General features: G+C 46.3%; 1 protein-coding gene and 1 long non-coding RNA gene across 6 annotated transcripts; one reads left to right on the forward strand and one right to left on the reverse strand.

The window, feature by feature from the left end:
• The first annotated feature begins 7,624 nt into the window (after positions 1–7,624).
• On the forward strand, positions 7,625–49,006 carry LOC145520691 (uncharacterized). 5 transcript variants are annotated; one of them, XM_081527808.1, is made up of 7 exons: positions 7,630–7,841; positions 12,508–12,680; positions 45,047–45,146; positions 46,851–46,949; positions 47,114–47,291; positions 47,886–47,969; positions 48,336–49,006. In XM_081527808.1, exons 2-6 carry the CDS (start codon positions 12,647–12,649, stop codon positions 47,898–47,900), a joined length of 426 nt encoding a protein of 141 aa, XP_081383934.1. In that variant the 5' UTR covers positions 7,630–7,841; positions 12,508–12,646; the 3' UTR covers positions 47,901–47,969; positions 48,336–49,006. The 5 variants fall into 5 exon arrangements, with proteins under 5 accessions (XP_081383935.1, XP_081383934.1, XP_081383932.1 ...); XM_081527809.1 differs by lacking the exon at positions 47,886–47,969 and having other exon boundaries at positions 7,625–7,841; XM_081527807.1 differs by lacking the exons at positions 7,630–7,841; positions 12,508–12,680 and adding an exon at positions 41,734–44,926 and having other exon boundaries at positions 45,044–45,146.
• Positions 47,335–56,891, reverse strand: LOC145520692 (uncharacterized). The gene is made up of 4 exons (XR_014064725.1): positions 56,717–56,891; positions 51,506–51,600; positions 50,423–50,526; positions 47,335–47,706 (listed from the first exon to the last, which is right to left on the reverse strand). It is a non-coding gene; the product is annotated as an uncharacterized LOC145520692 (long non-coding RNA).
• Between the last annotated feature and the right edge of the window lie 14,243 nt (positions 56,892–71,134).

Here is a 71,134-nt window from a genome sequence, read left to right on the forward strand (position 1 = left end):
GCATATTCCAAGAATTGGGAAGATAGTCTCTGAAACCCAACAAAATCCAGGGATGAGGAGAAAAAAAAAAGCCCCTGTCCCCTCAAAGCCTCTTCAGGCCTCTTTCTCACAGGCCCGAGCAGCATGATTGGTTTCGTTCCTCACTGGTCAGTTTCAGGTGATGAGGACGGTCTTCACCCACACTGACCTTGCAAGATCGTTTGGCGAGCGTGTTTGTCTCTTTCCTTGGCACCAGGATCATTTTCTTGGAGAGTCTCTGTGGACGTTGGCAAATAGTTTTGGCCTTCTTCCAAGAGATTGGGTTTATACCAGTCTAAATGAGGCAGGCATTTAATCAGTCACCCAGGGAACAGGCTCGGGGCTCTCTGGTGTCTTCTTTATAATTAATTTTTAACATTTGTTTTCAGTATAAAATTTGGGCCTTTATCCTCTTTGAAATAAAAACATAGCATGCATATTAGACTGGATTGGCACTAAACTTCACACAGCCTCCTTTTATTCCCTTCCAACTATTAACTCCTATTAAGCGAGACAGAGAGATAATAAGATCCCCCTGCCCTCCCCCGACTCGCTGGCTTGCGCCACGTCTCATCCTCTGTAATTGCCTTTGGTGGCCAAACTCTGTCCTGTTGTTCATGTGCATCAGAGGCTACCTGTCAGAGACCCAGACACCTCCCAAGCCGCCCCCTCCTCTGTGTAGCCCCTCCCGGGCCCCAGCCCTTCTGCTCCAGTCTCTGGGAGGTCCTGGCTGACCGAAACTCTTGTTAACCAGACACAGGGGTTATTTCTGGATTTTGAACTCTGGGATTTAAACTTGGACTGCTGGAGATTCTTTCCTGTTTGTTGGATCTGCTCTTGGCTCCCAGGAGCCCAGGCCTGGACCAAGGGGACCAGAGACCTCACAGTGAACCTTGGTATGTGCCGATACCTGGAACTTGATTTAAAATACAACTTCTAAGGCAGCCCTCCCCAGTCTTTGTGGCACCAGGGGCCCGTTTCGTGGAAGATGATTTTTCCCCAGAACAGGATGTGAGGGGGGGATGGTTTTGGGATGATTCAAGCACATCACATTTATTTCACACTTGATTTGTATTGTTATTATATCTGTGACATCAGCTACACCTCACATCATCAGGCATTAGATTCTGGAGGTTGTGGACCCCTCTTCTCCGGCCTGTCCCCAGACCTACTGAATCAAAGTCTCCAGGGTGAAGGGAAAAACCATTGACTTTTTTCTTTTTTGAGTTGTGCGCTATGCTTAGTCACTTAGTCATGTCCAACTCTCTGTGGCCCCACCAGGCTGCTCTGTCATGGGGATTCTCCAGGCAAGAATACTGGAGTGGGTTGTCATGCCCTTCTCCAGGGGATCTTCCCAACCCCGTGATCGAACCCAGTCTCTCGCATTGCAGGCAGGTTCTTTACAGTCTGAGCCACTAGGGAAGCCCTTTGAGTTGTATAATTATTTGCAAGTTACCCAGTTAAGTGATCTATTTTGTTTTCACATTCTTTCAGAAAACTTTCAGCATAGACACAGCTTTAGCTTTAAGGATGCGGGGCTTGCCCTCAGGGTTGCTGTAGAGCCTTTGCGCAAATGATGAGCAGGGACCCATTTTTCCTGACAGCCACAGGCCACACAGGAGACGTGGCCTGGCCTGCAGAGCTTCAGCCCCAAGTCCCTCCTTGGCCAAGAGTTTTTGTGCAGTTAACAACCTACACAACTGCACATGGCAACCCTTCTGACTCTGTGCTCTGACAGAGAAAATAGCTACCGTTGAGGACCTACTTGTGTAATCATAAGGCCAGGCATTTTTTTATTACCTTGTTTTTATCTAGAACCCTGACAGCAACTCTAAAGGTTTTATGCTGAGGAAACTGAGTTTCAGAAAATTTGATCTTTCTCAGTTGACACAGTCAGAAAAAAGGAAAGCCAGATTAAGACCTGAGCCAGGCTCTGACAAGGCAAGCAGTTGGATGGATAAGAAATTATTTACAGTCAGTACTTTGCTTCTCCAGCAAGGCCATGGGTCATACCTCATCCTTCTTCTTCCCTCTGAGAAACCTATTAACTCAGAAGCCTGGGAACAGTGCTCCAGGCCAGGAGTTCACTGCTGTCCTTGCTGTGGGAGCTATCAGAAACCTCAGGCCTCCAAACGCTGAATGAGTAAGTGTTTATGGCGCACCCAGGGGCCCGGCAGAAGGCATGTGACACAATAGAGCATTAAGCATCGCATGTTTATTATTAGCAAAAGCGTCACACTGTCCAGCCAACCACCATGATTAAAAGTCCAGTTTCTCTTTTATTTTGTGTAGGGATGTAAGCAGAAGGGATCAGGAAATTGGAGTCAGCGATGACTGTTGGTGGCTTTGTCCTGTCCCCTTGATTAGCGGCTTGGTGCTTTGTCCCCTCTAGAGTCAGAGGTTGCCCCGCAGAGCGCTGACTTGGCAGGTGGAGTGTCTGATGGCTGTTGAGTGTCTGCTTGGTTATCCAGGGCTGCACAAGGAACCACCTCAGAACCAGGTGGCTTTAGAAGCACTCGCGTTATCCCCTGTCTGCCGGACTGCTGGGACTCAGCTGATGCAGGGTTGGCTCTGCGGGGTCCCGGTGCTTCAGGATGTGGCAGCTGGGAAGCTGTGCTGTGCTTGTCTCTCATTCTCCATGGACCCGTGAGGAAGCCAGGCAGCTCTGCTCACGGCAAAGGTAGAGGAGTGAGAGGGCAAGCGGAAACACACCAGACCACTTGTGATCCAAGTTCCGGACCGCATGCCGTCACTGCACCTCGGTCTGCTGGCCAAAGCGAGTCACAGGGCCATGTTCCCCGCCCCCACCCCTCTTTAGCGGAAGGAGTCGGCAAATTCACGTGGCAGAGAGCAGGGGTGGAGGGTCAGAACCAAGCCCATAATGCCCCCTACCCCTCGCTGGAGGCTCATCTGGCGGAACCTTCTTCCACTGCCCTCCCACTCACAGGCAGTGAGGAAGCCTGGAGGACCCCTTCCTCGATAATATCCCCATAGATGTGCTCTCACACAGCACAGAATTCACCCAGAGAGCTGCTCCCATTTTCAGAGAAAAATCTGTCCCACCTCAGCTGTTTTCCATTTGATTCTCAAAAGCTTTTCAAAGGAACGTTTTCTTTTCTTTTCTTTTTTTTTCTAGAAATGCCTTCCTGCACACTCGTTTTGTTCCTTTTCCTTTCTGATAAATTCGGAATTATCCAGATTGCCCTTCTCAGCACGATGGTGGCTCATCTGTGGCCCTTCCTCATTGGGGGCGACTTTGGTTCTGTTCACAGAGACCCCCGTTCCCCTCTGTTAATAATGAGACGGGGCCTCAGCTTCACCCGCCCACCATGAGCCCTTAATCCCTCCATCCCCAGGTGACCCGTGAGCCATCTGGTCTTGCCCCTTGTCTCAGGCAGTTGCACCATCCCAGACTGAAAAGGCGGTTTGAGGGGTTAGCTGGTCCCCCAAACTGGTTGGGCGTTAGAATCAGCTGGGGAACTGTCTACATGTTCAGTTTCCTGGATGCCCAGGAGGGCAGAGAGGGAGGCCCGTTCATTTGGGAACCAGCGAGCTCAGTGCCTCCACTCAGGTAACACTCAGACTATTCCGAATCTTGCCACATGCGTGTGTGCTCGGTCACGCAGTCATGTCTGACGCTTTGAGACCCCAGGCTCCTCTCTCCATGGGATTTTCCAGGCAAGTATACTGCAGCAGATTACCCTTTCCTCCTCCGAGGGAATTTTCCCACCCCAGAGATCAAACCCAAGTCTCCTGCACTGGCAAGTGGATTCTTTACCACTGAGCCACCAAGGAAGCCCCCTGATTGTTTGTGACCCAGATCAGGAAGACATGGTTGCATTAAAGGATGTGCAGTGTTATCAGATGTCTTCTTATTAAGGCAGAAGCCTTGCATTCCCACAGAATCGGTAATTTCTTGTCCTTGTGTGACCTCAGGGGGCAGGGGGCAGCTCTCTTTCTGTGACCCTAAGAGTGCTGTACTTGACGAAATCAGTCCTCTTGTTCCTTCAGGAGCCCCAACAAAGAAATAGGTTCAGAGACATCCCTGGTGGACCAGTAGTTAAGATTCTGCACTTCCATTGCGGGGGGTGTGGGTTCCATTCTTGGCCAGGGAACTAAGATCCCACATGCTGTGCAATGCAGCCAAAAATAAAACAAGGTAAATAATTTTTTTGAAAAAAGAAAATGAAATAGATTTGGCACTGAGAGGTCATTACTCTGAACTTTATATTTCTCACTTTGGGCTTTCACTTGGAGTTCAAAACTCGGCGGCATAGCCAAGTAAAATGCTGTCTAAGACTGAATACGAGGGGCAGGGCAGGCCCCTCACCCCTGTTGTTTCCATGGTTAGCTAAGTGATTCCTTTGAAGGGACACTGGGCCAGAAATCACAGACCCAGAAAGATTCAGCTCATTTCTTACTCTAACCATCTTTCCCAAAGTCATTGCCCTACTCTGAACCTCAGTGTCCTCATCTAAATAGGCAAAGACTGAATTAGGTTACCTAGAATCTTGCAAAGTGTGGTCCAAGGGGGCTGGTTAGAAACACACTCCACTTCAGACCTGCCTCATCAGAGTCAGCAGGTAACTCACGTGTGCCATAAATTTTGAGAAGCGTGGTTCTTAAGGTACCTACATCAGGTGAGACCAAAGCAAGACCTTTGCATGCTGCCCCCAAAAGCTAGAGAGGCCAGCTGCTCACTGCACCCTGGGTTTCCTGGTGGGTGAGGGAGCTCCTTCTAGCTGGGATGGTCTTTCTTGGTGCTGGCTTAAGGGATGGGATGATGCAGGCAGAATGAAACTCTCTTCCTTGACTTCTTGTGTGGTTATTCTCAGGGCTTTTGTTGCACTGTGTTGCTGAAATTTCTTATATGAACTCTGGACTCTCCCAGAGCTGTTCTGTTCATGACCAGCTGTCGCATAGTTGATCTCGTCAGAGACAGAGAAACTGGGTCTTCCTCCATTACTGTTTTTCTGTAGGCTTCAGTGTAAGGTACTTTCTAGAAGCCTCAAATTCTGTGCCTTGGAAACCGCTTTTATTCTACTGTACCTTCCCTGTTGTTCTCCCCCCAGTTCCTTTTGTGAAAGCCTGTCTCAAAGACCATTCTGGTTCCTGGTGCCACCAGAGGCAAGGCCACTGCTCATTCATACCTCTGGGTTTTTTCGTACCAAGGACCAGAAGCCAAGAACACAGGAGAAATGGATAAGCTAGGACCAGTCAAGAAATGAACTGTGGTTAAAATTCTAAGCGAGCCTCACGCATGTCTGGGTCACTGGACAAGTCAGCATCACAAAATAGATTGAATGTTGAAAGAGCAGAGAGAGGCAGAAAGCAGGTTAGAGAACCAACAGCCAGGAGAGTAGGAGCATGCAGGAAGCCTATTTTCCATTACCGCTTGTCAGAAATATAGGCTGATATATGCCCAGGCAGAAAGATTATAAATTTCCCTCACTGCTTTCCTGCACTGTTTTGAAGAGGACTTTGCCGTAGACTTGGAGCTGTGTTGATTGGCAATTTATTTGTGGATTGTTTTCTGCAACAGAGGCCTCTCTTCTGGGCTTTCTGCAGTTCACTACAATTAACCGGCGGTTTGGTGGAAATTTCCTTTCGCCTATAGCCAAGTTGTACATCCCATTCCGCTGCACAGTACCACCTGCAGAGACTATGACCATTTAAATAGCAGGATAGGGGGAAGGGATAGTTAGGGAGCTGGGGATAGACATGTATGTACACAACACAGCTATATTTAAAATGAATAACCAACAAGGACCTACAGGGAACTCTGCTCAATGCTATGTGCCAGCCTGGATGGAAGGGGGGTTGGGGGGAGAATGGATACATGTATATGTATGGCTGAGTCACTCTGCTGTGCACCTGAAACTATCACAGCGTTGTTAATCGGCTATACTCCAATATAAAATAAAAAGTTAAAAAAAAGAAAACAGGCCCTGAAAGCTGATGGAAGCTTTTTTGTCCTGTGCTCTGTTGGATCCTGCTGAATTTTCCCTCATCTTCATGGTAGTGTGTCAGCTATTATGTGCTCTCCTATATGATTCTGCCCAAGAGTACTGGAGTGGGTAGCCTATCCCTTCTCCAGTGGATCTTCCCGACCCAGGAATCGAACCAGGGTCTCCTGCATTGCAGGCGGATTCTTTGCCAACTGAGCCATCAGGGAAGCCATGATTCTGCCAAGAAGCATGGTACACAAAAACTAAAGGGTCAACTTTTATTCATGTTTCAAGACCTGGTTCAGGAGCCAGGGGCGCTGCCAAACTCTGAGACACTGGATGAGGGGCACATCGTAACTTTGCTAGACCAAAGTGACATACACATTTGTGGTAGAAAATAAAGTGACTTCTTCATGCGCTGTTTGAATAAGCAGGTGATTGACCAGGTGCTGGGTGGGCTAAGGATAATGGTGAGGAGTAAATGAGATGGTGTGTGCAGTCAGCCTCCTACCAGTAAGGAGACACGTGGAATCTTTGGTCAAGGTCCAGGCCCAGTAGATGGGGCCGAGGGTCCGGATGTCGGCCTCCAAGCTCCCAAGCTCCCGCCTCCACATCCCTGACTAGGAAATGCCCTTCCTCCTTAGCCTTCTGTCTTGCATCCTCTTGTTTTTTTTATTAACTGTAAATTGCTGCTACTTGATGTTCAAGACTCCACCATCAGTTTCCTTCTTGGGGGCTCTCCCTGACTCCCTGTCACCCCTACCTGCCTCCTGGCAAGATCAATGGCCTCTCTTCTTGTGTTACCAGCGCTGTTATCATAGCATCCTTTTTTAATTTTCCTTTTTTAAACCTCAAGACTTGGGCAGAAATAGTTCTAGAAAGTAGGGCTCCTCATTCCCAACCCAGGGCTTCAGTTCAGTTCAGTCACTCAATCGTGTCCGACTCTTTGCAACCCCACAGACTGCAGCATGCCAGGCTTCCCTGCCCATCACCAACTCCTGGAGCTTGCTCACACTCATATCCATCGAGTCAGTGATGCCATCCAACCATCTCATCCTCTGTCGTCACCTTCTCCTCCCGCCTTCAATCTTTCCCAGCGTCAGGATCTTTCCCAATGAGTCAGTTCTTCATGTCAGGTGGCCAAAGTATTGGAGCTTCAGCTTCAGCATCAGTCCTTCCAATGAATATTCAGGACTGATTTCGTTTATCTTCGGTTTTATTTATTTATTTATTTTTGGCCTCACCGTTTATCACATGGGATCTTAGTTCCCCAACCAGGGATCAAACCCGTGACCCCCGTGAATTGGAAGTGTGGAATCTTAACCACTGGACTGCCAGGAAAGGTCCCTATCATAGCATTTTAAAGTGAATTGCCTGGTGGTCTTTCTCATTAGACTCTGAGAACCTCAGGTCAGAGATGATTGCATCCTTGCAGGTACCCGCCACACTGCCTGGCATGAATGTCTGTGTCTTTTCCGCCATCAGTGAGGCCTGGGTGGCTTGTTTGTGTTGAAACAACCCAAGTGCAAGATGTGGGCACGGGGGGGTTGGCATACGTGCATGGGTATTTCTCTATGCTTATTCTGTTGTGTCATAGTCTATTGTGATCTTCGTACTTTAAAACATTTTTAACTTGGCAAAGGAGATGGGGTGAGGCTATTTCAGTGACTCATGAAAGCAAGGTGGCAAGACCTTGTCAAGCGGCTGCCCTCAGTGGTGGGAAGGCCTCTGCCGAAAGTCAGAGCCCTGACATCCTGATGAACATTTCATCAGACATCTCTGGCTTGTTTCTCTCCATCAGAACCCTGACTTTAGCCATTAGTCACAAAGAGCTGCTCTGAACGGGGCTCAGAAGAGCCTAGGACATTTCAAAAGGTGAGCAGACTTCATTTTCGCACGTGGATTCCCCGTGGAAGTGAGATGGCTCTATCCAGAGACGGTGACCGTGTGAAATGCCGAGGGCTGGGCTTTGGTGAGCCACGTGGCCCAGGGGTTAAGAGCGTGGTGCTGGGACCTGCTGTCTGGGTGGGACCCCGACCGTACCCTTGACGGCCTGCTGACCCTGGGTGAATTGAGGCACTGGGGTCCCGTTGCTTCCTCACCCCGTGATGAGCAGAGCATAGTAGGTCCTTCCTAAAGGGCTGCTGGAGGATAGAGCAGATGGAAGCTTTTGGAAAGCTGTGGCACATTTTCAGCACTTGTTGCTATGGCTTCTGACTAGTCTGCCCCTCACTAGACGGGAGGCTTGGGAGGGCAGGTCCCTTCTCACTCAGGCTTCTCTGTGCATTCCCCCACACAGCGTCATTTATCAGAGAGGGTATTCAGTAAGTACCTATAGAATAAAAGGATTGCTCCTGGCCTCGGTGGGCAGGTTGGACTAAGCTGACAGTGGATAAAGAAGTAGAGGAACACATCATTTTTATAGTCACTGTTTTTTTTTTTTAAGAAAAAAAATTATTTGGCTGTGTTAGGGCTTAGTTGCTGCATGTGGGATCTTTAGTTGTGGCATGCAAACTCTTAACTGAGGCATTTAGGATCTAGTTCCCTGACCAGGAATCGAATCCGGGCCCCCAGCATTGGGAGTACAGAGTGTTAGCCGCTGGACCACCAGGGAAGTTCCAGTGTTGATTTCTTAAACGAAACAGCCCAGAGCCCTGCGGCCATGCAGGTCCATTCCAGCTGAATCTGTGAAAAGCTGTCATGCTCCCAGTGCCAGACACTGAATCAGGAAAGAAGGGCACAAGATCCGTGACCTTAGTAACGACAGGATGTCCACTTAAAATTGTATTGGCACCTGCAGACAGGCGTGGGAGCCAGCTGCTGCTTTAGAAGCCCTACATTCCGGCTCTTGCCTTTTTGGCATCAACAGAGCACAATGGCTGTGTCACTGAATCTTCTGCTGTAGGCAGGAAAGGGTTAGCATGGCTGAACAAGCCTTGAAAAGAGACAGGAAGGCAGCCGGGAGGTTTCCAGTCCTCGGCTCCCATGGTGGGTGGAGGCTTGGTGTCTGGTCTGGACCCACCCCTCTGCTGGCCAGCCCCTGCCATAGGTGCCTAGACATCTGAGCATTGGCACAGAGGGCATGATAAGCCCCTGAAGAAAGGTGGGCTCCCGGCTACAGGAGTGAGGTGTGCTTGGGGCCTGACTGCACTCGAGTCTCTCCCTGTGTCGGGGAGACACTGCTCAGCTTGCTGGGTGAGGAGGCACGGAACCTGCGGAGAGCAGCTGCTGTCGTGAGCCTGGGGCCGGCAGAAAGGGCCCTCTCGCCGGTTTCCCAAGAGGCTTTCCCTGGTGACTTCGGACAAGATCCCTCTGCTGAGATGCTGCTGGGCGGCATGACCATGCTCCTATGGGTGACAGAGGGGTTCTCCATCCACAGAACGCACCCTGTTGTGGCCGCCCGGCTTCTCCCCCCTTGTGGCCTCTGTGTGCGAGTGAGCCGGGTGCAGACCTTAATTTGGATTCCCCGAGGCGGACATTGAGGGCAGATTCAAGAGCAATTGGTTTATCTGGGAGGCGAACGCAGGCTGCGCTGCAGAGCGGGGAGGAGAGGGCACATGGGGAGGGAAGGGCAGGTGGGTACAGCCACGAGGGTGAGGGTGTCAGTGGGGCATTCACCCCCCAGCTCCCAGGCCATAAGGGCTGCTCCTGGGGCTGGTACATACCAGCATGTCCAGCCTGCCCTCTGCAGCCTCAGACAGAGAATCCAGGACAAGAAGACTTGGGTGCCAAGGGTATGTGAGCAGCATGTTAGCAGTACCTGCTCCGTTTGGCTGGGGGAAGGGTTGGAGCCACCCAAGGGTCAATGGACAGATGAATAGATAAAACACAATGGGGTCTCTGGATACAGTGGAATATATTTCAACCTTAAAGAAGGAACATGCTACAACATGGATGAGCGTTGAGATCCTTCTGCGAAGTGCAATAAGCCTGTCATGAAAGGACAAATACTGTGATTCCTCCTCTGTGAAGTAACAGAAAAATCATAGAAACAGAAAGTAGAATGGTGCTTGCCAGGAGCCAGAGGGGGAGGAGGAAGGTAGGGTTTCATGGGTTTGGAGTTTCAGTGTGGGCAGATGAAAAAGTTCTGGAGGTGGGTGTTGGTGATGGTGAATGCACAAAACTGTGCATTTAGAAATGGTTAATTTTCAGTTACACATACTTTACTCCTATTAAAAAAGGAGGAAAACCAAGGCCCAACATCTGGGTAGCGTCCCCAAGGCTGCTCGGTGGCTGGCCGTCCCCGGTGGGGCCAGTAAAGAGCCCGAGGTGTCTGCTGCCACCGCAGGTGTCAGGAGCCCTCACTCGGCCTGTCACCTCCTCGCCCGCTGAGAGCTCCATGGCACAGACAGAACAGGGTGCCCTGCTGTCAGAGCTCTGGTCACTTTGAGACAAGGATGATGGCTCACCTCTCTCTGAGTTCCCCGTGCTCCAGTTTTCTCTTGAGGAAACTGAAACACACACATTGGGGACCTACTATGTGCAGGAAGTTCCAGATGCTGAGAAAATCGCACCAGAACCTCTGCCCCTTAGTTTGTGTCTTGGGGTCAGGAGGGCCTGTAGACAGGGAGTAAGTGACATTTAGGCCAGAAACCTGGAGGATGGATTTACCAGGCTGCTACAGGGAGGGGGCTGAGCTGGAATTGGGGGAAGGGTGAGCCATCCAGATGGGGAACAGTGGGGGGCATGGGAGTGGCCTTGAGGAACTGAAGGGTCAAGGTCATAGAGGAGAATGACACGATCAACTTGGCTGTCATAAAACCTTGCTGCAGAGTAGAGCAGGTTAGACTGGGTGGTGGTTAAGGAGAGGCGGCCAATGGGCAGGGCGCTGGCATCTCAACAGCAGCCACATTGCTGGTCTCGCGTGAGGGTCTCGAATGACGGTCAGGATATAGAAACACTTCAGTGTCTTTGGATGAGAAGAACATCTGGATGTCATAACCTCTATTTAAATAGAATTGGCAATATATTTAATCAGCTGTAATGAGGCCAGATTTATATAAAACACAGAAGCCACAAACTGGAGACCTCATTTTAGATGGTTTGGAGGACAGCAGAGGTTGAATGACTGTCCCTGTGCCTCTTCTGGTTCCCAGGGCACTCAAAACTCTCCCAGAGGCCTTTGCCATCTTTTATTCATATATGCTCCTGTTGTAAAGTGGAGGAGGGTGGCATGCCGCCTTTCTGGCATCTTCTGTGTGGATCCCACTCTGCTCGATGCTGGGCGAGATGGAGAGACGCACACGATAAGAGCACCGCAGGTCTAGCTGGAATCGTTAGGCAGGGGCAGCTGAAGAGTTAAGTGTGTGTCTTTCATAGCCGATCAAGGCAGCCAGAAGTAGGACATGACTAATTGTTTAATGATAAATGGGACAGAAAATAAGGGACTGTAGGAAATGAGAGAGAGGGAGAGCCCCCTAGGGTTTTCCAAGCCAGATCTGAACGCTAGAAGGATACCGGGCTTGGGACAAGAGCATGAACGGGACCAGCTGGCAGGGTGGGTGTGCTGGGCTGGGCTGTGGTGGGCACACCCAGGAGCCTGCATGGAGGACTGATGTCCACAGGTGAGAGGAGGCTGCAGGCTGCCCTGTGGCCGGGAAGGTGGCAGGACACCAGATTGTGTGCTCGGGCAAGGGGCTTGTGCAAACTGGGAAGCCGGGAGCCATGTGGAGCTGGTGGGTAGCATGTTCAAAATGGTATTTTTTGGATGACTTCATTGTCCCAGTGGGTGGAAGGACTTAGAGAAGCTGGAATGGAGAAACTCTCAAGGAGCTGATAAAGGGTGTTTTGGGAGAATCAAGAACTCGAGAGGGTCAGGAACAGAGGTGCCTATCACTCTGAAGCAGCCATGTCAGGAAAGGGGAGAGGGGGGAGATTGAAAAAGCCTGAACTTTTCATCCGAGGACCACATCCCCAAACAGCCAAGGCCAGACCCTTAGATAGCTTGCTCACCAAGCCTCAGTGTCCCATTGGGGCAGACCAGGAAGTCTCGGGGCTCCTCCAGCTTAATGATTCTGAAACTCTCTGACAGGGAGGGGTGGTGAAGGTGATGGCAGGGTAGAAGCCTGGATCAGGCAAGTGGTGACGCCCTCAGAAGGGGGTGGAACACATTTGGGGAGCAGAATGAGTTATTTCAGACATCCTGAATGTGACGTTATGGGTGGGGCTGGATCCAAGAGGAGCCGTCTCTCAGATGAAGCAGAAAGGATGAAGGTGAAAGAAACCACCGTTGGCTGTTTTGCAGGAGTCCGTGGGGGTTTTTTTAAGAATGCAGGGTGTGTCGGATAGCAGAGCTGTGTGTCAGTGGTCAGGGGCCCCGAGAGGAGACAGATGGCCCACTCAGGTTGGGTCATTTGAGGAGAATTTAATCAAGGGATGGTGTGCAGAAGTGTGGGTAGGATGTAAGAGAATCATAGACAAGTTGCAGACCTAGGACCAGAGTAGGGTGCTGCTCCCAAAACCTGAGACAGAGAGCAGTCTTGGTGGCGAGGGACCAGCAGAGGCTGAGCCAGGGCATCAGTATCTTGTCCTCCCCCATCAGGAGGGAAAGGAGCCACCGACGGCATCCTCACCACGCGTCAGCCTTCTGGATCCCAGAGCTGGGCGACAAAAGGAGGAGAGGGGACCCAGGGGGCAAGCAGAAGACATGGTTGCCCACAGCCAAGGATCGGGGAGACAGGATGATGCAGACACAGTGGCAGGTTAATGGCAATGGTAAGAGCTGAAGTTGGGGTAGGGTGGTACTGGGCAGCATGTGCAGATGATGGTTGTTGGCTGGGAGTGGAGCTGTGTTCACTCGTGGGCAGGGGAGGGGTGAAAGATGACAGGAGAGCAACCAAATTGGGAAAGGAGTGCGTTGGGGTCCAATAACCAGGCACTGGGAAATGTCCCTGGTCAGTCCTCCCTCTAGAAAAAGCATCATTAAAGGGAAAAGAAAGAAACAGATTAGTAACCCACAAAGACTGAGTAATAGTGATGAAAAATGCAAAGTGAGCTCCCAGCAACTGATGAGCCTTTCTATCCTGGGAGGCACTCTTATGAAATTGACAGAAACCAGAATTTCCAAACCGTACCTGCTCTTGATTTCTTTTCCCTGAAAGTTGGACCCACCTGGTGCGTGAGAAAAACATTCTTGAACAAACAGCCTGATAGGAAGCCGCCTGTCTCCCACTTTTCACTTCATCAGACTCTGCCCTTGAGCGGGGTTCCTCCAGCTTTCTTGTGCTCACCCAGGGATCTTGTTAAGTGCACATTCCAATCCAGCAGGCCAGGGGTGAGCCCAGGGGTCCTCTTTTGCACCAACTCCTCGGTGAGATGCTCGTGGTCTCTGGAGCCACTCTGGGTCCTGAGGTCCTGGGAGGCCTTTTCAGTGATTAGTGGAGGAGTGGGGAGCAGCAGCCATGAGTTCATCACAGATATGAGAACCAGATAGTAAACATCCATACCAAAAAACTGCTTTTCAAAGGAATGAGCTCACCTGTACCCCCAAAGCATCCCCCCCCCACCTTCCTGAACAATTAAAGCTCTGCATGTTCAGCAGATGTATTCCACTGGTACACACAGCTTAAAAGCAAATGCTTCTGCAGGCAGAACGGCTCCTGCACATTGTAAATTAATTGTTAATTGCAGAGGCACCTTAAATAGATTGGCCAGGGTGGTTTGCTGATTTCCTTCTACTTGAAATGGTTCTCTAGCCCACACGTTAGATGACTTTTCACCACCACCCCTCTCTCCCTGGTCCCCTGCACACACTAGAAGTGGTTTTCTGCAACTTCTTGAGATGATTTGTACCCATGGATGGAGGCAGATAGTTCAGGAGCTTCTGTAAACACCTCCTTATCACCACTGTCTGCAAAACTGGCCTTCTGACTGTAGCAGTAAATTTCAGAAAAGGCAGCTCCCAAGCACTCGTTTCACTCATTAACTGAAGAGGGCTGTCACAGGTCTACTGGATTTGAAAAGCACAGGGCGTTTGAGGATGGCAGTTTCTCACACTCTCACTGAAGGCCCTCCTTGGCTGAGAACAAGCCCACCCAAGGGCAGCTGGTGTCCTTCTGGCCTCTCAGAGCCCAAGGGTTATAAACTGGGCCCACGTTTCATTTGTTATCCATTATTATTTAGTTCTAATGTTTGGGTGATGCGTTGAGAGCTAGGGTGTACTTATTGTCATGAGACTGTGTATTTTGAAAATTAAGGCCAGTGAGATAGAAAAATCCATTCAGATTTCTCCCTCAGGCACTATGCCCACCCCTTCCCCATTGCACTGCCTCCTCTTGAACTTTTTTCTTAAAAAGCAGAATGCAGAATTTGCCAGCATTTGGGATCTGAATGTACCTGGGTCCAGTCATCATTTTCTTCACTCTTTCTTGATGTCTTCATACCCACTCAGACTCATCAAGCAAAACAGATTCACCCATAATCTCTGGGTCACACTAGATTGCTTGCACACTAAGTCACTTCACTAGTGTCCAACTTTTTACAACCCTGTGGAGTGTAGCCCACCAGGTTCATCTGTCCATGGGATTCTCCAGGCGAGAATACTGGAGTGGGTTGCCATGCCCTTCTCCAGGGGATCTTCCCAATCCAGGGATTGAACCCGCATCTTGTGTCTCCTGTATTGGCACGCAGGTTATTTATCACTAGCCCTACCTGTGAAGTGCTCACACTAGATTATAGAGAATTAATTCACTTCAAGTGGAATCATCCCCTCACTACAGCAGTATTCCAGTAACAGTGATTATTACTGAGTGCTTACTGTATGCCAGGGGTTGTACCAAGGCTTTCCATACAATGGTGCATTGCTGTGCCAGATGCCTCTATGGGGTTGAGGTGAATCACTTTCCCAACTTCACAGGAAGGAGACCAGGATATACCATGGATCAATACCTTTGATCGGGGGCACTCAGTTGGGAATAGCAGTATTAGGCCTGCTCGGAAAGAGTACCCCAGTTCCTAACACTGCCGTCTAGTGTTAAAGGCAGCTTGAGGGGCTTCCACCCTCATCACATATGCTCGGGGGAAATTCAGGAGGTGCTCTTGGAAGTTGAGGGGATGCAAATTTGAACAGCCCCTTAATTAGAACATTGCACACTAACGGTGTCTGTTGTGTGCTGACCTAGAGGTAGACTTGTGCATCGTTCCCAAGCGTCTACCTCCAGGGCTTTCATCCAGCTGTTATGGGGTCCACGCTCATACTGATTGCCTCATGACAGGTCAGTAAATTGAGAGTTGAGTAATTGGGGGCAAGGAAGGGCAACTTTATTTAAAAACCAGCAGACTGAGAAAAGGACAGACTCGTGTCCCAAAGAACCATCTTCAGGCTTTTATACTAAAAGTAGGGGTGCAGACTTGGTGCTGGAATCCTTTGTTCTTGCAGCTGCCCGCATAGGTTCAATCACAACCTTCCTATAAACCTCCAACAAGACAAATGTTATTCTTTGTTCTCTAACTTTTTATCGCTATGTGGATGGACTCTTTAAGGTCAGAGCCTTGAGAATAGGCTACCCTTTGTATTTCCGGCTGCAGGCATTCTTTTACAAGAGGTGCAGAGTCAGCATGACTCAGCACAGGCTGTCAACAGAGCACAAAGGTTGAGTCTAAAAGAGTAGATTCAATATGGAGGCAGGTTTGTTCTTCTCTGTTACAGACCTACGGTGAAAAGTCCCATTCCAGCCCCAGGCCACCACACACCTTGGCAGAGACCACAAGGGATTCTTGGTCAGACATCTTTCCCAATGCCCTGGGCAAGAGGGCTCATGTCAGGTTCTGGGAGGGGCTAGATCTGTTACATTTGTTTATGTCTGAGTGAGCTGGGCACCTAACACTACCTAAACTGTCCGACTCTCATTCGGGGATCTCAGAAAGCTGGGTTACTAAGGTCATGTGAGGAAAGTAACAGTTCAGCCAGAGCATGGGGTATATCTGTTGAGTACAAGCCAAGGATGGGGTGAGGTGGAAAAGCCAGAGGGATAAATAAGACACAACCCCTGTGTCTGGGCCTCATGATGACCCATGTCAGTCCGTAACACACACCATGTGACTTCATAACCTGTGAGGGGAGGCCAAGGAAGGAAGGGGAGGGAGCTGGCCGGCAGGTAACCTGGGAGGCCTCAAGGAGGAGGTGGCATTTGAGGCGAGACTGGAATGAGGCAGTAGCACTCAGATGGGCAAAGCCTCCAGGGGGCGGGGTGTTGCCTGTAGAAGCAGGGAGTCCCCCTGTGGGACTTCGAAGAGTGTCGGTCAGTCTGGGTGTGTCTGAGGGCCTGCGGCTGTGTGGCCATGTAGCCTTGGATAGGACTGGACATCCGAATGCTCTAACATCAGAGCCAACATCTAGAGTCTTAAACCACTGCACACTTTGGAGGCATCAGTTCAGTTTCTCTCCTCCCCCTCAGAGGTAGGTTTTATTGCCTCCATTTCACAGATGGAGAAACGGAAGCCCAGGGAGGCTAAGGCACTTGCTCAAGGCTAAGTGAGGAGCAGAACCCCAGCTGGCACCCTCGAGAGGCCCTGCTCCTCACCTGGGCTTCCTGCCACGCTGTTGTCGACCCCTATCCTGGGGACCCGATCTGGTCGCAAAGCCACAGAGGCTGCAGGCAGTGAGAGCAGCCCTCACCATGTGTGAACGGAGGTGTTTCTGGGTCACATCCTGCGTGGTATTGGAGGTGGAGGCACTTTGGGGACCTACCTGGGTGACACAACCCTCCAGAGTGGAACATCCCCAGGTGGCCAGAAGCACAGTCACTGCAGGGTTATGTTTCCCCCGCAGCCGGCTGCTTGCACAAGGGTGTGCAGAGCCCCCACGCACCAGGGAGCTCCTGTCTCTTCAGACCACCCTCCCCCCACCAAGGCAGAAGGAGAGAAGGGCCAGCAAATTAAAACAATCGAAGTCACATCACTTGTGCCTCTTTGAGCCACCCATAAATACATAAATACTCGAGCCCGCTATTCTGATTCCAGCTAATATGTTGCAACCATAGTCTGTGGGCTCTGGAAAGCAGCTGTGAGGAGCAGAGCAATAAATTGGATTGTAAAAGTGCAGGATAGAAAAATGATTGCAGCATTTTTACAATTACCTGGTGTTCCTCGGTCCAGCAGGGTGAGAGTGCTTTCTCGCTGTACTTCGGCGGTTAAAAAATGTATCCAGGTTAAGTCCGTTTCATTATTACACCATCATCATCCAGCCTGTATTGATTGCTCCCCACTCACCCACCCACTCACAGGGCACTGCTGCTTGTCACCTTCACAGCTACTCCACCCGAGGGCCCTCCTGGCACTACTCCTTTTTGGGGGAGTCAGCCGAGGCTCGGAGAAGTCAAGCAGTGTTCCCAGCCCAGGGGCTGGTGACTGGTAGACCAGGACCCCACCCCAAGATATCTGACACGGGAGCCTGTGCCTCCTGAGGGTGAAAGGTTTTGCTTTTCATTCCCTTACTGCCAGGGAAAGGGAAATAGGTCAGTTTCCATCTGTCAATTGCATGTTCTTTTCACAGCCAAGGGATTGGAACAGTCTCCTACTTGGTATAGTGGATCCAGGATCACTTCTGTGAGATTGTCGGTCATGTGCGGGGGCCCCCTCTGACTGGAGAGGCCGGGTCCCCTCGTAGTGTCCAAGCATGTGGCCGTTTTCCTGGTCTCCTTCCACTTTATTAAGAATCTCACAGAAGTGAACTTCGATCCATTGTACTGCAGACGGGCTGCTTTCTATTTTTTGCTCTTCTACTAAAATTTTCAAAGAATCTAAAATAGCAGTTGTCACTCCCTCCCCACCCCGTGTTCTCTTCTGAAATATTTAATTCTTCCTCGAGCGGTTTAACATTGCTTCACCCAAGGATTAACTTCCATTTCTGAAGAGAGTCTATTAGCCAAGAGAGAGAGGAAACGTATTTCACCGAGTGGCAGAGATGGGGGCCTGGCAGTGCACGTGGAGAGAACCAGGGAGGCCCAACGGCTCACCCTGGTGGAGCCGCTTGCCCATCAGCAAAGCCGGGACCCACTCCCTTGATTAAACACATACTGATTTTTAAAAAGCAAAGTTTCCCTGCAAAGACCACAATTTTAAGGGGATTAGTGCTCAATGAATAATGCATTTGGGAAAGAGCTACAACAGTAATACTTAATTGAAAGAGGTAAAATCAACTGCGGTGAAGTGCTCACTTCACCTTGTAGATGCCGAGCAAGTTTTGGAGGGTCTTCAGCCCACGAGACAGATGGGAAGGCGGCTCCCGAGTTGAGTCGCCAGCCAGAAATGGTACCACTCAGGACTGCAGGCTGCTGCTGCTGCTCTTTTCTGCTTATTTGTTTCTTAATAATGGCTCAAGAAGAGGCGACGGGGAAAACCGTGAGATCAAAGCTTTGGTCATTTCTGCCTTTGTTTTTGAAGGTCCGAATCACACACTTAATTTCTCCGTCTTCCGTAGTGAAGTCAGATGATGCTGGTGTCAGATGACTCACCCAGCTCTTGCTTCAGTTGGGTCCTTGGCCTTCATCTCCTGCTCCCCTTGGGCGAGACCTAAAAAGTGTGAGGTTTCTTGCCCCATGAGGCAGCTTCTTCCAGCAGCCTTGGATGAATAGCTGTGATGGTTTTACTGCCTCCCTCCACGGGTCTTTCTGTTCAGCAAACTGTACCTCATTTAGACTAGGGGGTGGTATGCAGCGTTTTATTTCTTTGACCAACAGTGTCAGAATTCACTCGCAGTGGTAGCAGGAGAAAGGGATGGTTCCTCCCTTAATCTTGATCCACTGTAAAAAAAAAAAAAAAAAAAAGTGTCTAAGCTGTGACACTGGAAATGTGCTTGCCAGTCACCATGGGAAAATGTGATTCTTAACCAATTAATGATAAGGCTGATTTTCCCATATCCATATTGGGTAGTGATTAATTACTAACTGTTGTCAACTCTCACATTCTATTTTTTTGTTTGTTTCTTGAAAATGAAAGAGGATCTCTAAAAATTTAAGAGAGATCATAAGGGCCCTACTTTGAGCACATTTTTTACCCTGTAGCCAGCCCCCCACGTGACACAGTGGACACCGCCTGTCTTCCACTTTGCTTTAAGATCACTGAATTAAAGCCCAGAGAGATGAGAGGCATAGTGAGCCCTAGAGAGTGTGCAGGGCTGCCCAAGCTGCTTCACAGAGCATTTTGTCCCTCCTGGGAAACCTGGCCCTTTGGCTCCCATGTGATCAACTCTCCAGGGGCCCCTGGTTTGCAGTCACCTCAGGGTCAGGTACCAAGGGAAGGTATATGGGTGCTTTTAGAAACCCTCTGACCAGCCCCACACTAATTAAACGGAATTTCTGGGCAATCTTGGGACAGAGGCAACAGTGCTTTTTTTCCAAACAGCCCACTAGAATCCTCTGTGCAGCCAAGTTTGAGAGTCACTGATCTCAGGGCACCTCCTGAGAGAACTTTGGGGAAGGTTTCATTTAGGATGAGGCTTCCCTGGCGGCTCAGATGGTAAAGAATCTGCCTGCAATGAAGGAGACCCAGGTTCAATCCCTGGGTCAGGAAGATCCCCTGGAAAAGGAAATGGCAACCCACTCCAGTATTCTTGCCTGGAGAATCCCATGGACAGAGGAGCCTGGCAGGCTACAGTCAGTCCACGGGGTCACAAAGAGTCAGGCACGACTGAGCAACTAATACTTTCACTTTCATTCGGAATAATGCCTGCCTGCATCCTAGTCCCTCTTACTTAGTAGAATCTCCAGGTTTACCATACTTTTCCTACTGTGTTTGTTAAAAAATCTTTATTTATTTGACTGTGCCAGGTCTTAGTTGTGGCATGCAGAATCTAGTTTCCTAGCCAGGGATTGAACCCAGGTTACCTGCATTGGGAGCACAGAGCCTTAACTACTGGACCACCAGGGAAGTACCCCCCCACCCCCGCACTGTGGGTTTCTTTCTTTCTTTCTTTTTGACACATTTCATTCTGTAATTCCGTTATCCCTCCATGGCCGACACAACATTTAATAGTCATGTTTCTCACCAAGAAGATGGTTTAAAGCTTTCAGCAGGATGTGACCGTACAGCCTTTGTCCAGCTTAGTAAATCTGCTGACTTGTGAGAGCCATTGCTAAGACTTCACAGTTCCATTGGAGTTACTTTGTTTTACTTCACCATTTTTTCCTAAAGTAAAGATGTGTTTTGGCTTTGCTTTGAAAAGATTATAATTTTTTAAAATTAAAGATGCTCGGGGAAGGAAGAAGAGTCTTTCATTCTAGACTTTTCTTAGCATTATTTCTATAGAAAGTGAGTTAAGCTCTTCTACCACTAGAATATTGGGTCTCTAAACTGTTAAGAGTAGACCTTTGCTAAATATCTGCCAATTTTTACAATTTACATCTAAGGAGAGAATTGGTGTGAAGTTGAAGTATTATGTGAAACAGGAAGAACAAAGTGAAACAGCCGTCATTGCAATTAAGCGTTCCTTTTTTATAAGACTGTAACAAATAATGTGTTTATTTCCCCACCAGCACGCCTTCCAGAACACATAAAAGCTTGGGATAATGGGAGGCAGAAATCTCTGGTTCGGTTTCTGACTCATCCACTGTCTGAATGTGAAATGTTAGGTATAATATTTCATTTCTTGAAAATGTTTTATACTGCCTACCTCATGGGCCTATTATGTCTTTTCAAAGAGATGTAGGTGAACACACACTGAAAAGCCTAAAGCATGATATGATATAATGTAAAATTAAAATGTTATTAATTAAGGGTTCACTGTCTGCCTTGGCCTTTTTGTACTTGGGTATAAGGCTGCCCTAAAATAGGCACATTTAAGCCATGATATAGCCAAAAGAACTGAAGTTAAAAGAGAAATGAATCATACCACGAATAATGTTTTGGTGCTTCTTCCCTGAGGGCAAGGGGAATTTACATCACCACCTGCAGAGGGCAATTAATTGGTTGAAAGACCACTATCACTCAAGTCACTGCCTTAAAAATGCCTTGCACTGTGCATCAAGACAGAAAAGCAAGGAGTGTTGGGAAGAGAGAAGGAGTCTCAAATAGGTAGATTTTATTTACAGAAAGTAATTTTTCTATTCTAGTTTTTTAAGAATTTATGAATGTTTTAAGTTACTTGGACTTGTTTCATATGTAAGGTGCATTTTCCACCCTGAGGTTGGCCAGTATGTATTTTCAGAGACAGCCTGAAAGGCAGGGAGATGCTAGAGTGGGAAGCTTCTGCTGTGCCCCCTGGCCTGGTTGCTGTCGTAGACTCACTCACTGTCCTGTGTTTATGCCACAAGACTCTTCCACTTGAGGCTTCTCTGGTGGTTCAGTGGTTAAGACTCCACACTTCCACTGCAAGGAGCACTGGTTCCATCCCTGGTTGGGGAGCTAAGATCCCACGTGTCACACAGCCAAAAAAAATTTTAACTAAAAAAAATAAAGATTCCCCACTTGGGTAACCTGGTGGCTCAGACGGTAAAGAATCCGCCTACCATGCAGGAGACCCAGTTCAATCCCTGGGTTGGGAAGATCTCCGGGAGAAGGGAATAGCAGCCCATTCCAGTGTTCTTACCTGGAAAATACCATGGACAGAGGAGCCTGGCGGGCTACAGCCCATGGGGTTGCAAAGAATCAGAGACAACTGAGCAACTAACACAGACCACTTGTCATCTGTCAGGACAGTAGAAGGAAGTCAATGGGGTTATTTCCTTATACATGTATTTATCTGCTTTTTTTTTTTAAGGATAAGCACATATTACAGTTTTTCAAAAATTATTAAGGTGAGAAAGATCCTCTTTTAGAATGATGGAGGTAGAAATGTGTGGAAAACATACTTCTACTCTCTGTATTTCTGCCTTGTTTATAAGACCTCCCTTTCCTCACCTCCTGCCAGCTTCATCTCTCCCCATCTCTGGGAAGATTCACCATTTGCCATTGATAATCATATGCCTTTGCAAACAAAAGCCTAAAGTGGGACTCTCATACATGAGCATTCAGCCAGTTCCCCGATGTTAACTGAGCAGCTGCTACAGGCAAGGCACTGTTTAGGTGCTAAGGATACAACACCCAAGCATTGTTGCGGTCCCTGGTTTCAGATAGCTTACAGTTTAACCTTTAGTAGCTTTTTTAAAACCTTTTTTCCCCAGAATAATAGATTCACAGAAAATTTAAAGATAGTATAGAAAGGTTCTATGCATCCTTTTTCACGTTTCCCCACTATCATAGGACATCGTGTAAACCAGTCTTATATAATAGAATTGCATTTGTGGATTTGTGTAACCATCATTACAATCGAGATGAAGAACTGTTCATCACCATGAAGATCTTCATGTTACCGGTTTATAGTCACAGTCAGCCCTCACCCGCTCACCCTCTCTAACCCTGGCAACCACTCACCTGTTCTCTAACTCTACAATTTTGCTGTTTTAAGCATATTATATAAACGGACTCATACTATGTGAGCTTTTCTAATTGGCTTCTTTTTTTCCATTCAGCATAATGCCCTTGAGGTCTACCCAAGCTGCTGTATCCTTAGCTTGTTCCTTTCTCCTGCGGAGTACTGTTCCACGATATGCGTGGACCATAATTTGTCTAGTCATTTACCTATGCAGCAACATTTTGGTTGTTTGCAGTTCTAGATTTTTTTGAGTAAATCTTTTATGAACAGTTATGTATATAGGTTTCCGCATGAATGTAAATTTTCATTTTTCCAGGACAAGTGCCCAGGAATACCATTGCTGGGTCATATAGCAAATCTGTGTTTATTTTTTGAAGCAACTGCCAGACATTTTCCAGAGTGGCTGTACCAATTCATGTTCCCAAAGGCAATGTATGAACAATATTGCCACATCTCTCCAGCATCTTGTGCTGCCACAAGTTTTAATTTCATCTGGACTAATAAGTGTGTAGTGATAGCTCATCATATCTCAGTTTGCAATTCCCAGATGGATAGTAGTGTTGGGCTTATTTGCTGTCCACGTATCCTCGTTAGTGAAATGTCTGTCTGTTACGTGTCATCTTGTATCTTGCCCACCTTCTGATTGGATTGAGTTTTTTGTTTTTTTGATTTACTCTTTCTTTTTTGGCTGTGCCATGCAGCATGTGGGATCTTCGTTCCCCTAGTTGAACCCACGTCCCCTGTGTTGGAAGTGTGGAGTCTTAAGCCACTAGGGAAGTCCTGTTTGAGATTTTAATATTGAGTTTCGAGTTCCTTATATAGTCTGGATAAAAATCCTTTGTGGATCCTTCCAGCCCATATAGCACAAGGTTTTTATTTTATTAACACCAGTCATCAGTTTCTTTTTCTTTTATGGTGTCATGTCCTGTCTAAGGATTTTTTGCCTAGCCCTAGATCCTAAAGATCTTCTCTCATCTTTTTTTTCCTCTAAGTTTGATAGTTTTACATTTTATATTTGTCTATCATCCCCTTTGAGTTAATTTTTGTATAAGGTATGAGGTTTGAATTGAGGGGGGTGGTTTTCTTTTTTATCTATGGGTATCCAACTGTCCCAGTATCATTTGTTGAAAAAATCATCCTTCTGCCACAGAATTACTTTTGCACCTTTGTCAAAAATCAGTTAGGCAGTAAAGTGGAGTTATTTCTGGGTTCTCTATTCTTCTCATTGATCTCTGTCTCTCCTTCTGCCAATACCACACAATAGCTCTACAGTAAGTCTTGAAATCAGGCAGAGTGAGTCTTACTTTCTTCTTCCTCAAAATTGTTTTAGCTATTCTAGTACCTTTGCTTTTACTTAAAAAAAAATTTAGAATCATCTTGTCTATAGCTACAAAATAGAGGGATTTTGTAAAGCATTGCATTAAAACCTATATCAACTTAGGCAGAATTGACATCTTTACTATGTTGAATTTTCAAATCCATAAACACAGTATGTCTCTCCATTTATTTAGATCTTTGATTTCTTTCATTAGCATTTTGTGGTTTTCAGCGTCCAAGTTCTGTACAAGTTTTGTTAAATTTACATGTAAGTATTTCTCTTTTTTTTTTTTAGCCATTGTAAGTGATATTACATTTTTATTTGGTGTTCATATGTTCATTGCTAGCTTATAAAATAAAATTGATTTTTTAATATTATATTTATCTAGTATTCTGCAACCTTGCTAAACTTTCTTATGAGTTCTAGGAGTCATTTGTTCATTTTTCTTTTGGTTTCTTTTTAGGCTCCTTGGAATTTTCTGTGTAACCACATGTTATATAGAAATAGAGAGTTTTATCTTTTGTTCTTTATAAATTTCTTTTTTTCTCGTCTTAGTGCACTGACTGAGAACTTCCAGTGCTGTGTTGAACAGGAGTTTTGAAAGCACACATCCTTGCCTAGTTGAATTTTATGTGGAAGGCATTCAGTCTTTCACCATGAAGTATGTTAACTATACAGCAATTTGTAGATGCCTTTTTCAAGTTAAGAAAGTTCCTCTCTGTTTTTATTTTTCCAAGTGATTCTATCATGAATGGGTGTTAAATTCTGTCAGCTAGTTTTTATGCATTAATTGATAACTATCTTGTAATTTTTTTCTTCAGCCTATTAATATGGTGGATTACGCTGACTGATATTTTTGAACGTTGAACTAGCTTGAATCCCTAGAATAAGGCCCACTTGGTCATGGTGTATAATTCCTTTTATATTTTGCTGAATTACATGTGCTAATGTTTTTAAGGAGTTTTACATCCATTTCAATGAAAGCTATTGATCGCGAGTTTTCTTTTTCATAGTGTCCCTGCCTGGTTTAGATATGAGGATAGTATTGATTTCATAAGATGAGAAAAGCTTCCTCCTCTTCTAGTCACTGAAAGAGAATGTATACAGTCGTCCTTAATTCTTCCTTGGTAGACTTTTCCTAGGAAACCATGTGGGGCAGGAGATTTCTCCTTTGGCAGACTTTAAATTACAAATTCAATTTCTTTAATACTTATACGGCCATTCAAATTATCTATTTTATATGGGGTGAGTTTGTGATAGTTTGTATTTTTTGTAGGAATTGGTTCATTTTATCTAAATTGTGAAATTTATATGTGTCGAGTTATTCATAGTAATTCCATATTCTTTTGGTGTCTTCAGGGCACATAGTAATAGCGTCTGTTTTAATTCATGATATTTGTGGTTTGTGTTTTCTTTTTTTTTTGCTTGATCAGTGTTGTATTAAAGAAGCAGACTTTTGTTTCTCATTTATTTTTCTATTTTCAATTTTACTGGTTTCTGCTGTTTATTACGTCCTTTATTCTACCTGCTTTGGGCTTATTTTGCTCTTTTTCTAGGTTCTTGAGGTAAAAGCTTAGATTATTATTTGAGGCTTTTTCTCTTGTCTAAAATAAGCGTTTAGTGCTAAAAAATTTTCTTTTGGCACTGCTTTAGCTGTGTCTCACAGATTTTAATATGTTGTATTTCCATTTTAATTAAGTTCTATGTGTTTTATTTTATTTCCCCTGAGGCTTCCTCATTCAACCATGGATAGCTTAGAACTCTTTAGTTTCTGTTTGGAAAATTTTCAGTTATCTTTTTGTTATTTATTTCTAGTTTGATTCCATTGTCAGAGACATACTCTGTACAGTTTCACGGGTATTTATTTTTTTTTAATTTGTTGAGTTTGGCTCTAGATATTGTTTTTCTTCGATTACTTCCATGAGCATTTGAAAAGAATGTGTATTCTGCAGTTATTAAGTGGAGTGTTCTGTTGATACCAGTGTTGATTAGTTCCTGTTGGTCAGTGATGTTGAGTTCTTCTGTACCCTTGCTTATTTCTACTAACTTTTGGGAAGGGGATGTTGAAGTTTCCGACTTTGATAGTGGATTCTCTGTTTCTCCCTTCAGTTCTATCAGGTTTTGGTTGTCATATTTGCAGCTCTGTTTTTTGGTGCATACACATTTAGGATTTGCTGTTTTGGTTTTTTGGGTTTTTTTGATCCTTCTAACCTTATGTAACATTCATCTCTGTCTCTGGTAATCTTCTTTGCTCTGAAGCCTATTTTACCTAATATCAAAATTCTACTCCTACTAGTTTTTGATTAATGATTACATGATACATCTTTTTACATTCTTTTACTTTTAATCTGTCTTTAACATTATGTTTGAAGTGAGTTTCTTGTAGACGGCACATAGTTGGGTCATGTGATTTTATCCAGTCAGCCCCTCTTTGACTTTCAGTTGGTATAGTTAGATCATTTACATTTAATGTGATTATTGATACGTTAGGGCTTAAGTTGACCATTTTATATTTCCTTTCTAGTTGTACTTTCCCCCTCTCTTTTTTTATCTCTGTTTTTTCTTGTCTTCCTCTGGGTTGCTTGAACATATTTTATAATTCCATTTGATTTATATATAGTGTTTGTGAGTGTGCTTTGTATCGACTTTTTTTAGTGGATTATCTAGGTATTACAAACATGTATGTATATATGTATATGTGTGTGCTTGTGTGCATATGTAATCTATCATTCTGCTGGTATCAACATTTTACCAGTCTGAGTGACATATAAAAACCTTACTTCCCTTTATATTCTTTCACTCTCTCCTGTTTATATAAACATTTCCTCTACCTTAGAACATTTAGAACCCATCAGACAGTTTTGTTTTCAACCATCAAAAACACTTTAGAACATTCAAGAAGAGAAGGATGACATATTATTTGTTGTTCAGTCTTTCAGTCTTGTCTGACTCTTTGTAACTCCATGGACTGCAGCACGCCAGGCTTCCCTGTCCTTCACCATCTCCCGGAGCTTGCTCAAACTCACATCCATTGATACTTTCTTGTTCATCCTAACATCCCAAGGTCCCTTCATGTTCATTTCCTGTTTGTTTAGAGAACTTCCTTTATCCATTATTATGAGATTGATAACACATTCTCTTAATTTTCCTTCATCTAGGAATGCTTTGAATTACCCTTAATTCCTGAAAGATATTTTCACTGGTATAGCATTTTGGGTTGACAGTTCTTTGAAAAGCACCTGAAGAGTGTTGTTCCACTTTCTACTTGGCCTCCCTGGTTTTGGATGAGAAATTCTTTCCTCTTTCCCCTCCATTTGATGTTGAGCCCATCCACTGAGCATTCTCTTTCATTTAATGTATTTTGTAGTTCTAAAATGTTCATTTGGTTTTTCTTTTATAGGTCTACATCTTTGCTGAGACTCTTCTTTTTCCATTTGTTTCAAGAGTGTTCCTAATTGTTCGTTGAAGTATTTTTATGATGCCTGCTTTAAAACCTTTGTTAGATAACTGTAGCATCTCTGTCATCTCAGCATTGGCATCTGTTTGTTTTTTCATTCATTCATTCAATTCATTCAAGTTGAGATTTTCCTGCTGATTGGTCTGAGCGAGTTTAGATTGAGTCCAGGACACTTTGGGTTTTATGAGACTTAGAATCTTACTCAAAGCTTTTTCTGTTTTGGGTGGCTGCTTTTAACACTGTTCCAGCAGGGGAAGGGATAGCCTCACCTTGCTACTTCCAAATGAGTGTGGAAGTCCAGGTTCCCAGTTCAGCTGCTGTTGATACCCAAGGCAAGAAGGAGCTCTTTATTACTGCTAAAAAGGGGTGGAGATTTCAGCTCCCCACTAAGCCTGGTACCACCTGGTTGGGAAGAATATAGGTGCCTTCTACTGCTCTTCATACAGTCTGCACTGGTAACTCAGTTTGAGGGGAGTGGCTTGCCTCATTACCACTGTTGAAAGTCTTTACATTCATAAGGCCTCCCAGACCCCATCCCAGCTTGGGGTGGTAATGAAAGTTCAGGCTTCCTACTTAGACTACTCTGAAACCACTGGCAGGAGTCAGGGTGGAGTACATTGGGGGTACCTAGCGCAGGCTGGCAAGGTTGAGAGTTTAGGTTTTCCACTTGGTCTTTGCTTTTGGGAGTGGGGTCACAATTTTTTTCCTGCATTGTTTGGCTGGAATGGATCAGTTATTGACTAAAAGTTTTCTGTCTTGCTAGGATGCCTCTTTCTGGTCCTTTGGCTGTAAAGAGCAGCTTGTTTGGGGGTGTTTTTGTCTGTGGGCTTCCCAGGTGGCACAGTGGTAAAGAATCTGCCTGCCAATGCAGGAGACACAAGAGACATAGGTTTGATTCCTGGGTCAGGAAGATCCCCTGGAGCAGGAAACGGCAACTCACTCTGACACTGTGGCATTTCCAAGTTGTTGGGTTCTTCACCTCCAAGTCTGGAATATACGAGGCAAAAAGACAACCCAGGACAGTCATCATGTCATTCTTTGGCACCCCGGGCCCCTGGCCAGTCTTGCCTTCTCTCCACGCTTCATCTCTCTGTCCCCGTGATGTAGAGATACAGGTATGCAAGTAAAGGGAGCCTCTATCTACGCACCTTACCGAACAATTGTAGTGGTTCTGATCATTTTCCAATGATGATCTTGGCTTTTGGAGAATGACAGTCACATACTTGGAAAAGAACTATCTTGTTCTCTTCCTGTGCAATATTTATACCTCACTTCCTGTCTTATCACTGCCTTACCCAGGGTCACCGGTGTAACGTGGCAGAGTAGTGCCAATAGCAGCCACTTGTCCTTCTCTTGCGCCTAATTTTTCAGTGTCCAATAGATTGTTTTGTAGGTTTCTGTTTATATCCTTTATCAGTGTTTTCTCCAAACATAGCTTATTAAGAATTTTTATTAAGAATGGATGTGCAGTTTTATGAATACCTTTACTGAATTTACCAAGATGATCAATTGGTATCATCAAAAATCATGTGTTTTTTCTCCTCCAGTCTATTCATAATAGAATCCTAGTAATACGTTTTTCTAATGTTGAGTCTTCCTTGTATTTGTAGGACAAACCCTCCTAGGTTCCAGTGTGTTACTCTTTTAAGACACTACGAATTTTGATGGATTACTTTATTTAGGGCTTTTGCTTATGTATGCATTCATAAGACTGTGTTTCAAAGCCCTGCTATACACTAATGGGATGACCTATTTCAGGTGGGGCCTCTGTTCTGCATACTGCCTCGGACCACTCCCTAAAATCACTCTATTAAATGAATACTACATTTCCTATTACATACTGAGTTTCTTTTTATGAAGTGTCCTGTCTGGCTTTCATAGGCGTTTTGAGCTATTGGTCTGTACTTCGCTGTGTTAGCACCATCCTATCCATTTTTGGTATCTAGGTTATATTAGGTTAGTAGAATGAATGGAGAATCTTCACATATTTTCTACATCCCACAGCAGTCTAGCACAGGAATTAATATGTACTTTAAACTTTAAAGGTGTTGAAAGTGAGAAAAAAGGAAGAGTGAGTAGTAAAACCATCTGGTCCTGGGTCCTGGTTAGTGGGGGTTGGAGGTGGAAGAGGGGTGTATCTAACTACCTTTTCTATTTTCTTTTCTTAGGGTTACTGGTCTTTTCAGGTTTCCTGTCTCTTACAGAGTCATTCTGGTCATGTACATGTTCCTGGAAAGTCATTTTCTCTTTGCAAATTTAGTTTTTTCAAATCTATTGAAATTTGCATATGTATTCTCTAATAATTTTGAAATGAAATCAATGCCTGTAGTGTTTTTCTTTTTAAATATTTGTTGGAGTATGGTTGCTTTACAGTGTTGTGTTAGTTTCTGTTGTACAGCAGAGTGAATCGGCCATATATCCCCTCTATTTTGATTTTCCTTCCCAGTTAGGCCACCTCAGAGATTGAGTAGGGCTCCTTGTGGGGTCCAGTAGGTGCTGGTTGGTTATCTATTGTATACATAGTATCAGTAGTATCCCAATACTGTTGGGGTAATAGTCAATCCCAATCTCCCAGTTCATCCCACCTTCCCTTTCATGTCTACAGTTCTGTCCCCTTTGTTAGTCCTAATTTTGTTTTGTTTCCTTCTTTTTTTTTTCCCACAGGCTGATCTCTTTTGTTGGTCTTCAAATAATCTCTTGGTTTTAATGATGCAGCCGACTTGTTTGTTTTTTGTTTTATCAGTTCCTGTTTTTCTCTTTATTGATTCCCTTCCTTCCACTTTGTTGAGCTCTTTTTGAGATATTTCTTGAGGTGAATGTTTAGTGCAATTTTAATCTTCCTTGTTTCCCAAATGCACTTGAAGCGTGGAGTCCCTCTTTGATGCATCCTGTCAATTTTGAGCTGAGTGCTCTTAGCATCATTCACTGCTACGGGGGTTCCAATTTCTTTTGATTTTCTTTTGTAAGTTAACTCTTGGGTTAGAGCTCCAGGAGGACTGTGCTATTTATCTTCCAGGAGTTATAGTGAGATTTTATTTGTGGTCAAATAATTGGTCAGGTTTTTTAACTGTTTCATGAAAATTGAAACATAGCTGGGAACTAAATTTTCTGTTAGTTGAGAACTGAATTCAAAAATGAAATGTATTTAGTTTGATGATTGTGTATTGAAATCATCTCTATCCTTACCTCTTTGTCTGTCTACCTGATCTGTCAATTTCTGAGGAAGACATGCTAAAGTTTTCCACTATGATCATGGATTTAATAGTTTCTGCTTGCATTTCAAACATTGTTACATAATTCCATGCTGTGGCGTTCAGTGAAAAAGCTTTGTGACTATTGTCTTCTAGATTGTATCTTTAATCCATGGAAAATAGTCCTTTGCTTTTGACCTTGAGTTCTATTTTTTGTCTAATATTAATACTTCATATTTTGCCTTTCTTTTTGATAACATGTACTAGGTTTATCAGGCTTCCCAGGTGGCGCAGTGGTAAAGAATCTGCCTGCCAATGCAGGAGATGTGGGTTCAGTCCCTGGGTCAGGAAGATCCCTTGGAGACAGAAATGACAACCCACTCCAGTATTCTTTCCTGGGAAATCCCATGGACAGAGGAGCCTGGCAGGCTACAGTCAGTCCATGGTGTTGCAAAGAGTTAGACATGACTTAGCAACTAAACAACAACAATTAGGTTTATCTCCAGTCCTGTTTTGTGCCATTCTAAGTCTTTTCAAATAACATACAGCTCAGTTCTAAATATTTCTCATCATAAAGTCTGTCTTTTAATAGGAAAGTTAAGCTGTTTGTATTTATTATAAATATCATTATGTTTGACCTTACCCCTGTCATTTATTTTCACTTTCTATTTAACATACCTCCCTTTTCTTTATTGCTGTACTTATAATGTCTTTCTTATCTTTTTTTTCTTTTGGTGCTTTGGAATTTCTACATTCTGTTCTTCAGTTGTTTCAGACAGAGCATCTAACTCTCATCACTGGGAGGAAAATATCATTTTAATCAGAATTTGTAACCTACCCTTGCCACGATACAAGATCTTGAGTGAATTTTTACCTGTTTTTAACTTCCAAGGACTCTTTCTTGCTCTCTGATGATGCTGCATTCACAACAGCCTGTTGCGGTTTTCTCAATGCAGTATTCCTCTGAAGATAGCAATTGTGTGTGTGTGTGTGTGTGTGTGTGTAAGTGTAAGGTCTGTTCTCTGCAATGGAATCCCATTTAGGTTATTTTCATCTTTCTCTATGGTGTAAAGTATTTCCCCAAATGTCTCCTATTTCTTGCTGGTCTATTCATATATTAAAATGCAGAAAGCTGTGGATCGGTGTTGGTCACTGCCGTGTGTTTCCCCAGCATCACATGCTTGGTTTCCACTGCAGATCCCTCTTCTGAATGGGAGGGATGGCTAAGAACCACGTGTTGGTTAGTGGTGGGGCAGTGGTATGACAGCCGATTTCCCTTCTGGGCATCTGGGAAGGAGCCAGATGGGGACCCTCGTGGGGTGCCCGAGGGCAGCTTCGCCCGGAGACAAAGCAGTTTCCCACAGCTGACCTCCACGCTGAGTTGTGTTTCTCTCTTCCCCTCCTTCCCCTCGACTCTGTCTGCTGAGTACTCTCCACCTGTGTTTCTAGACTCAGCTTCCAAGAGGACACCCCCAACCCCATGCAACTCCCAGCCTTCTTAAAGCTGTAAGTTGATAGCATGCAACCTTCTACATGCTGGGGGAAGGGGCAGGAAAGGTCGGTCCAGGTTCTTTGGAGCCCATCTTGTAACTCATTGCCCTCATAAGGGCCCCGTGGTCTGCCCTGTGTCCAAATTTGGAGGTTTTCAGCACACCAGTGAGAAGACTCTGCTGAACCGGCTGTTGTGCTGGGCTTGTTTGGGGTAGCAGTTTTCCCCATTCTGGTTTTTCTATCAACCTGCCCTTCCTGTCAATATATCTGGGGCACTGATGATGCCCTTTCAGTGCTCATAAGGATTTCTTTTCCTTCTTGGTGAGGGAAAGACAGCGTATGTGCTTGGTCTGCCATCTTGAAGCAGAAATCTAAAAGAAGGTGTAGGATGACACAGACAGGTGGCTTTTTTGTAATGGCTTCTTTGTCTTTAATTTTATTGAAGTATAGTTGATTTATTTATAATGCTGTTAATTCCTGCTGTGCAGCAGTGACTCAGTTACACACGCATGTACTTTTTTTCCTTTTCTCTTCCATTATGGTTTATCATAGGGTATTGAATATAGTTCCCTGAGCTATACAGCAGGACATGGTTATTTATCCATCCTCAATATAATAGTTTGCATCTGCTAATCCCAGACTCCCGCTCCATCCCGCCCCCCGCCCCACTTGGCAACCACAAGTTTGTCTCCTATGCCTGTGAGTCAAACAGGTAGCTTTTTGAGTGAGGAAAACAAATCACTTAAAATTTTCATTCTGTAAAGAATTCCGAAAGAGACATCCCTCTTCCTGAAAATCAAATAAATAAGGCAAGAATAGAGTCGTGTTTGTCTACAACCAGAATGAAGGGGCGCTTACTACTGCCCGACAGAGACTGGAGTTGGGATTGTGTTTGTATTGGCAGCATCGGTCATGTACACTAGCAGCCTCTATTAAAATGTAACTATTAGCAAATGAAATTAAATACTTCAGTTGCCTAGTAACTAATCTGATCTGAGAAAGAAGCAAAAATAGAATACATAAATTTAGAACTTTTAGGCCATGTGCCAAGCAAGATATTCTTGCTTGAATCCTTTGGATCATCTGCCATTTGAATGGAAGGAAGGATGTTTTAGTGTCAAATCAGCAATATTTGTGTTGACCTTGCTTGCTAAAAGTGAATCCCCTTTGATGACTAGACATATATGAGAGGTAGGCAGGTTTCTCAAGGACTTCCAGCTCCATGAGCCTCCGAGATTGCCAAGTAGGGGTGGGAGCAGGAAGAAGCTTTGAGGGGGACTACTAGAAATTTATTTTTCAGACTAATTAAAAAGCCAAAGGGCATTGTGTGATTTAAGCCACCTGATGCAATTGGGGAGAGGGAGTATAAACCGTCTATTGTATCTATTTCCATATAAAAATAAAATATATTTCTTCCTAAAGTGGCTTTTCATCAAGGCAGAAAATTAAGGAACAGTTTATGATTGGGTAGTACATCAAGTAATGACTTGGGTCATATAATATTGGAGTTTAAAGAAATACCATGATAAATAAATTGACATTCAGTGTGATGTCAGTTATATCAGGTATTACTTTTTCCTGCTTCTTTGAAAAAATTGAGAAAAAACTTAACCACAGTTGCCTGTATTTATGGATGACAGATTTCAAAAGAGAAAGAAAAAAAATTTTTAAATGGTCCTCTCCAAAATAATTTAAAACTTAAAAAAGGGTCGTGAGAATAGTGAAATTAATTCTATGTACTCTGGACCCAGATTAACAATTTCTTGATGTGGACCATTTTTAAAGTCTTTATTGAATTTATTACAATATTGCTTCTGTTTTATGTTTTGGTTTTTTGGCCACAAGGCATGTAGGATCTTAGTTCCCTGACCAGGGATCAAACCCACAACCCCTGCAATGGAAATTCAGAGTCTTAACCACTGGACCACCAGAGAAATTCCCAGATTAGTAATTGCTTTATCATATTTCTCTCTCCCTTTGTCTTATACACACACACATATACATTTATACGTGCACACGTATACACATACATTTTTCCTAAACCATTTGAGAGTTCAGTTCAGTCGCTCAGTCGTGTCCGACTCTTTGCGACCCCATGGACTGCAGCATGCCAGGCTTCCCTGCCCATCACCAACTCCCAGAGCTTGCTCAAACTCATGTCCATCAAGTTGGTGATGCCATCCAACCATCTCATCCTCTGTCATCTCCTTCTCCTGCCTTCAATCTTTCCCAGCATCAGGGTCTTTTCCAATGAGTCAGTTCTTCACGTTAGTTTATCTTAAAATATTTCAGCTTGTATTTCCTGAAAACATAATCAAATACAATATTCAATTCAGGATATTTAACATTGGTATAATAGTATTATATGGATGCAACTGTATTAGTACTGTGTTGTGTTGAGGCTCTATCGCAATCCATATTCAGATTTTGCCATCTGCCTCAATAATATTCTTTAAAATAATTTCATTTTCCATGCATCCAGGATCCAGTTCAGTAGTGCTTGTTACATTGGGTGTCGTGTCTCTTTGACCTTCTGTAATCTGGCTCCTCAGCCTTCCTCGTCTTCTGCAGTGTTGACACGTGAAGAGAACAGAGAATGTCCTTCATTTGGGGCTTTTCTGATATTTCCTCATCGTTAGATGAGGACCTATTTTTCCATTATTAATGGCAATATTCTTTTAAATAATCTAAATTCATAAGCGAATCATGAAATGGCAGATGGTTAGCAAGCCTCAGAGCCCTGTCACGCCAACTTGTGTCTGGGTCGGCCGTGGCTCATGGTTGGGCGTGGCTGGCATGTGCCAAGGGCTCCGACCTCAGCCCTCTGGCCTGTCCTACCCGGGAGGCGTTTTCTAACAAAGTATCCAGGGACTCTTTCCAAAATAGGAAAGCAACCATTTCAGCCCAAAACCTATTTTTTCCTGCCCTTTTCTGTTTTATTTTTTAATATATTTTTATGTCTGGCTGCACCAGCGTAAAAGTGTGGCATATGGGGTCTACTTCCCTGACCAGGGATTGAACGTGAGCTCCCTGCATTGGGAATTCGGAGTCTTAGCCACCGGACCACCAGGGAAATCCCTCTAAGTGTTTTAGAGATGTAAAAAGCTCATGAAAGAAAAGGCCACATATATTATCAAAAATATTTCAGCCGTATAAATGTTCTTCTATTACTAATAGTTATTAGCAAGTTAAGTTTTTAAACTGATACTGACATTAGCTGCTAACCTAAAGAAATGTTGGCTGATGCCTGGAAGGGCTGGGAACTATGAGTAAACATCATTGGCAAGGCCAAGAAACCAGTGAACAAGACTGACAAGGGATGTTCACATTCAGGCCAGTAAGTGAGATCTATAGCCTTCTTGTCTTCAAGTCGAGACTCACCCCACACCCAGGTTTTGAATAGTGGGTTCGGTTGAGAGAAGTTTTTGCAGGAAATATGTGACATGTGTGTGAGCGTTAATGTTTACCTGTGGTTGGATCTAGAAGAAGAAATAGTCAAAGAGCTGTTTCTTGTCCTTGGAACTGAAGAGGTTCACGTCTTAGTCCTCAGGGCCACTGGTCTGGGCCGGTTTCCCTCGTGCCTGCAGGCACGCGCGCGTTCTAAGTTCTGAACAGTATCGCACAGTCTTCTGGGCTTTGCTTTATGACTCTGCTTGGTGCTCACCTTCATCGATGTCTATAACTTTTTTCCTTTTCCTCCTCCCCTTCCTGTTTTTCTGCACTTATTTCCAGTCTTAAAGATGCAGACTGGAAACGTCATAGCAACTGCCCCTGGGCTGTGATACCAGAATCTTGAGGGTTTTAACCATGGTATTGTGTTGGCCCAAAAGTTGGCTCGAGTTTTTCTATAACATGGTGTGGGAAAACACTCACATGAACTTTCTGGCCAACCGAATGCTTCGTACCTCCTCCTGATTTATGGTTCTCAGCTTAGTTAATTCAAGCTAAATTTCTCCTTCAGCTTCCATGAGACTCTCCTGAACTCCTTTCTGTAGCAAAACTACAGTCCTGCTCTGTGCAAAGCCAGGGTGCAGGGGTGGCAAAGATCAGAGGAGCACGGGCATCTCTGTGGACTGATGCTGCTGCTTCTCATTCATTCATTCATCAAGCACGCCTTGAGCATCTCCTGTATGCCAGGCGCTGCTCTTGGAGCTGGAGATACACAGATGATGGATCAGATGAGATTCCTACCTTCATGGAGCTCATGCAACAGTGAAGAGTCATGTGATATACTAGTAAGTAAAGCCAGGAAGACATACTTCCCAGTGGTGACAAGCGCCGTGATGACAATCAAACAGGCTAGCTTGAAAGGCAGTGGGAAAGGGTGAGGATGCTCACCTGGCTTCCCCAGGCACTGTCTCAGCCAGATGTCCCCACCTTACAGGGAGAACTTGGAGTCAAGGAATTGAACAAGACACCATTTGATAAACTGAGAAATTACCTACTTCCTGAAGAAAAAGACTGTTTATACCAGGGGAAGCTAATAGAGCATTATGATTTGTTTAATGTTTATATGACGGAGAATCGAGTTATGGACCACAACTTTAGAATAGGCGTTGTCTCACTTACAGTTTCTAGACATGATGTGACTGTACCACGCAGTTCATTCCAGTGAATCTCTATGACTTTTAGCAAAGTAATTACCATTCCTTTCACATCTGCCCTTGAAAACGGGCCATATGCAAGTCTCTCTCATAGTAGTTATCTTCCAAATCAAAAGGTAACAGACTGAAATGATGACTTAAAACTGAGTAGATGTTATTCTTCTCGGATCTTTTCAAAAGGTCACATCTTTGAGCTTTTGCAGTGCATCAGGCTTCCCAGGTGGCTCAGTGGTAAAGAATCCGCCTGCCAGTGCAGGAGACATAAGGCGCGTGGGTTTGATCCCTGGGTCGGGAAGATCCCCTGGAGGAGGGCATGGCAACCCACTCCAGTATTCTTACCTACAGAATCCCCATGGACAGAGGAGCCTGGCAGGCTACCATCCGTGGGATCGCGAAGAGTTGGACGTGACTGAGCATGCACACAGGGTAGCCTGGATGGGGCACAAGAAGAAGGCAGGGCTGGCTCTATTCAGGGCATGACGGGTAACAAGCCTGCAAGCCCTCATCACAAATGGATTCGAGTCTCTGGGTGTCCGCCTGAGATAGTTGCATTATAAATTTATCAGCAACGGGCTTTCTCTTGTGCATTATGGAGAATGCACACCCTCCAAAAACACGTATATGCTTTCACCAAAACTTGACCAAAAGATACTTACTGCAGGGTGAGATAGCAAGGCAGGCCTGATGCCTGTGGCGGGGCAGAACATGGCACCCAGCCCACAAGCTTTCCCTTGGGTGGGCGGCTTCTCCACCACTTTGAAGTCAACTCTCCTAGTTTCGCCTCCCCCCCCACACCCCCTGACCAGAACCCCCCAGGGCTCACAGTTTGAAGGGAAAGGGAGAGTTCCCTGCTGGGAAGAACTGGCTGAGGCCTTGATACTGCACGTTATCTCAGGCAGCCCTGGCCTCCCCTCTGCTCTGATCAGCTGATTCCACAAACCCTGGGAATGGCAAAAGGCCCAATGGAAGGGCTGAAATGCACACCTCTTGTGTATTTCCAGTCACAGTGGGGGACAACAGAGTCCACTGTTGCCTACATAACCCTCCCCAAGGTCAGTAAAGCCAAGCCCGGAAGGCCAGACTTCCTGCCTGGGGTGGTGGTAGAGGGAGGGGTTGTGGCGCTTCAAAGCTTAGAAATAGAAAGTTCATCAAGAAGAGGAACTCTGGAAATGCCCGGTGCACAGATTTTGTCGCAGCCAAACACAAGACAAAGGGTATCCCTACCCCACCCACACTCCGACATGCCATCAGAAGGTCCCTGAGCAGAGAAAGCATAAAATGGACAAAGCTCAGGTGTTCTTGTAGTTCCCTGCTAACCTGTCCAGTCCCCAACCCCCTGTGCCAGAGGTCGGCCATCACTTCTCGCCTTGGGGTCCCTGGGCCTGCACTCGGCCAGCTACAGCCTAGAAAGTGGGGACCATTCACCTTGTGCCTTACCCCAAGAGCGCAGCCCCATAATCTAGAAAGAGACTGGAAAAAGCAGGAAAAATAAACAGGCTTCCCTCTCTGAGAAGCTTTAATTACTTCTAATTGTCAAGACAATGCAGAATTACCCTGAAAGATAAAAGTGTGAACTTGAAGAGCCCCAGAAGATGAACTAGACCAGCGAGCGCTGTACATAGGCTATTGCACTCGGCAACCGACCGTCAGCTGCAGCAGCGGGAATCAGGGTCCCTTGGTAATTATGCGCATCCATTAGCATGGCATCCGTTCTTTGTCACAAGCGTTTGGTGACAGTCTCTCTCCAGAGAAGCACATAGCCTTGTGGTCTGCAGCGACGTGACCACCAGATACCACCCCGAGGGAGATGCTACTGATAACACCGTCTTCAAGGCAGAGTGTGCTGGGTTTCTGTTCTTGTTTTAAAACCTCAGGTGCTGGTGCAGAGGCACAGAATGTTTATGACAGTTTTGTAGACCCAGCTAACAAAAGCCGCACTCACAGAGGAAAATTCAGTGTTAGGGTTTCGTGGATGATGGTGGTGGGGTGGGGGTGGGTAAGCAGCAGAAGGTAGGGAAGGATGGCGGAGTGTTGTTACCTTTCCTTTAGCGAAGGAAAATAGGGGGGCAGGCCATAAACAGAGCTTCACTCCCAAGCCGGCAATTCTTACACTTAATATGTTTTGTCAGGCAAGTCTTCAATACAGATTAAAATGAAATGCCAAGTAATTTCCACCTCTCGGCCGCTGATGTCTGCGAACAATGGAGAGTGTTTTGATGAATGTCAGTTAATGGCACTTGCATGCTTGTAGATTTAGTCCCAGCAGCAAGGACTAGGGGTGGGGGGAAGGGTGGGAGGCTGTGTGTGTGTGTGTGTGTGTGTGTGTGTGTGTGTGTGTGTGTAGAGGAGGGTTGGGGAACATTGCTCCCTAATCTCCTCCTGACTGAGGCGGTTCGTGACAACCCAAATTGAAAGTGAACCCACAACAAAATCGGGATGCCAAGATGAGATGACCTGTTGTTAATTAGGCTCAAAGCAGAAAAGACGACTGCCAAGAGCTGCCTCCACCCGGAGTAGGATTTGTTTGCATGTAGGTGGCATTGTGGGGCGGATGCAGTTTCCGTGGAAGGAAAGTGGGCAGCTGCATTGCTGCATCTAAGGCTGCGGTTCAGCTAGGATATTGAAACCAAGCCTCAGTAGTTGTACTTTTTGAGTCTGTCTACTTCCGGTTGGGTCCTATCCCCACAGAAATCAGACCTTGCCAACCCACAGGTTAAACTATGATTCCTCATTTCCCGTATATCCCTGCCTTTGCAACTTTGCATTGTTAACTCCCAGTGTGGGATAATCAGAAGAGCAGGATAAAGACGGAAGCGCCAGCAGACTCTGTCCCCCAAGGATTTAAATTCTCATCTTCCTTGTGACTAGTGGAGCTTCCCGGGTGGCTGCAATGTGGGAGATGGGGGTTCGATCCCTGGGTTGGGAAAATCCCCTGGAGAAGGGAATGGCTACTCACTCCAGTATTCTTGCCTGGAGAATTCCACGGACAGAGGAGCCTGGCAGGCTACAGTCCACAGAGTCGCAGAGTCGGACACGACTGAGCGACTTAACACTTTCACTTTCCTTCCTCGTGACTGGTGTGTGCTGTGTTCTTATTTCTTAGCCTGTTCTTCAGCTTGATTGGGAGGATTTGGTTTCCAGTAATTCTCTTATTGTTCAGCATAGGAGCTGTAATGGAAAGTTGCTGAGTTATTTTACGGTTGTGTAGGTAACAATTAACACTTCTGTCCAGGAGTCATTGTGAAGGAAGTTGCCATGTTCAAAGTCTAGTAGATTAAATTGGTTTTCTCTTCCAATACCAGGGACCAAGCTGTTAACTGGACTTTGGTGCTGACTTGCTTTTTGAATCATTTGGCTAGCAAATTTTTTAGTGTCCAAGCTGATTTTTTTTAAAGACATCGAATCAGAAAGAAATTCTTGCAGGAATGCTTAGGATGTGTGAAAATTCTCTTCCTGTGACCAGCAGGTGAGAGTCCCAAGGGCAAAGAGAAGAGGCTGAGTTGTGTTGGGCTCAGTTGTTCTCACTGTTAGTTAATAGCGTTTGGACCCTCTGTTTATCTGGTTTGATCCCCACAACAGCCTCCTGTGAAAGGGTTACCATCCTCGTTTTATAATGAAGAGACTGAACTCTCGTGGTTTCCCCAAGATATCACAGAGCAAAGAATCAAGTTTACAGGTCTGTCTGACCCAAAGTCCCAGCTCTCTCACCAAAGCCTTATCTTTGAGACATTTTCCAACTATTTGGAACTGTTGCCCGCTCTTTCCAAGTAACTCAGGATTGAACTGACTTGATAAAAGATGCTTGGGGAAAGAAGTCATTCTCATACATTTATACCCTGGCATTGAACTGTTTAAAAAATTTTAACTTGGTATCCTTTTGGTCAGTAATTTGTCTGAAAACATCAAACATGGTGGCTGACAACCAAGTCTGTTCCTCAGAGGATTGCTTTGCATACAGAAGTTTATTCATGTCTCAGGTACATTTCAGAAGTGGCACTAGTTTTTCAGTTCTTAGTCTGAAAAGTTTGTGTTGCTGCCAATTCTGGGCTTTTCATAGCCAACATTTAAGGAGGTACTTCTATAACAAGAGTGAAATGAAATGGCTTGAGTCTCTCCCTTCTGCATCCAGGGAATTTGGGGAAGCAGTAGGAAGTGGGCAGCCTGCCAATCTATGAGAGGAAGGGTGACGCTTCCTGCCAGCGTCTGGAGGCTGGACGACTGTGGCCAGAACATAAGTCATGGCCTTTGTGACTGTCTCAGAAGCCCACTGTCCCGTCTTACTTCCCCAAATCCTCCTCCACCATCTAGCTTTGTTGTCTCACCATCTGGGTAAGAACCAACCTCCCTGTCTTGATAGCACTACCATTGGGAGCACGTATGGATGTTGGGGAAGAATGTGGGTGAGGCCGAGTCTGCATTTCCTCACCCATAAGACGGAGTGACACCTCCCTCCCCGGGTTGCTGTGAGTCTTCCACAGAAAACCCGTGGGGCACCTGGGCCAGCCAGCACAGCCAGGCTTGGTGAGAGGTGGTTACTGCAGCAGAAGCACTGCCAAAGCCCCCAGACGTGGCTCTCCTCCTCCGTAGACCGGAGCTCACAGTCTGTCTTTGATAAGAATTCCAGATCTTCTGGCATTTGGAGGGAGTGCCAAAGTGAGCATTTACACTGCTGGGGTGGTCAATGTGGAGTCCCTGCCTGCAAAGGTGGTTTCAGAGGCAATTGTAAAAAGCAGAGCTGTCAGGTCAGAGGGCTCCTGGGCATTTCCTAAGACTCAGTCTTCTGGGACTTGTTCCTGATCAAAAGGATTCTTCAATTTCAAAAATCAAAGTAAAATCTCTGGCAAAACGCCAAAATAGAGTTGAGCATCTCTGTCAGCAAATTTCACTTCCCTACGAACCATCTCCACAGGCAGAAACACTGGTAGTAAGTAGGAGCCAAAAGATGTGGGGCCCAGGAGTCCTGCTTCGGCTTAGACCTCCATTGGGAGGTGGACAGGATGGGGTCTGGTCCCCAGAGTACAGGTGTAGGGAGAGGTCAGAAGGGGCGTTCCTCCAAAGGAACTTCAAGATTTTGCTCATTTATATTGGGAAAGTGTGGGGACTTGCCAGGTGGCTCAATGATAAAGAATCCACCTGCCAGCGCAGGAGATGCAAGAGTCACAGGTTCAATCCCTGGGTCGGGAAGATCCCCTGGAGAAGGACATGGCAACCCACTCCAGTATTCTTGCCTGGAGAATCCCGTGGACAGAGGAGCCTGGCAGGCTACAGTTTATGAGGTCACAAAGAGTCGGACATGACTTAAGTGACTGAGCACGCATGTTGGGGAAAACCTGAGGAATGCAGGTTGGAATGGATTCTAAGCAAATTAAACTAAGATGAAATAGTCTAAATGTGATACGTTCACTCAAACAGCTGGAGGTGGCTCTCAGAGATGGCTTTGTTGGTTGGCTGAACGTTGGCCTCAATGGTTCTACGCTGAGTGAAGTTCTGGTGTGTCCCTGGCATATCACAGAAGGAAGGCATTAGAGGCTTAGCAAGGTTGGCAGGTTGGAGTGCGTCTATCACGTGTGCCCTGCACACCCACTTCTCACCTTGTCCCCAGACCAGACTCAGAGGACACTCCCTGCTCAGGCCCTGAGAAGCACGCTAATGGTGGGGTGAGGGGCACTAGTCACTCTGAGGAGTGGCTCGCCATTCAGCTCTGGGGTGGCTGAATTCTGCAGACTGGGCATGCTGGGGCGAGGCAGCCATTGAGATACTGATTCCGATATGGATGATAGGGGTCACTGTGTGGCAGAGACACAGACAGCAGTGTTACCAGAACCCAAACTGGGGTCCACTCAGCCATGTGCGGTAAACTGTATCTACAGACATGTGGTCTGTGAAGGAAAGAGCACTGTTTACTGTAAGGCACCAGACAGGGAGTCTTGGACAGTTAATGCTCCAAAAGCCCAACGTCCCCAATAGGTTTCAGCAAAGCGTTTCTAAAGGCCAGGCAAGGGAGGGGAGTCCCAGGGTATATGATTAGCTCATGCACAATTCTGGGATTGGTGGATGGTAAGTTAAAGGAAAAAGGCAGTAAGTTGTTGCAAATATTGCCTGGTTCGGCCAGACTCCAGAGGGGATGTGTCAATTTCTTTCATTTGATGAGGTTTTTTTAGCGTCTGCAAAACAACTCAGGAAACGTGTATCAGGTGCTGTTATCTAGGTACCTCACAGAGGAGCTACAGCAGAGGATATGGGGGAGGGGTATGTCCCAGGAAGGTCCCAGAGGGTCCTGCTCGGTTACAGGCACAGGTGGCACCATTACATAGTGGCCATCAAAACGTTTGTTCACTATTGCTGACCAGCTCTCCTACCAACATCATTTGTAAAATGTTTCCTTACGCCATTATTTTTCTTTGCTTTTACTGTTGATACCTAAATATTCTGTAGCCTGTCCTAGCTATAAATCAACTGAGCGCTTCTACTTTGATCCCTTTTTCTCTATCTCCCTCATCTTTGACGTTGGCAAAAACCACGTCCCACGACATAATGGGTTCTACCAACATGTCATCTCTGGCATACTGAACTGAGTGCAAGAAGTGTGATTGAGAAGGAATGTTCCAAGTGTTCAGCACTCCTCCAGGGTTCCCCAAAGAGGGCTGGAACACCCCAGTGCCTTGGCTGGTGAGCTGCCGATGCCTTTCATGGTCATGGCTATGTGTGTGTGTCAAGCCCCAGGATTCGCGCTTTTACTCCCTCTAGTGGCCAAGGAGGATAAGTGCTGCTGTTGTCTTCATTTTACAGATGAGGAAACTGTCAGGTAATCATTGAAAATCTCTCTCACTGACCTTAACCCTTCCACCCCAGGCAACCAGGGTGTCTCTGTGAGAGTCCCCCCAGACCTCCAGCCACACTGCCCTCTATTTGATGAGCACGAGGTGGCCAGACACTCAGAACCAGCCACGAAAGGTGGGCAGTGTTACATATCTACAGGTTCTTGGCAGAGGTTGGGGGGAACATTTTGCAAATGGCACAGCCTTCCTTAGACATATGGTCTTCTTCAGTTATAGTAACCCAATTTCCTGTTATACGTGATGCAGCTGAAGCTTGGGGTAGATGAGTAAGTGGCCAGGGTCACATGGGGGGAAGTGACCACAATTCTCCAAGGCTCCCTCTAAAGAAGCAAAGTCATGATCCCATGTCCTTCTGTAAGCTCACCATAGTCCTATTAACAAAGGATTCAAGTGGAAAAGGCAGTAAGTAATGTCGGAAAAGGTCCACATTCTTGCTGTTACCGTGATAAGCCTTCCTTCCAAGTCCTGAAGGGCAGCCCTCTGCCCTGAACTTCCTGCTGACTCAGTCTGGATAAGTGCTGTGTGTGGCCCAGACAAGCTGCCTCATTCTTTATCTCCTTTTCACTTGGCTAGTCTGCACCCATTATAGGAGTAAAGGAAATAGAAAGCATTAGCTATTAAAATTTGCTTCAAAGAAAAGTTAGAAAACATTTACAAAATATGTGTGGCCCCCACCAACCTGTGATTTTCATCAGGGTTAACAGGCTGCCCCCAAGAAAAGTTTGCTTTGGGCCCCGTTGCTTCAGCTTTTCCCATCTGCAAAATGGACACAAACCATGATCCAGTCCCCTCTCCACTTTTAGTACCTGTCGAGGATGAGGGGAATGGAGGTCAGGTGTATCTTCAGCTGAAAAGACAAGCTTTGCAAACGGTCTTCTCATATTCCCCCATTTCTCTCCACCCTGCCTTCAAAGTCCCCCCCTTCGCCAGAGACCCCAGGTCTACAGCTTTTGTCTCTGGGAGTGAGGGGGCAGAGGAGTGGCATCAGCTAGGTTGCAGGCTTGGTACTTGGTCTAAAGAGTACCGCGTCATCGTCCTGTCTTTTCTCCCTAATAATATGGAATAGGGGTGAGGGGAGGTGGGGTGGATGAGAGTGCCCGGGCCCTAAACGGGAAACTCATCTACTTGCCACCTGTGCTTAAAGCATGTCACTAGACGCATTGAGTCAAACAAGGGCTAAGAGGCACTTAAGGGTGCTGCGGTAATGTTAGCTGTGCCTGTTATCTCTGTCTTAAAAAAGACGCGTGTGCCGGTCCTCCAGCAGTCCCCTGCACACACACCCGCAGTTGTTCAGCCCGGAGTTAGGAGAGCAGGTCGGTGGTAAAGGTGGATCATCCTTTCTTTTTTCTTTTGTAAAGCAACAATCAACCTGAGCACATTTATTAGACAATGTTAGGTGTACACCTACCAGATATTCCCAATCTCTACATCAAAGCATTATTTTCATAAAGTTAAAAACCCAACAATGCAAATGTAAGACACATACATGATGAAGATCTCTGAGCCCATTAATGACCAATCCAGTAAACGGGCATTTTGAGCCACACAGTCTCTGTGAAATTCAGCTGAACCCCAAGGTTGCCTTTGCTGAGTCTGAAGTTAATGTGACGATAAGGGTGACTGTTTCCTGGAAATTTCTTGCGGAATGAAGGAGGCTGGATATCCCGGTTTGTGTCCAGAAAACGAGGACAGAGGCTCAGCAGCGCCTCCAGGTCAGTAGGGTTTTTTCTGGGCCTCAGGATTGGGGCTCTGAGTTAACTGTAGCCATGGCTGAGGGCAAGACACATATCTGATTTTGAGGTGCAAGGGTATTGTTGTTCTTGTTTTAGCAGGAAGGAAACTGAGGCGCAGAGTGAAGCCAGAGCACGTGGACAGCAGTAGCAGGCTACGTGAATGCAGCAAGCTCGATAGGGTGACAGGTCTGATGCTGGGGTGAGTCTTTACACCCATGTGGATGGCCACCCTCCCAGGGCATCTATATCCTTGGTGGGAATGGGTCCTTGATCTTCTCTCTGCTGTGGACCCCTTCTCATCACACTACCTTTAAATGCTTAAGGTACAATATCTAGGGTTTCAAAAGTGCTTTGCTTTGAGCAAAATCTCAGGAATGTTTGTCTAGGTTGTTGTTTAGGTGCTAAGTCATGGACTGTAGCCCTCCAGGGGATCTTCCTGACCCAGGGATCAAACTCGCGTCTCCTGCATTGCAGGCAGATTCTTTACACTGAGCCATCAGGGAAGCCCTATTTGTCTAAGTAGTCCTCGTTTAATTTGATCGGTGAAAAATTACACAGAGACATTTTTTAAATAGTATTGCCAAAGAAAAACTGCATGGACCTCCCCACCCCAGCCCCAAATTCTATCCTCTGCCTTGGTCCACACCACCTTCCTGCTCCTCTGAACAGCGACCTACCCCAGGCATGCAAGCCCCTCCACCGGCAGGAAAGCTGCCATGGCCCCCAGGACTAGAAGGCACCTTTGAGGTGTGGTCCATGGGGCCGGAGTCTAGAGGACTTCACTAGCTGACCTGGGTCCTCTTTAGGGGCTATAACACAGGTGGACTGTGAGCTGCTCCAGTAATAATGTTCTGCCAGACTCAAGTCAGCGATGAGCCTAGCTCTAGAATCTGGGGAGTGGTTCCTCCAAGAGGTGACTGTGCCCAGCCCCCCAAAACTGCTTAATAACCACAGGAAATTTGTGATTTGTCCCTCAATTTTGCTAGTGATCTTCCCGAATAATGTTCAGGCGATCTCCTAACAGACCATGAATAGGGGTGGCGGGGTGTCATGTGGCTGTGCAAGCCTAGGTGTGAGTGTGTGTGAGAACCAGCATCTCTGCAAACCCTGGGCTACGCAGGTAAGTGAAGTAAGGATAATTCATACATTCTCATAAGCCTATTCCTCATTATCTTCTCTTGAGTATTTTCTGGTGCAAAGAGATAACTCTGTTCAGAAGCAGAACCTCCCTTAGCTGCTGTGTTAAATCACCTTGCACTCAAAAGTTTCCTTCCTCCAAGACTACATTAGTTGCTGTTTTTTTTTTAATTTTTGTTGGAGTGTAGTTGTTACAACGTTGTGTTAGTTTTCAGTGTACAGTGAAGTGATTCAGTTACACATATACATATATCCATTCTTTTTCAGATTCTTATCTCATATACATTATTACAGAATATTGAGTAGAGTTCCCTGTGCTCTCCAGTAGTCCTTGTTGATTATTTTAAATATAGTAGTGTGTGTGTGTCGATCACAACCTAATCACTTCCTCCCACATTTCCCCTTTGGTAACCGTAAGTTTGATTTTGAGATCTGTTTGTTTCTATTTTGTTAAAAAAAAAAAAAATTGTCATGTTTTTAAAATTAGATTCCACCTGTAAGTGATCCCTGGGTTGGGAAGATCCCCTGGAAAAGAAAAAGGCTACCCACTTCAGTGTTCTGGCCTGGAGAATTCTATGAACTGTATAGTCCATGGGGTCACAAAGAGTCGGACATGACTGAATGACTTTCCCTGGCAGGGTAACTGGCAGGATAAGTGATATCCCTATGGTACTTGTCTTTCCCTTTCTTACTTCACTTAGTATGATCATCTCTGGGTCTGTCCATGTTGCTGCAAATGGCGTGATTTCCTTCTTTTCTACTTCAGACCTGTGGTGACAGAGGACTTAAAACCTCGCAGGGGGACATCCTTGGAGCTCCGTGGCCAGGAAGTGCGGGAGGAAACAGGACTTTCAAAGCAGAAAAAGTAGGTCTGCTGAGAACCAGAGCTGGCCAGCCAGGCCTCTGAGGTCTCAATGCCAGTTAAGGTTTTCAAACAACAACTTCTTTTCTTCCCTGAGAAAAATGGCTTGGGCAAGCTTCCCCGGTGTGCGTTTTGTCTGACAAGAAACCCTTTTGTCCTCTTGTCAGTAGAAACGCCAAGAATAAAGCACGAGGGGCACTGGCGGGAGCCAGGTGCTGGAGCCCCGACCCCCTCTGCTGGTACCTCTGCCCGGGGGTCTCAGCTGAGCCCAGAGGGACGCTCCCCAGGGCCTGGGCAGATGACAGGACAGGAGACGTCAGTCACCCCATGGATGCCCCAGCTCCGGTCAGTGGGGGGAAGGGGCTTTGCAAGAAAATGGAGATGGGTCTGTCTGGTTCATTTATTAATAGGCGTTTGTCACACACCAGGTTAGGAAATAATCCTCCCATTGTCAGCCTGGCTTAATCCTGCCGTTGTCAATATGTCTTCCGGGACCTCGCGGGGAGGGGGGCCCTTTCTCAGAAGAAATCCCTTTTCAGAGGGAAAGGCAGATGTACCTCTCTCACCATGGGCCTGTCCCCGCCAGGAGGTCTGTGTGTCTCATGCGCGATATTCAAGGCATTGAGGAAACCTGCTTTGTAATGAATGAAGTCCTAGATCTCTTGAAGTCACCCCTTAGGTGGTTTTTGCATAAGTAGAGGCTTCTACGAACTGGGTTTCTTTAAAGCAAGGGTTTTGTTCCCTGCATTTTGGTTGGTTCCTAAAATAGAAACAAACAGCATTATTCAGGGGAGGGGAAGAAGGCTTAGCCTGCTCTGAAGAAGGCCTATGAGACTGTCACCCGATTATCACCCCCTCCCCAAACACAGCCCTTCAACCAAACCTAGCAACTGAGATGACCACAGTATTTCTTTCTTTCTTTTTGGCCATGCTGTGCAGCTCATGGGATCTTAATTCCCCAGGAATTGAACCCAGGCTCCCGCAGCAGAAGTGTGGAGTCCTAACCACTGGACCACCAGGGAAGTCCTGACAATTTTTTTTTTTTAATTAACCCTAAACTGTTTTCAAATTCAGTGAAGAATGCTCTCAGGACTCTGCTTTTCTCAAAGTCAAAAGCAGGTTTCTGTCAGTTGTCTGAAACCATCACGGTGAAAACCTTTTGAGTAAAGAAACCCAAGTACGTTCCTCTATCCTTCCGAAAGGACATGAGTGCTGAGGGGAACCCTAGAACCACCCAAGAGGCAGGAATGAGCCAACTTGGATTTGGCTAAAAAAGAACAGGAAACACACACACACCTAAGCACCCAATTCACACAGTGGTAGGAAAGGAGAAATCATAAACTCCCTCTCTGATGCTAAGTCTTTACGGCAAAATGAATTTTTTGACAGTGAATCAACACCTCAAAGAAGCTTCCTACAGCTGTGGCATGGAACAGCCTCTTCTCAGACACCGGGTGCTTATTATTCTGCTCTCGGCCTTTATTTTCCTCCCACCTCTTCCCCCCAAGAAGGCTGCACTCAGCTATAGCAATCCATCCCGAGGAGGAGCTTCGCCTCTGAGAGGTTAATCATGAGTGGGGATGTGTGATTGATCCTGCCATCCGCAAAGCAGGGGGAAGCTGAGGCTGTCTTTTCTGCAGTAAGCAAAGTTCAGAGCTGTTTAAGTTCCGCTAGGTAAGCAGGACTCTGAAGACTCAAGCCGGTAGGCTGTCCTCTCAGCAGGAATGCTCGCCCTGGCCACACACAGGTGTGCCTCGGTGGACGCACCTGAGCCATGGAGGCTAGAGGCTCAGAACTGCTCATTTTTGCAAATAGCCTGACTTCATCAGGTTTTAATTAGCATGAAGTATTGCAAACCCATTCTGTTCAAGAGGTCGGCAAATGAAAATCGGATTAAGATCTGACCTATAAACTTAGGCTATGTGGGGTTTTTCCTAATCCCAGCTAGAGGCTAGGATATCCTAATTTTTGCAGAAAGGAATCTTGAGTATTTTTTTTTTTTTGCCATATCCTCCCCTTCCCCCTAAAAAAAAGCCTTAAGTACACGATTCACCCAAAAATTAAAGGGAAAGGGAAAATAACTGCATTTGCTGTGGACGTAACTTGGAACAAATAAATGCTAAAGGGAGCTGATAATTTGGGAGGACCCTTGACTCAGATGCTCAGTAGAAGAAACAGCGCCACATCACAGATGGATTAGGTCGCCTAGTGGCCCAGAGTGCCCACGGCCCTGGGCTCAAACCACAGCTCTGCAGCCACTTTCGAGCTGCAGCTTTGGGTAAGTTCATTGTTGTTTCTGAGCCTCTATTTTCTTTTTATTTAAATAGTAGTTTAATACTCACATTTCTCCATTTCTTCAAAGTAGGAAATCGATATAACAGTACTCTCACCTCAGCTAGAATTCAACAAGATGATAACTGTGGAGGATCAAGCCCAGTAACAAGGGCAACATAAATTCTCAACTTACTATATTGTTAGACTTGATCAGCAGGTCTAGCGGGACCCAGGAGAAGTAGGAGTGTGTTCAGTGGCTGAGCTGCCAAGGGGAGCATGTAATAACAGCGCTTCCCAGTAGCAAATTCCCCTTTCACAACCGGGGCAGGAAGCCTGTCCTGATCTACTTGGTATCAGATAGGTTTAGTTCTCCACCCTCAAGGTTATCACAAAAATGTCTAAGTGCTCACATACATTTAGCTCCATCCAAACACCAGGGCAGTTTTAAACCTGCGCATGCACTATCATTTACAGACCACTCACACACCTTAGGGCTCAGACTAAAGGCTGATGCACAGGCTAATGTAAAAGGGATGGTGGAGCTGAGGATTTGGGATAAATTATGGTTTAACGGCAGTGAGTGTGGCTTCATCTTCTGACCTTGTATTGTAAGCCAGACTCTGTGCTACTTTCCCTACATGATTCTCACAACATCTCCATGCAGGCTAAGGGGAGATGAGATGGTAGATGGATGGAGGATGGAGAGGGAAGCCTGTTACCTTGCAGAAGACTCCATAACTCATAAGAGCCGTTACTTATGGGGCGATGACTGTGTTCTAGCAGTGTGCCACACAGTTCCCGCCTGCTCATTCACCTTGTCCTCCCCAAACCTCACAGCATCAGGATGGTAAGAGTCTCAAAGTTTGAGTACCTTGTACTGAGTCATATAATAACAGGCCAGAACTCAATCCCTGGAAATCTAATCACATATCCTGTGCTTATCCACCTAGAACTCCTCTTCCTGCCCACCAAAGCTGCCAGGAATAACTCAAGAGACTAGTGGTGGTAGGGAGACAGGAAAGGGCTTCTCACAGCCAGGTTTCTGTAACTCACCAGCAAGAGAGTGAGGTTTACATTTAGGGTCTGAAGACCCTAAAAGACAGGGTCAGGTGGAATGTGACCATGCACTCAGCCTGTGTGCTACAATAAGCTGCAAATGAGTGTGGTGATGGATTTTACAGTCTCTGTGAATACTCACTTACCTTTACAGTGTCTGCTCTGTGTGTGGCAGCACCAGCCTCGGTGATTAGCGTGTGTGAAGGCCCTGAACCCTCGTGGTGATCCCATGCAGTAGGTGTTGCCCATCCTGTGGAAGAGGAAAGGACTTACCTGAGGTCACAGAGGTAGAAGTGGTCCAGCCGGGGTTGGAACTTGGGTGATCCTGGCTCCAACGACACAGACTAGAAGAGCAGTGTGCTGTGGGGCCTGGAGTTGCTTCTCTTCCCTGTGGCAGGTGCACACCTGGCATAGGTGTTTGCAGGTAAGGATGCACCTTTTGTAATAATTCACGTGAATGATTCCACTGGACACTGAAGTGGTGGCACCAGAGAGGAAGAGTATGATACCAACACCCTACATTCAGTCATCTTCAAGGCCTTGGAAAAGGCGGATCTTTATCAGATTTTCCTGTTTGAACCCTTCCCACTTAGCATATTCAGCTGCCAGCTGGGTGAGGCTTCTGGAAAGAGTTTGGAGACCCGCTGAGAGCCTTGACATCCTTGTCTGAAAGGCATTGGCATTGGCAGCTGTCCAAACACTGTGGTTGACTTTCAAACTATATAATTGAAACCATATTTAAGGGGAAAAAAAAGAGAAGGAAGGGGTGTGGGGTGCCAGAGCAGGAGAAAGATCTTGGCAAAAAACAAAATAAAACCCTTCTGTGCGCTGTTTGCACCATTGGATTGACCAGACAGGGCCACAAAGCTGATACAACAGGATTAGCAAAACTGCATTGTTGGCCGTGGGCGCGGCATGACACGTGCTACAGCAAAGGCATTTGGCAGGATTAACCTGCCAGGGATAAAGATGTAGCAGACAAGAGGCTGAATTAATGGACTGGCATGACCGAGGCGGGGAAATCTATTTGCATGCGATATTAACTGTGCTAATAAACTCTGGGCTGGGTTCGGCAGCCCTGTCGGTCCTCTCAGAAACAGGACTTGTTATTTTAAAGCCCACCTGGAGTCTTCCAACCAAGACCGGCTAACGCAGGCAGGCTTCCCAGGCTGCCTTTAGGCTCATGTTTGCTGTCATCCTAGAATAGACAACCGCACATTCTTACATACCCATGGCAGCATGGGCACCCACTGACTCTGCAGAATGATCCTCGTACCCCGGGGTTTGAATGTCAAAGGGTCCTCCGTTCAAAGGGTGATTGTCTCTGAAAAACAATGAACAATCATTAAGTACAACACACTTGACAAAATACCTACTTGGAATGGTTGGTTGTGCCTGATGTGTGTATTCTCATTGTGTGGAAGTCAGGGCGAGAGCAGGGTGAGCAAGCAAGACAGGCCAAGGCATAAATTTTCAGAAGGTGCTCGTGGTCCCGCCCATACAAGGGCAGTGTCAGCACCTGAGAACAAGTGCCTCGTGCCTCTCATCCTAGTCCTGCTGAAAGCAACGGTGGGAACAAGGAAGATACAGGCATTCAAGATGCAGGCGCGCTTAGACACTCAAACTGTCGCTAATGCATAGCTGAGTGTTGGGAGGCGGCGCCAGGAAGAGGCTGGACAGGTGAGAGGGGAAGGGACCAAAAAAGATGGAATTACCCTCCAGGTTACTGCTGTGGGCAGCTGGGGACCTCTGCCAGCCTGGGTGGGACGAGATAGCAGGAATTTTTCCACCAGCTTCCAAGCATCACTGATGAGGGATGTTAACTCCTTGTACCCCGCAGGCCTACCACATTCCTGCTCCTGTTCCTGACCAGGGGAGGCCCTGCCAGCTGAGGGTGGCCTGTGCACAGGGCCAGTGGGGCTCCGTACAGCCAGCACGTGAGTGAGATTTCATTTTCATCATTTTCATGCAGACTCTCTATCAGACTCTTACCACACCACACCAGGGTTCATACAAAGGTCCAGAGCCCTAGATTTAGAGCAGCAGTTCCCAAATCTGGATTATCAGAATCCCTGGGGATGGGGGGTGGATTCCTGGGCTTTGCTTTCAAACCTACTGCAGCAGAAGCTGGGAGTGGGTAGGGAAGGAGCCCTGAATCCCACCTCCCCATCCTGAGCCAGTCAGCCAGGCTGGGGGCATGTCACCTGCTGGAGAAAATCTGCATTGACCCATGGACACCCCAGGAGCTGGTTGATGAGGAAACACACCCTATTTCTATTGCCATCATCTTTTTCCAGAAGGAACAGGCAGCAAAATGGTTTGTTGATTTGAGACCTCTGATGTTATAAAGCTTAGATAAATGTCATGTCCTTCCAATTGCCTTCACCAAGTGATCATTACGTGACGTTAAAAACACACACACACCAGAATTAGCTAGCTTGACCTTACCAAGCAAATAGTGAAGAAGCAAAAGTAATGTAAACAGGCCAGAGTGGGAAATAAAGAGATAAAAGGCTTTGGTTAAAATGGGTGCAGAATTCTGGAACACCAGAAATGTTAACATGCTCTTCAAATGCCCCTGGCATAGCTGAGGGACTTCGGAGGCAACAGCAGGTAAACGGGCCCTGAGCGGAGAGGGAGGAGCGGCTGTGATGCACGAGCCCCCTGTTCTGGGCCACGTAGGGGCTGGGGTCCAGCCCCAGGCCACCCAGCAGGTGGCCACCCACATACTCCGTTCTAGGGCTACATCTGCCCAGGGAAAGAGGGACTTGCTTGAGCTCACAAAAGGCTCCGTCCCCAGGAAAGGCCTGATTGTTTACCTTGCAGAAGGTGCTGTGTGGTCTAGCTGTGTGTGTCAAGATCTGAAGGAAAGACGGTGTGTCGATGAGCAGACAAGAAGAGGGAGGTGAGGGGGGACAGGTGGGTGGGGCAGGGCCACCCAGACCTCTGTGCTTCTGCTGGACTTTGTATTTTACTCTGGATGGAAGGGGGAGGGAAGGAGGGTACAAACAGGAGGGTGACAGGCTCCGAGTCATGTTTTAGAAGCGTCACTCAGGCTGCAGTAAAGAGAACCACAGAGGGACAAGTTAGATGCACAGAGCACTGGCCAGGTGAGAGGTGGGGTGCCGGCAGGGGTAGAGGGCTGGACTGGCCGTGTAGGGTGGCCGTGGAGGTGAGAAAATGTCCTTCAGTGGCAAAATGTTGGCCATTCTGATGACTCAGAGAAGACGCTAAGGACAAACCTGTGTCTATACGTCTGAGTTTGTGAGGACTTCCTTCACAGGAAGAGCACAGCCAAGCTGCAGGTCCTGCTGTCCCAGCTGCTGTGCGGCTCTGGGCGGCGGGGGACCCCGCGATCAGGCTGAGGAGTGGCTGGCCCTGGAGCCCCCCTGCGTGAACACTAGTGTAGTGGGCAGGAAGTGGGGGAGGCTGTTCAGAGCCACAGAGGCAGGCTTGCGGGGTGTACTGGGGGGACGCCAGTTCCACAAGGGAGGAGGGGCAGGTGTGGAAGTGAGGAGCCATGGGATCTGGGACTTGCGGCCATGATGGGGAGCTTTGGAGAGATTAATCCAGACCCGACTGGCCCTCTGGAGGAAGCCCCGGGTGTCCCTGTGCATCAGGGCACGAGAACCTAGAGGCGGGGAGGTGAGTGAGGAAGTCTGGCAGTCAGCTGTTCACACAGAACAGGTGTGTGTGTGTGTCCTGAGGACACTTGGGGCCAGCTTTCTTTTTCCTTTTCCAAACGCTTAGAACAGACGAGTTGGACCACCCAAGTCTTAGTTTAAGTGATACATTCACTCAACCAGTATTTATCAAGCATCCCCTACGTGGCCAAGGCTGGGGACCTGAGAGGGAGGTTGGAGTCGTGTGGCAGCAGCTCCCCGCACACTGTACAGGAAGAACCTTCAGAAAAAGGACCAGAGGCCTGGCAAGTACACGACAGAGGAGTCGGGTCTGGGGGATGGTGTCCAGGAAGTCATTTTGGATTGGAAATCTGAAATTGGAGTTGGTATTTAAACTATGTGAAATAGAGAATGAGGCATTCCAGGAGGAGGAAGCCGCTTGTGGTGGAAAGGAGTATGGCATATTTGAGAAGTCAGAACAGCAGATAAATGGATGGACCTAGAGTCTGTCATACAGAGTGAAGGAAGTCAAAGAGGAAAACAAGCATAGCATATTAACGTATATATATGGAATCCAGAAAAATGGTACAGACGAACCTATTTGCAGGGCAGGAACAGAGACATGTAGAGAACAGACATGTGGACACGGGATGGAGGGGGACAGTGGGACAAATTGAGAGAGTAGCATTGACGTATATACACCACCACATGTAAAACTGCTCGCTAGTGGGAAGCTGCCGTATAACACAGGGAGCTCGGCTCCGTGCTCTGTGATGACCTAGAGGGGTGGGGGCCTGAGAAAGGGAGGCTCAAGAGGGAGGAGATACATGTAGACAGACATAAAGCTGATTCACGTTGTACAGCAGAAACTGACAACATCATAAAGCAGTTATACTCCAATAAATACATTTTTTTAACAGAATTCAAAATATAAAACAAGTCAACAGGGTGTAGATAGAGGGGGAGATGAAAGGTCGACTCTGCTGGCATTCTGCTGCTAACCCCTGGCTTCTCTCTGTCCCCTCCGCACTCCAGAGGCAGCACAGAGGACCGTCGGCTGGCACGGTGCGGTGGGGCAGCTGGTGTTGTGAATCAGGCCGTCGCCAATCAGAGAACGGCTACTTCACAACACCAGGGTCACACCCCACCACAGGCAGCGCTCCCAGCTCCAGCCCCCATCAAGCCTCCACTGCCAAGCCCCCCAGAACCCCAGCAGGCGGCTTTCCGGTTGACTTCTCATGCTGTGCCAACACCACTGCAAACACAGGAGCCCTGAGACTGTTTCTCCTCCAACACAGACAGCTCCACTTTGAATTGAAAGGCACTCCCGACAGCATCGGCTTCCTGCAGAGAAAATGGAGCCACCAGCTCCCCATGGTGAGGACGGAGTTATGACCTCAGGAGGGTTGAGCACCACTAACCTGCCCCGTTCCTCCTGGTGCTAAGAACACAGCTGTGAGCCAGGCCAAGATTTTGCTACATGATGGTGACCACTCTGACCAGGGCAGAGTGGAGGGAAGGGAGGCCCTAGTGACAGGATGGTGGCTCTGGGGACAGTCCTGGAGAGAGAGGAGGGCCTTTTGTGGCCACACAGACCAGGGACACATCTATTTCCTAGATGGTCCCGGGTGCCCTTGAGAACACATGCCTGCCGTCAGAACATGTCCCCCACTGGACGAACCTTATGAGGGCCCTTCCAGGGCATCGAGGTCAGTCAGCTGTGCTGACAGGTGGGCTTTCTTTCCCCAGCCAGGGACCTGGCAGGGTGGGAAACTGACAGAGGCCTCCTGAGTTGGAGTGTTGTTACGTTTGAGTACCTAAGTGAAATCTTCCGTATGACACTGTCTTTTAGAGCCAAGGGAGGAGTTTAAAGCAGAGTGGCTGGGTTGGCTAGCATACTTTCTGAAGCACTAAGCAAAAAGGAGGATATCCACCTCTCTGGTATTCTATGGGGCAGAGCGAAATCCAGGGCTGCTGCGATGAACCCAGACTCCGTCTGTGTCACCTCGGTGCTGTGCTGCTGTCCCCAAGGAAGCCAGAGGGAGGAATAAAAACACATCCGGTGCAGAACGAGGTTACACAGAGCCTGGGTTAATCACCACGGCCCTTGAAGTGCTGGGAAGTGAAGTTCTGTCCTTGACCCCAAACCGCTCAGGCATCTCTGAAGTTTGTACTGTGTTATGCTTGGGGACAAGTATCTTTAGTTAAGAGTCCCAGTTTTTGCCAGAAAGGCCTCCCCCCCCCCTTTTCTTACAGCATATAAACAGCACGTCTCTAAGAATCCATCTGCTAACCTGTTCTCTTTCTACCACCAGTGTCCAAGTAGGCACCATTCAGGGTGTGGCCCACAGTGGTGGCATCAGCACGTTGGGAAGGTGGCCCCCACCCCACACAGCTGCTGCATCACAGTCTTGGGGCCTGGGGCCCAGCCTCGGCTCGGGGACTGGGTGTTAACAGGACCAACCCCTGTTGGTCTCCCCACATCCTCTCCTGCCTCCATTCCATTCCAACCTCATCTCTCCTGCTTGTTCCAGCCAGAACAGTCTTCCAAACACGTGCCTATATCATGGGAACCCCTCCACTCCCTGCCTTAAAACTGCTTAGGGAGATGGCCTCACCCTAACAGCACTGGCCCCCCAAGTGACACACCCCCCACCCCAACCACCTCTCCATTCATGCCCTTCCTCCCTCCAGCACCCCTGCCACAAGACCCCTTTCCAGACCCTCACACCCTCCAAGCTCCCTCCTGCCGCAGGGCCTTTGTGCAGCTCAGCCCTGTCTGAATGCCCCCAGTGTACTCCCCTGATTGGCGACTACCTGTCCTCCAGATTTCAGCCAGCATTGACTCCCCAAGCCGGAAGGCCTGGTAAGACAGCTGATATTCAGAGCAAGCTGAATTCTGCCCCTGCAGAGCACTCGTCCCATTTTGTCATGCCTTCACTGGTGGGAATCTTTGCTGAATGTAGTCCTCCCTGCTGGCCGGATGCTTCTTGTGGGTAGGGACCCTCAGCTGAGGTCAGTGTCTGCCCCTGAGTAGTGACTCAATAATGAATTTCTTCACAGTCTGTGCTCTGAGTGTCCTTCAAAGTCAAATGGCTCTCTCTTGCTCATTGGAGCTTTGGGTCTTTGTTTCCTTCCAGTGACACTATAGTAACAACAGCAAGCACTTAATAGAAACGGGGGCACGCACTGCTCTGAGCCCTTTGCATCATCAGTTGTCTCCAAGTGGCAGGTCTTGTAGCCACCTGTCAGGTAAGAAGTGAGACCACGCCATCCCTACTGTTGGTAGTTGGCGCCACCCTGACCTACTACTCTGCTGCTGAGAAGCCAAAGGGGACAAAGCTGGAACCCTCCTCCACTGTTGGTGGGAATGTAAATTGGTGAAGCCACTATGGAAAACGGTATGGAGGTTCCTCCCAAAAAGCTAAAAATAGAGTTTCTGTATGATTCAGCAATCCCACTCCTGGGCATATATCTAGATGAAATGATGAAAAGATAACATGCACCCCAGTGTTCACTGCAGCACTATTTACAAGAGCCAAGACATGGAGGCAACCTAAATGTCCATCAACAAATGTAAAAAGATGTGGTACATACATATAATGGAATATCACTCAGCCAAGAAGGAAACAATGCCATTTGTAGCAACGTGGATGGACCTAGAGATTATCATACTAAGTGAAGTCAGACAAAGACAAATATATGCTGTCACTTGTATGTAGAATCTAAAATTGGACAGAACCGAACCTATCTATGAAACAGACTCATAGACATAGAGAACAGACTTGTGGTTGCCAAAGGGGAGATGGGTGGGAGTCTGGGGTTAGCAGATGCAAGCAAGTATCTATAGAATGGATAAACAACAAGGTCCTACTGTATGGCACAGGGAACTCAATATCCTGTGATAAACCATTATGGAAAAGAATATGAAAAAGAATGTGTATATATGTGTGTGTGTGTGTATAACTGAATCAGTCTGCTGTACAGCAGAAATTAACACAATATTGTAAATCACCTATACTTTAAAAACAGGAGGACAAGGCTGGACATGAAGGTCCCCAGGGCTTGCTCCCAGGTACCCAGTGAAGCCCACTCCATTCTCTCTGGTCTCTGAAACCTGGCAGACCAGGCAAGTATTCTTCCTACTCGTACATTTCTAAAAGGTTAAATTCCAACCTTGTTTAAAGTACTTCATAATGAAACCTGATTAAAAACCTAATGAAATATAAAATAGGGTCAAGTCCAGAGAGAGAACACTGTTTAAAAACCCGAGGAAACTCTACTTAATTTTGTTGTTAAGCTGGTGAATTCATTCGAGGTTTGCACAGTTACCTTCAGAGGTCAGCGCTTCTGGGAACAGCAGGGTTTGGAAAGGAAGTTTCCTGAGTAAATATTTAATGTCAGATAAAGCCATGGTTCTCAAAGTGGGGTTTACCTTTAGAGGTCAGCAGCACCTGGGAACTTGCTAGACACACACATCCTCTCCACCTCCCCACAGCCCTGCTGAATCAGAAACCCTGAAGGGAGATCCTGCAACCTATGTGTTTATAAGCCCTCCAGGAGATCCTGAAGTGCCTCAAGTTTGAGAACCACTGAAATCCGTAAAAGGGGGGGGACCCTTTCATTACCAAATGTGAAAAGGGCAAGGTTGTGGAATGCCCACGTAGTCCATTCAAAGCAGTGTGAAAAATATAGGGCATTTACTGTGAGAAATGGAATATTTCTTGACATATCAGTTAACAACAGGGATGTCACAGTCATCAACGACTTCAGCCCTCCGTGTGAGCTAGTGAGCCTGAGGAAACTCAGGATGTTAAAATGGAGGATATTGGCCCCAGATAGATGAGGTACATATCAAAGGAATGATTTCAGTGAGCCCAGACTCTTGAATCTTCCCATACATAGAAAAGTGCTAAATTTCTTAACCTAGGATATCTGGTTTTCTTTAAATAACAATCAATCAGCTTTTGATGTTTTTTGCGTAACTTCTATCTAACCTGGCTTCCCCCACTGCCCACCTGAGTGCAGTTCTCTCAGTATTACTTGAGATGCTGTCTCCTGTGCTTAAAGTCCTAAAAATTCCCACCAAATAAGACATAACTCAACTTTTAGGTTGTGAATATTTTTAAGTCCACAGTTACGGCAACTGATGAAGTGACCGGAGCAGATTCTTCTCCTTCGCCTGAACTTAGCCAGGTTTATGTATGTACAGAATTTACAAGTACTTACTTAATTGGAAATTAAAGGAAATCTTGCCCTAAAAATGAGGGGGGGGGGGCTCTTTTATTGCATACACAGTTAAATTAAGGTTAAAAAGCTGGCTTGATAAAAATATCTTTTCAAATTCTGACTTTAAACAAAGGCGTAGTGGGGAACTTGCATTTCTCTGTGTCTTTTCTTCTGCCTGATCGTCCTAGGACATTCTATGCATGTCAGTGTGTGTGTGTGTTTTGAAAACTTGCCCCCTGCTATACTATTTTTGAAAGTAAACTCTCCAGGCTTTACTTACATCCTCCCCTACTCTTATGGAGAAGTCTCCTGCAGGTTAGAGTCACTATTAATATACATTTGATTAATGGCCAAATGATAGATCCTTTTAAAATTGGAGAAACTAGCAAATTGGTGAATCTAGAGGGCTCCCATTATAAATAGCTGTTTTATTGGTACTTATAAAAACAAACCAGACGTGGAAAATATATATTTAATGGTGAACCCAAGTACTTCAGTTTAAAACAAGAAAAACTGGTTTGGGAAGCTCCGTTTGTGGTTTTTGCTTCCCCCTAATGGCACCCCACTCCAGTACTCTTGCCTGGAAAATCCCATGGACGGAGGAGCCTGGTAGGCTACAGTCCATGGGGTCGCTAAGAGTCGGAGGACCGAGCGACTTCACTTTCACTTTTCCCTTTCATGCACTGGAGAAGGAAACGGCAACCCACTCCAGTGTTCTTGCCTGGAGAACCCCAGGGACGGCGGAGCCTGGTGGGCTGCCATCTATGGGGTTGCACAGAGTCGGACACGACTGAAGCGACTTAGCAGCAGCAGCAATGAGTCTTACAGATGGCATTAGAATAAGTAATGTTAATAGGAAAAACACATAAGAAAAGTCTGGATACTATTTCCAGCAAGGTAGAAATTTTTAAAGGAATTACCTCAAGTGAATAAAATGGTTAGATGGTTATTTAAAATGGGATAAATAGAATGAACATTAATGTGATTAAAACACAAGGTTTTTATATTACAGCACTACCTAAGGTTAAATGGGCCAAAAAGTACCTCCCTCTGGTCCCCAACATTAAAAGTCAAATCTGTTTACCCCAGTTTTAAAATATATATTTAAGGAGCTAGAAAATTTTTCACTGAAGATACCTGACCAGCAACTATTTGGGGCAGCAGTTGGGCCAAAGGGCCTGACTTCTGAGGCTCAGTCCCTTCTAGGGATCCCAGAGCCTTTTATATAAAAACAGATTAAATGGATAGGTAAAAAACAAAGTAATTTCTTAAAACTCCTCCTATAAGATCAAAACTTGTTGATTGGATCCTAATGAAAACTAAAGTTAAAGGTATAAGTTGCCAGAATTGAGATGAAAGTATATAAAGCTGGTATATTTAAATGGACTTTATATAAGATGGTTAAATCTCTTAATTATTGTGGGATAGGCAAGTTTCCACTGGGAAATACTTCCCGTGTCATACTGTAAAACCAGGTATATAAAGCTGCGCCTCAGGAAATCATAACTGAACATACTAAAGGAAACCAACCTGAGCCATACAGGTGAGTAAAAACTGGAAACAATATAATACTAAAAATAGTGATTTCTGCCCCGGGTTTAATATGTAAACTCAGAAAAGAAGGTTTCTGCTGAGTGCCTTATGAAAACCTTTGAAGGCAAGATAAATGCTCAAGTTCTAAGACATAGAACTCAAATTTCAGTTTAGTTAGAAATCTTCTCACTGATACATAACATATAGTTGGACAAATCAATCTTTTAGTATTATTTAACTAACAGACTTATTCTTTGAGGGAATTAAAAGCAACTGTCTTTCTCTTGCAGATCTCTACAAACCAGAATGGATCACTAAGTACAGCCACAAAGACCTGAGTCTGAGCCTAATTAGCTCAATCAGTTAAGACCTGAAACCAGGAAATTATCTAGCTAGTCAATAAACTTCCATCACTTAAATTACCACAGCTTTAGAATTGTAAGTTACCAATATCTGTAAAGATCATTTTAAGTAGGCATTTCTAAAATATTTTTAAAGAGTTTACCCAAAAGCTCATCAAGTCTCATAGTATCAAGTTATTTTCCTTGCAACAGATAGAATAGGGTTTTATTTAACTTCTGTTAAACCTAGGCTTCCTTGGTGGCTCAGATGGTAAAGAAACCACCTGCTAAAATAGAAGATGTGGGTTTGATCCCTGGGTCAGGAACATCCCTTGGAGAAGGGAATGGCAACCCACTCCAGTATTTTTGCCTGGAGAATTCAATTCCATGGACAGAGGAGCCTGGCAGGCTACAATCCACTGGATCACCGAGTCAGACACAATTGAACAACTAACACTTTTACTTTTCAAATCTAAGGACAATACATTATTATACTTAATACTAATGACTCTAAAGAAATGTCTATATTATCTAGATTAATAAACTGAAATTTTAATACCAGGTTTCAACTTAACATTGAATACTTCCTAGTTCATGTGAACCTGAAGGTCATTTTGGCCAGTTTCTTTAATTTGTAAGCACTCTTTAAAAATTTAATTTTGATAATACTATCCACAGGGAGAAATATCTCATATGTATAATGTGTTCACAGACATAAACAGGCAAAACTAGACATCTCATGGATTTGTTAGGAGAAGCACACTGACTGAAACCACCCACCCTGGCTAGGCACCACTGTAACCATTTGCATGAGTTGTTTTAAGGAACACGGAAGTAATAAGCCACCACCAAGCGGAAGAGTTCGGGAAAGGTCAAAACGAGACACCACATGTACGACCGCCTCCCAGAATCCTTCTGGCTGGCATCCATCTTGGCTGAACAAGGCGTGCACCACCAGGAAGGGCTCTGAGTCAGAATGATTGGCTAAAGACAACCGGGAAACTAATCCCATCACCATAAAACCCGAGACTGTGAGCCACGTGGCAGAGTACCCTACTGCTCTCCACCCGGGTGCCCTTTCCCAATAAAATCTCTTGCTTTGTCAGCACGTGTGTCTCCTCGGACAATTCATTTCCGAGTGTTAGACAAGAGCCTAGTTTTGGGCCCTGGAAGGGGTCCCCCTTCCTGCAACAGATTCACTTAAAAAAAAATTATGAATCTGGTATTACAATATAAATTTACTAATTTATAAAGAACAGTTGGAATACATTAGAACTGCTTGCTCAGATGACTAAAGCTTTACTATTTGTGAAGTCTGGCTGAGGGAGCATTCCCAGAGGTTTGAATTTTAAAACTGCCAATTTGTCATTTTTTTTTCCCCCTTGGTTTCAGGGGGATCTGGGATGAGCCTCCCTGTGCCCTGGGATAATAATTGGTCATGAAATGTCTCCCAGATATTGGTCAAATTCTGGTTCAAGAGAAGGATCTGAGAAATAGAATATTCCAGCCCTATCAGTAAACAAGGATGTCACAGTCATCGGTGATTCCAGTCCTGCAACACGAGCCTGAGGAAACTCAGGAAAGAAAAGAATACCTGCCACCCAGCAACCAGCCTGCAGCCACTCCCTACAGTGAGCCCTGAGGAGACTCAGAATGGGGAACACTGCATACTTGCCCCAGATAGGTGAGGTACATATCAAAGGAATGACTTCCCTGAGCCCTGAATTTCTTGCATCTTCCCATACAGAGAAAAGTGCTAAATTCCTGATCTTGGGATATCTGGTTTTCTTTAATTAACAATTATCATGTTCTGACTACTTGCCCTTTGTTGAAAAATTCTGTATAATGTAGCTCCCCCTCATTGCCTGCTTAGAGCAGTTCTCTCACGGTTACTTTAGATGCTATCTCCTGGGCTTGAAACCCTAAAAATTCCCACCAAATAAAACATAACTCGCAACTTTAGGGTTGTGAATATTTTTTTAAGTCCACACTGTATGATGAATAATAATTTTTCTTAAGCCTACTTTTTTGAATTTTTAAAGTAAATTTCCTGGTGTTCTACACTGTGGAAACCTGACCCTTCATTTCCTCACCTGAACAAACATCCCCAGAACATCCTTTTATCCCTCACAGCAGGGACACTGGAAGGTGAAAGTTTCCACCAATTTAAAGGCTTAGATGTTCATTTCTTAGTGACTGAATTATTAACAGAGTACAAGGCACATTTTCAGGGCTTTAGATGCCTTTCATCAGAGCTCACAACAAGCCATTTATGAAGAGGAACCACAGGCAAAGCGAGGTTAAGAAACCTTCCCCCAGACCCACATGCAGACCCACCTTTGATTGACCACCTCTGTAATGAATACCTGGGCACCAGCTCAGAGCACCCGGGATCTGTCTGAGTAATCAGAAGCCCTTTAGGATTTGGCGGCTAACTTGGGGAAACTCTGACTCTAAAACATAACACCATAAAGATGACCACTGGACAGTCATTTCATTTGAACTTGAAAAATTTTGGTATTTATCTTGAGGTGGGTTTCTTTTTTGATGGTGGAGGGAGGGGAGATTTTCCTGGTTTACTTTGCTTGTAGTCATCACTAGACGTTTACTTAGGTCCCATGGGTGGTGGTTTATGCATTCCTTGTGTAAGCCACAGCCAAGGACATTCAGCCCTTTGTTGAAAATGATACCCCAGGGAAGTGGCTTTTCCTCACTATATATATATATATATATATATATATATACACACACACATATATTAATAGTAATGTATTCGCTGTGCTGCCACAAAGCAAGAATTCCCATGTATCATATCTTACCTACAGCAGTGAGGCTGCAGGGAAAACTGTATATACAGATGTTGCTGAAATTTTAGGAAGAGCTCAGGGCCTCACAGAGGTGAAGTGGAAAGCTTTCACCATAGTGATGGTTGATGGGTTTTTAAAGAGAGGAGAGGCAATAAACATTCATTCCCTCATTCCCTCTGTCCCCTAAACTCAAAGCACCTCACAGAGACCAAAGAGAGAGTTTGAAATTGCTATTTTAAAAGGCACAGCAGTCCACCCCAATGTTTATAACAGTACTGTTTACAAGTAGCAAGGACGTGGAAACCACCTAAATGTCCATCAACAGAGGAATGGATAAAGAAGATGTAGTGCATACATAAAATAAATGAACAAATGCCATTTGGAGCAACATGGATGGACCGAAAGTTTGTCATACTGAGAGATGTGAGACAGATAAATATTATCACATATATGTGGAATCTTTTTTTTAAAAGAGGAATATAAATAAACTTCTATAAAACAGAAACAGAGTCACGGGTATAGAAAACAAACATGGTTACCAGAGGATAAGTGGAAGAGGGATAAATTGGGAGATTGGGACTGACATCACACTACCATACAAAAAATAGGTAACTAATAAGAACCTGCTGTAGAGCACAGGGAACTCGACTCAATTCTCGGTAATGACCTATCTGGGAAAAGAATCTAAAGAGTGAATATGTGTATAACTGATGTACTTTGCTGTACAGCAGAAACTAACACACTGTAAATCAACTACACTCCAATAAAGATTAATTTTTTAAAAAGGCATAGCAGAAAAGAGTTTTGGTAGAAAAATGGATCAAAATAAGTAAGAAAGCCTAATTCTCTCCAGCTTCTGGTATACTGGGTCACTTTGGGGGACCTGGACCACTGCTGCTGATTTCTAATGGGTAGCACAGAGTCCAGAAGCAAGGAGAGCTAAGGAAGGTGACAGCTGGGAGCTGCTTCAGGTCTGGGACACTCTGCCATCTTAGCAGAGCAGGTGGGCGCCTCCAAGCAGCCCATCAGTCACATCTCGGTGAATGAAATCGGGTTGGGGGTGGACATCGAGAGGAGCAGAGGGGCTGTTGTCATGGCTTCAGGGGGTACCTGTGACTGTGGAAAGACCTCCAACTGGCCTTGTCCCATTGCAACTCAATTTTCCAATTGACGAAGCAGAGGCCCAGACAGGTCAAGTAACCTGGCTTAGGCCACACAGCGTGGAGCTCAGTTTCCAGAGCCACAGGTCTCTATGCTTCAGAACCAACACAGTGACCCCATGCCCCTGCTGCTATTTACTGCATCCTGGCCCTTGGACAGTGTCATCTCACTGAGGCTCAGAGCATCCCCGGGGAGGGAAGCAGTGTCATCATGCCCATTTCTCAGGTGAGGAACCGGCTCAGAAAGGCCAAGACACTTGCTCAAGGCCTCACAACTGGTGAGTGGGTGTCAGGCCCCCAAATGTCTGCTGCCAACCCTGCTGAGGGGCTTCATCCTTCCTTCCTGGGCAGCGCCCCCCACACACACACACACTTGCCAGCAGCCTACCGCTGTGTGACTGACTGCTTTCAAGACTTCTTACCTGTCCTCTGCTTGAAACTCTGGAGCTCGGGCAGAGAAAGCACTAGAAATGTCGGGGGAAAGCCATGCCCTCCTGGAGTGAACCTCCAAGGCTGTTCCCTTGAGGCCTGACTTTAGTGGAGGAAGAGGGGTGTGTGGGTGTGTGACTTTACAACTGTGAAACCAATCCATTCACTTTTTTCTTTTTTTTTTTTTTTACCATTTCTTTCTGTACAGTGCTTCCAGGAATGCCCCTCAATGTTTACAGCCACAAAACAAAATGGGAGGGAAAAAAAAAACACTGTTGCAGGACCAAACCGCTCAAAAATCAAAAGGAGTACAGACATACATGATAGACTGAAAGTCCCTTATCATTCTGTCCCTAGAGATAACCACTTCTTTAGAAGTAATTTGAATATTTTTTTATGATTACAAAAGCCATACACATTAAAAGATACAGCAAAATGAAAGTAAACGCTTCACTGTTCGGGCTTCCTTGGCGGGCACAGGGGCCGAGACCACAGCCACTGATGCAGCTCACCACCTGGAAGGTTTCCAGGGCCCCCACCCTTTTCCCTCTCGCTGTCTGACTCCATCAATTGAAGAGGCAAAGGCTGACCTGCAATCCTTTTGAAACACCAGTCAGGTCACAGGGCTCTGGCCTCCACTGCCCGTGGCCACGTGGGACCCACCCGCTCGCCTGCTCTTCCCCACACTGTCTCCCCCTAAGGCCTTCACGTGCCGTCCCCTCAGGTGTCACCATGGCCCCTCCTCCCCCCAGTGAGAGCCCCCTGACCGTCCCGCTGACCGCATGCTGCCATCTACAGCACACCCCTCCCTCCCATCTCCGGACCCTGCCCTGACTTGTCATCACACACAGCACAGGTCACCTTTAGACTCTTATGTGATTTACCTGTGATCTGAGCTCCCTCCAGACCCAAGGGCTGGCATAACTGACTCCTTTGATCACTGATATATCCAACAGAACTTGGCACACAGTCAGTGTCAATACATGTTTGTTGAAAGAGAGACCATGGACCCCATCTTTGCCGAAGCTGGGATGTAAACAGACCCTTCTCAGCCCAGCTTCACCAGCCCATCCTGCATGTGTATGGTTCTGGGGGGGTGGCCACCTCTAAGGTGTGTTCACATCACTCCAGCTCAGGAAAGCTGAAAGCTCAGATACGGACAGGAAAGCCCACAGGTGAGGGCTCTTGTCCCAGAGAAGAAGGCCTTGCCTGGGGCACTGTGACCAGAAGCCATCAGAAACAAGCCCAGGCATTTAGGAGGCATTTATCCTTGTGGAGCTGAAGGACACACAAAACAGCCTCTAGGCTGCCTTCCCTGAGCTCCAGACTAGGTCAGGCTCCCCCATTTCTCACACGGCACCCTGTACTTCAAAACAATTCAGCAAAGAATTAATATGACTTTGCCATATCCTACTTCTCTATTAGACAACAAGCTTCAGAAACCCAGGACTCGGCACATAGTAGGTATTTTGAGGGATAGCTGACCCACTTGCTTATGCAGTGCCCTGCTTTGTTCTGGCTGGTGGGCATGCTTACTGCATTTCTGATCCTTCAGGAGACAGTCAGTGCCCCTCTCCTCCCAGAGTCACCAAACAAATTAAGACACTAATGCCAAACAGATGGCACCACCAGCTTTGGAAGAAAGTGTCTTGGTGAAGACACCCCTGTTTCCATGGAATCAGTGTGGTGTGGTAGGAGTGACTTAGGACCTAAAGGAGAGACCTAAACTTTGTTACTTGCAGCTAACAGCATTCATAACCTGTCTAACCAGAACTGTTATATCAGAATTATCACCCATAACACGAAGCCTGAAGGTGAATCCAGGAGAATGAAATAATTCAACGATGTCATCAAAAGCCCAGGCTATTGGAGCCCCTTCTGCTTTATCACCCTTATCACTTCACGGTCACAAGAGGGCTGCTGCTGTTCAAGGCATTACCTCCACCTTCTGGGAAGAGGAAAAGGGAAGTAGAAGAGCCAATACTATCCCTTTCATCAAGAGACATAACCTCTCTAGAAACCTCTACCATCACCAAGCAGACTTCCACTTACATCTCAATGGCCAGAACTCTATCAGCTGGCCTCCCTACCCACCCTAGAAAGATGAGGATTCAGATAAAGAGTGGGAAAGCTGAGACAACAAGGGAAGAGTGAGTCAGTAATAGCTATAGAGTTAGCCAGCCGGAAGTATCTGTCAAAACTATGTAAATTATTTTAATAGAACTGTTTTTGTGGCTTTTCTTATAATAAAAGCAATGAATTATATATTACTTTAGAAAATGAAGGTTTTAAAACATCTCTCCCATCCCATCATACAGAAGTAATCACTGTGTATTCCATTATTATTAACCTTTGTTATTATCCTTTCAGATCTTTATTTTTTTTTTTAACATGGACGAAATCATACTATGTGGTGTTCTTTAATTACCCTTTTCATTTGATATGATGAAAAATCTTACCAAATCATTAAATGATCTTTGCAGAACCATGTCTGTGTGTGCCATTGGATAGAGTACCATTGTTCATTTGATCCCTTGGAGTTGGGCATTTTGACATAAAAATAGAAACCAACACTAAGGTCTCCCCTTGTAGCTAAGATGCGGCCCAGCAGGTCCGCTTCTAAGAACGTGTCACAAGAAATCATCTTGGATATGTTGTTTCTTTGGAGCATCTGCTGCTGCTGCTAAGTCGCTTCAGTCATGTCCGACTCTGTGCGACCCCATAGATGGCAGCCCTCCAGGCTCCTCTGTCCACAGGATTCTCCAGGCAAGAACACTGGAGTCGGTTGCCATTTCCTTCTCCCTGGAGCATTTGAAATACTACCAAATTGCCTTCCCAGATGGATTATTCCAATGTATTATCCCTCCAGCAGATGTAAGTGCCCACATTTCTCCCCACAAATTTTCAACAACACTAAAAAAGAGAGAGAGAGAGAGAGAGAGAGAGAAACATGAATGACAGCCTAACTCTGCCCACTCAGTTCCCAGACGAGAGGATAGAGGGAAGAAGCTCCTGCACAAGGTCACCCAGCCCAGCCAGCCTGGGAACCGGGGCCTTGACGCTGCAGGCCAGGCCCCTTGGCACTGCATCCTGCCACCTCCCGGAGCATCCATCAGGGAAAGAGAAGCACTAGATGCAGGAGAATCTGAGGAGCCAGGAACAGGGGCCAGAGGGCCCCAAGGAGAGAGGACCAAGGCCAGGAGACCTCAGATGCATGATGCCCTGCAGGCTGTGGGCATGAGCAGTCCTCGGGCTAGGGTCACCCTGGGCAGATAGATCTGCTCCTGACTCAGCACTGACTGCCACTCAAGCTGTGGGGCCCTCAGCTGTCCCCTTTCCTGTCTCTGGGGCTGGTACAACGAGGCAAGATGGCCGAGACCCAGGTCCACTTGCCAGCTATTCGTGCCTGATATGAATTGGACTGTGTCCCCCTGAAATTCACATGTTAATGCCCTAATGCCTTAGAATCTGACGGTATTTGGAGATAGGCCCTTCAGGGAGGTAATGAACCTTAAATGAGGTTATAAAGGTGGGGTTCTAATCAGATAGGACTGGTGTCCTTAAAGAGGAAGAGAGGGACCTCCCTGGTGGCCTAGTTGTTAAAACTCCACACACGCTTCCACGGCAGAGGCTCTGGGTTCCATTCTTGGTTGGGGAGCTAAGGTCCCCTAAGCCATGTGGCACAGCCAAAAAAAGAGAGGAGGAAGACGCGTGCAGAAGGCGCACACACAGGCAGGGCCACGTGAGGCTACAACAAGAAGGCAGCTGCCTGCAAGCCAAGGAACAAGGCCTCCGAAAAAACTAAACTGGTCATCACTTTGATCCTGGACTTCCAGCCTCCAAAACAATTAAAAAAAAAAAAAAAAAGGCAATTTCTGTTGTTTAAAACACCCAGTCAGTCATATTTTGTGATGGCAGTGTGACGTGACTAAAGATGTCCCAATAAATGTGAGCATCACTGCTTCTCCTGCATCCTGAGCTGCAAGACTTGGATACCCCCAAACTGGAGGCAGGTTCTTTCCACAAGCCTTGGGGACTCAGTGTGGTAGCTGGTGTGGATGCCCGCCCTGTACCTGGGCGTCCTCGGGCTCCCTGGGGCTGTGACGGACAGGTGCCTGCAGGCTGACCACATCTTTTCTCAAGCTCTGGACCTGAGGCTCTCCCTGCTACCCTGGCGTCACTGGGCCCCTGTGCAGGCCACATGCTTCAGGAGGTGCAGGGGGAAGTCAGTGCCACCATGAGGACTGAGAGTCCAACCCGTCCCCACATGTGGGGACCGAATGGGAAGGAAGTCCCAAAGGGAGGCGGTATGTGTATGTGTATGGCTGACACTTTGCTCTACAGTAGAAACCAACACAACACTGGAAAGCAATTATACTGCAAAAAAAGTTAATTTTTAAAAATTGTCCAAACATTCTGCACAGCTCCTCAGAGTCCTCCCCTCAACGCCTGTCTCCTGTGATCCCCTCTCTATTAAACTGCTCTTCTCAACATCTGCCTCCCCTCTCTATTAAACTGCTCTTCTCAGCATCTGCCTAAGGCACATGGGGAAGAGAGCTGTGTTTTGAACCCAAGACAGACCCATGTGTGCACACGGTCCTCCCTCAGGATCCAGGGTCCAGGGTCCAGGGGATTGACTCCAGGACCCCCCACCCCAGCCAGATACCAAAATCCAAGGATGCTTAAGTCCCATATATAAAATCATATCAATATATAATCTAGGCATATCCTCCCATCTCCTCTAAATCAGATTATTATACTGAATCAATGTAAATGCTATGTAAAGAGTTGTAAATACGATATAAATGCTATGTAAAGAGTTGCCAGGGTGCACGGCAAATTCCAGTTTTGGTTTTTTGGAACTTTCTGCAATTCTTTCCCCCCAAATATTTTTGATAGGATGCAGAACCGGTAGATACAGAGGGCCGGCTGTACCTACACCACCCCGGAGAGGAAACAGGCTTTGGGGACAACGGGCAGGCACCGCAGCTGCAGAGCTCACGTCCCTCAGGGATGATGGCAGCTGGAGCCAGTGGCCACTGCTGCACAACATAGAAGCAGGAATGTTCAAGCCAGATAGACACAGGTTCAAATCCCAGTTCTGCCAGTCACTAGCAGAGCAGCCTCAGGTAAACAACTTGCTAGGTTAGGGGGACCACTGCCTAAACATCCGCCCTGGCCAGGCCCAATAGTAATGACGTGCATAAGTTATCTTACAACAGGAAGTCCGGGCAAGGAACACAGAACTAACGAATTACCACCTACCACAAGAATTCGGGAAAGGTCAAAAGGAGAGAGGAGACCACAATCCATATGCCCTGCCAACCTCCCAGAACCTTCCTTGCTGGAATCCATCCTTAGCGGAGTGATGTGTGCACCACCAGGAAAGACTCTGAGTCAGAATGATTGACCAGAGACAATGCAGAAACGAATCCTATTTCCATAAAACCTGAGACTGTGAGCCATGTGACAGAGGAGTTTTCCTGGGTTCCCTTCCCCTGCTGCTCTTCTCCCACACCCACCCAGGTGCCCCTTTCCAAAAACTTTCTTCCTTTGTCAGCACATGTGTCCCCTTGGATAATTCTTTTCTGAGCCTTAGACAAGAGTTCCGCCTCGGGCCCTGGAATGAGTCCCCTTTCTGCAACATCTCCATCAGCTGTGGGAGTGGAAACGCCACTGACTTCCCAGGGCCAGTGGGGGACCTGAGGACGGCGAAGGGAGAAAGTGCCCGACTCG

Source organism: Giraffa tippelskirchi, chromosome 9 (genome assembly GCF_054371585.1).
Source record: "Giraffa tippelskirchi isolate mGirTip1 chromosome 9, T2T-mGirTip1v1.2.pri, whole genome shotgun sequence".
Lineage (NCBI taxonomy): Eukaryota > Metazoa > Chordata > Mammalia > Artiodactyla > Giraffidae > Giraffa > Giraffa tippelskirchi.

What these genes read in the sequence shown, in the direction of transcription:
- LOC145520691 (XM_081527806.1), top strand. Translation starts at nt 12,647, where the DNA reads ATGATGCAGACACAGTGGCAGGTTAATGGCAATG. An exon ending in GTGACAGGTCTGATGCTGGG is followed by an intron (nt 45,147 to 46,850) that starts GTGAGTCTTTAC and finishes TTTCTACTTCAG; the next exon opens with ACCTGTGGTGACAGAGGACT. An exon ending in GGACTTTCAAAGCAGAAAAA is followed by an intron (nt 46,950 to 47,113) that starts GTAGGTCTGCTG and finishes TCCTCTTGTCAG; the next exon opens with TAGAAACGCCAAGAATAAAG.